At 37.8% G+C, this 72089-nt stretch overlaps 2 protein-coding genes across 2 annotated transcripts; both read left to right on the forward strand.

Moving 5' to 3' along the window:
* Nucleotides 1-29516: 29516 nt before the first annotated feature.
* On the forward strand, nucleotides 29517-35270 carry LOC145043854 (40S ribosomal protein S27). The gene is made up of 4 exons (XM_078992625.1): nucleotides 29517-29872; nucleotides 31288-31604; nucleotides 32452-32958; nucleotides 34100-35270. Exons 1-4 carry the CDS (start codon nucleotides 29524-29526, stop codon nucleotides 35168-35170), a joined length of 2244 nt encoding a protein of 747 aa, XP_078848751.1. The 5' UTR covers nucleotides 29517-29523; the 3' UTR covers nucleotides 35171-35270.
* Nucleotides 35271-36424: 1154 nt separating this feature from the next.
* On the forward strand, nucleotides 36425-37006 carry LOC145010893 (uncharacterized). The gene is made up of 2 exons (XM_078969464.1): nucleotides 36425-36620; nucleotides 36663-37006. The coding sequence occupies exons 1-2, from the start codon at nucleotides 36425-36427 to the stop codon at nucleotides 37004-37006; spliced, it is 540 nt and encodes a 179-aa protein (XP_078825590.1).
* The last annotated feature ends 35083 nt before the right edge of the window (nucleotides 37007-72089 follow it).

A 72089-nucleotide genomic window follows, 5' to 3' on the forward strand; every position in this document is an offset into this window, starting at 1 on the left:
AAACCGATTAGCAAGATACAACTCACACATCTCGGTTTCAAGAATATAAGATGTTATCGTCTCACCAATCACTCGTGATACAATTCATGGAGTGATCCAAGTGAGCGTGGGTTTAATCCAATGCTCAAATTCATATTCATAAGCACTCATGAATGTTGCAGCAAACATTTGCTTATGTCTAATACTCTTTTAGACAATCCACACACCAATTCACGACAGTCTTCATTCATATCTACTTCCAACATATGAACGACTGTGGCCCGTTTGAATAATTTGATTATTGTTAATAAACTCAATTATTCTGGAAGTCAAAACATGCAAAGTGAAACACAAGAATAATACTAATCCCATATGGCCTCAACCCTTTGAGTATAAATAAAACTCCTTTTATTTATCACCATATCGATTACTCATTATTTGTCGTTTCGGGTAATCAACTTCTTACTTGAATTATTACACTTGTCCCATGCTCTTATCATGCACACAATATTTACTTATGGTTCTTACCTTTTGAAATAGATCAAATTGAACACATTTCCAATCATTCTCATTTCACAACTCCAAATCCTTTTTTTCATAAGTGAAAGAATATCAAATTCTCGCTACTTATAGAATATGCTAGATTCTAACATTCTATGCAACAATCCTTTCGTAATATCATTGCACCAAAGTCACAAAGACTATTGCCAATGATATTACAAAATCTTCTATCGGAGATTGTTACAAGACAATTCCTTAGATATGATGTCTCTCACTCAAAGTACATTCCTTTGAACATCTTTTTGCATAAAAGTTTCTAATCCAGATATAGATTTTCAATATTCAATTCCCAATATGGACACGCTTCCATATTTTCCATTTGACAACTCATTCTTAATAGAATCTTTTCTATTCATAATAATGTCAATATGGTCCATCCAATACCATGCTTCCAACTACTCACAAGCAACCAATCCTCATCGAACTTTGGATCGTCCTTTGATAGTTGTTTAATTATTTTAGTCAAAACCTATTCTAGTCCTTTTTCCCTCTAAATGCGCCAGACATTTTGAAAATCTTAGAATGGTCAAACATTAAAAACATTTTCAATCGATCCTATACCCGAAGCGTATGGGACACGATGCACAATGTTTTATTTGCTATGTTCTCAAAATTCGAATTGTGAAAAGGAATTCCGTAATCATAATCGAAATTTTAAGAACACACTATGTACCTTTGACTAAATTTATTAATATTTCTCAACCTAAGCCTTTAGATTTGAAATGAAGCATAATATTTTCTCCCTTAATTATAGCAAAACAACTTTACAACCCTTACGACTTTGCAAGGTATAACTCTTGTTTTTCTATAATTAATATTGCCAGCTTGCAATACTTTCCATAATAATCATACAATCATAACTTTTATGCTCCCACTATCATGATGATTACTATAAAACATAACACTTATGCTCCAACCAGCTTCGACATGTATTCATAAACATCTTAACTTTCAGAAAAAACAATACCTCTTGAATTTCTTAAGTCCATGTTTCTAATACTTAATGCTTTGATAATCTTTTATCAAAACTTCTTGAACTTGTACACCTTTGCCTTCGAGAGTTCATATGTGTGTCTAAACAATTAAGACTAATTGCCAAACCTCACAATTCAAACATTGTTACTAAATACTTATGAACTCACCAGCTTAAATGCTGATCTACTCTTTCAAAACTACTTGTAATTCTCAGGAATTCAATAAAAGAGGTAAACAAACAGCTTTTGAAGAAAGTACGCTATGGCTTCAGTTTAGTTTCATTTTGACATCATATTGTATTTTTTTTAAACAAGTACCTTTCAATAATGTAAACTTTAAAATTATATATATGATGGTTGTATTACTTTCTTTACTATGTATTCAATTGTTGCGATAGTACATGAAGTCATCCTCCCTCGAACGATTCCGTCGTTCTGATTTGGGGGTGTGACAGATTGGTATCAGAGTATTGTTTATAGTGAACTAAGAAAATCGAACCACATAAGATATACAAACTATAAATGCATATGGACTCAAAGTCTCTAACAAAACGTTTTTACACCTGAACCGCGTTTCATTTTAACTTAAACTATTTGAGTCGTAAAAACACAAATACATGCATACAACATTTTATTTTCATACTTAGAGCATTATAGAAGTATTATAAATAAATTGTGCAGTGCAGGTGTGCCTTGGGATATGTAATCGGAACTGGGATGAATATAGCCTGATCAACTATATTTGTCCGACAGCCGACTAACGTATGTCAGGGAGTGTCTGCAGTGGACAACAAATTTAAAACTTACCAAGAGCATATCATTAAGAATACTATGGGAGTATTTGGGTATCTTCAACCATCAAACTTAGGGTAAAACTTTACGTGCTTTAGCTTATAGTCAATTCTTAACCCTATTCACGTATAGACTCAATGGCTGGATTTCATCACCCCGGCGACCCCTACCAAGGTAATGAAGGATGGATTGTGGATGACCCCGAGGAGGAACCCATGGAAGACGAGGAACAGGAAGATTCAGATAGCTCAGCTTCAGAGCCCATGGTAATCAATCCACCAGCCATCTGATCTCCATAGGTTCGACCTCCTTACAGGATGGGATTTCAAGGACCAACTCCCGTCTGGGGAAGCCACATCCATCATTGGAGTCAGCAGCAAGGACTACGCCCTCCTTACGATATGTGTCAAGACTTCTACGATGTTAGCGGAGGAAGCTCAGTTGATCGAGCACTCCTAGTTGTGGTAGGTAAAGTTTCCAATCAGGCTTATCAATCCGGAGTCCAAGCAAACCAGATTCGCGAGGTTGACATAAGGATGGAAGAGAACGCAGCTGACATTCGTCGCTTGTACATGCTACAAGGGAATGCTCAACTCCACACCAACTCCCTCCAGAAACAAATGACTGCAGCTCTCTCCGAAATGAGAGATTTGAGGGAGCAACAAGCTGCCTTTGACAGGTGTCTCATGGGAGCCAAGCAATCAGATGTGGAGTCAACCTCCAAGCGTAATCTGCACAGCAAGTAGTGCTCGCCTAACCCCCAAATTTTGATATAGAATAGGACCATCGGCTAAAAGTCTTACCTTCTTTAACTTTCTGTAATTAGAGACCTTTAGAAAGGTCAAAATTTTCTAACTTCGGATGTAACGCAACCATATGTTTAATATATATATAGGGGATACCTCTTTCGTGTGTTAATCCAGTGCATTTCATTCGAGTTCATGAGTTTGTTTATTGTTATTCAAACTCCATTTGTGAATCAAACTCAAAGCCCTGTGTTGGTCAAACCAAATTCTCAAACTATTAAAGATAGTTAACTCATTATCATTCAACTCTCTACCACCAAAACTTATAATCTTTTAATTTTATTTCTTGGAAGCGTGATGCCTCCTCGTCCAAACATAAGACCCAGGCGGGGCACGATACCTCCACCACCACCGCCTCCATCGACGGAAAATGCCGCATTGATTGCTGCTGTAACAACTACAGTAACAGTAGCAATGGTACAGATGAGTAATAATGGGTCGGGGGGAGTGAATAGCTCTACGAATGGCCAACGTCCAGGTCGTTCAGGGGATTGTACCTTCAAGGACTTCACCAATAGCAAGCCCATGACTTTTAACGGATCCGAAGGGGTAATGGCTCTATCACAATGGATAGAGAAAATAGAAGCGGTTTTCGAGATCTGCGCATGTCTGGAAGTGAGCAAGGTAAAATTTTCCGCTTGTACATTCTCTGAGAGAGCCTTGACGTGGTGGAATGGACACGTCAAGTCACTAACCCTAGTAGTGACAAATTTTATGGGCTGGGAGAATCTAAAACAATTGTTAATGCAAGAGTGATGTCCAAGGGGCGAAGTACAAAAGCTAGAGCAGGAACTTTGGGGCCTTACTATGGTAGGCGCGGACATCACGACCTATACCAATAGGTTTAGTGATTTGGCAATCCTTTTCCCATGGATGGTTGCTTTAGAGAGAAAGAAAATCAAAAGATACATCTGGGGACTGTCACCCCAGATTCGAGGAAGTGTACTAGCTTCCAAACCAGTCACTTTCGATAGCGCCAAACAGTTGGCACAAGCTCTCGTTGACCATGGAATATGTCAAGGCTTCACGACTGCTGCCCCGGAGCAAACCATAGGAAACAACAACAACAACAACAACAACAGTACCAACAACAACAAGAAGAATAAGTTCTGGAACAAGAGGAAGGGTCAGTCTTCACAGGAACCTTCCAAGAAACAACAACTAGTGGCAATCCATGCTACTACTACCCCCACTGTTCCCCCAGTTACCTCTGCCCCAGCGAAGCAATACACTCAGAACCTACCGAAATGCAGCAAATGCAATTTCCATCACAATGGAAATTTTCAGGAGATGCATTGCAACAATTGCAACAAGAAAGGGCACATTGCCTGTAACGCCCGTAGATCCGGGCTAGTCAATTTAGAGATAATAGAGGTCGAAAATGAATTTTCGACAAAATATTATTTAGAATAAATAATTTGAACCAAGTTGTAGTATATGTCACAAGGTTTCCGTACATATAAAGAACGCCTAAATTCGAGTTATAACGAAGCAGTTATGACCCGTCGAAGTTTCACGACGGAACCGACACGGCACCGGGAAGCGTAAAAATTGAATTTACAATAGAGCGAGATTTAGCCTTTGTGATCTACACGAAAGTCGTAGAATATGTTAAACCGAGAAAATCCATAAAAAGAACGCCCAAATCTGACTTCATATGAAGAAGTTATGATTTTTCTAAGATTCGGCTTAGCAGTGTACAGCCCGAAACTCGAATTGTAGTTCGAGCGGTTTTTGGCTTATGTGACCTAAATGAGAGTTGAAGATCTCATTAATAGGAACTCAACAGTAAAAAGACAGACGAAAACGGAGTCCGTATGAAGGAGTTACGACTTCTTCGCGGTCATTTAATAGTCTAAACGCCTCGTACTGTTAAATTTAAGATCGGTCGAGAATTAGCCGACAGACTCAAAATGAAAGTTGTAGATATTATTTTTACCTACGCGTGGATATAAAGAACGTCAAAAATGGAGGTCGTATGTGAAAGTTACAGATTTTAGAAGTCGGAAGTGTGCTGTGCGAAAATGGGTGATGTGGCTCAATCTTGGCCATTACTTTCTCCCCAAGTCTTGCCACTAGATGGTGACATGTGGCACCAAGTTCATCCATTTTCACCCTATAATAGAACCTCTCCCACCCTCATTTTCTTCACACCTTTCTCATTCTTTCTTCTCTTTACTCTCTCTCTCTCTAGAACCTCTTTCTAGCCCCGAAACCCCCCGAAAGCCTAGGGAACCTCCCTAGCACGAGACGGAAGCCCCTGAGTGCTCAACGGCTCCGAGAAGAAGAGCTTTTCCGCACAGGAATGTTGCTCCAAGCAAAGCCTGGTTTTCTATAAAACCCGCTATAAGTGAGCTACACCTACGCTATTTTTAATATAGTTTTTATTTAATTATATTAACGTTATTAAGAACATATAATAAGAAATTAGGCTATTATTATGGGTTATATAAGTATTATTTAATGGTTATATAATAGTAATAATAGCTAGATTATTAATTAGTTTCGGTGAATAATAGACTAAACTCTAGTGGTAATAATACTAGGTTTCGTCGAAGGAAATTATTTTTTTTCAAGAAGTGAAGCGCTGTCTGAGTTCGGAATCACCACCTTTTCAGGTGAGTGCATAGTTACTTTCAGCTTACACATAGATATGAAGTATTTTATATAAATTACGTGCTATGTGTGCATATTATCTGAATACTTGCTATATATGCTGGATGAACATTTTTATACATGTTTGCAATGATTTAAAATGTATATGTATTTTATATCTACGATAATGTTTGGGTAAACATGGGTAGATATAATAGATGGAATATGAGTTGAGAGGTGTTATAGACCACGAGGTTAGGGTGAGAGGTGGACGATGTGAGAAGCCTTTTTCCCAAATGATGGCCCCGTCATTCAGCAGAGTATGGATGACAACCACGGACTATTCTAGACAGTCCAGTGGAACACTAGCAGGCTCGCAACCTGTAGGTGTTGTGAACGACGTGTTCACTCGGTGTACTCTAAACCTTGGTGATCATGTAGACTTGATACCTAAACCCTGGTGATCATGCAGACTTGATGCCTAAACCTTGGTGATCATGCAGACTTGATGCCTAAACCCTGGCGACTATGCAGACTTAGTGCCCGTTGTGTAAACCGTGGCAATGATGGACTTTGTGCCGATTCCTTAGGATAATCCTTAGGAATGAATGAACGAGAAATAGCTGATTCTTAGGGTAGATCCTTAAGAGTAAAGAAGATAATGGGGATGGGTAATTAGGTTTAATTACTTGATTGTTTAAACATAATAATTATATTATTGTAGGTTGAAAACCCTATGTACTCACCAGGTTTCCCAACCTGACCCACTTAGTTTATTTATATCACATGTGTTGATACGAAGTCACTTTACACTGAGAGATTTAAAGAGATGTAGATCACTAGTGTAAATAAATGTAAGTTCTGTTTATGCTTATGTTTCTGTATTAACGATGACATCCCAAACGTTTTGAAATGAATAAAATACATTTCTTCGAAAATGTTTTAACAACGTATTTATCATGTTTTTCTGGGAACAAATTCCGCAACATTTCTATTAAAAGAAGTACTCTGATTTTTATAAAGCATAAACAAAATCGGTCTTTTCTGGCCGTGAAAATGGGGATGTCACACTGCCCGTTTCTGTAAGGCACCAACACGACCAATCACCCACGTTGTGACATCCCCATTTTTACGGCTAGAAAAGACCGATTTTGTTTATGCTTTATAAAAATCAGAGTATCTCTTTTAATAAAAATGTTGCAGAATTTGTTCCCAGAAAAACATGATAATCGCATTATCAAAGCATTTCTAAAGAAATATATTTTTATGCACTTTTAAAACATTTGGGATGTCATCGTTAATACAGAAACATAAGCATAAATAGAACTTACATTTATTTACACTAGTGATCTACATCTCTTTTAAGTCTCTCAGTGTAATGTGACTTCATCTCCACACATGTGATATAAATAAACTGAGTGGGTCAGGTTGGGAAACCTGGTGAGTACATAGGGTTTTCAACCCACAATAATATAACTATTATGTTTAATCATCAAAAATTTAAACAATCAACCCAATTACCCATCCCCATTATCTTCTTTATTCTTAAGGATCTACCCTAAGAATCAGCTATTCCTCGTTCATTTATTCCTAAGGAGTATCCTAAGGAATAGGTACGAATTCCATCTTTGTAAATGACACATCTATCAAGCACAACTGCTAGTTCTGTCACTAGGGCGCAGCTGCCAAAATTGTGACATTCTCTATGGGGTGCATATGTCAGAATAGTCCTTTAGGCGCATATGCCGGGGTTATGAGGTTCTCTATTAGGCGCTTCTGCCGGTAGAGTCCTTTAGGCGCATCTGCCGGGTTTTATTGACAATATCGTTTTCGAGAGTCCACTCGCAATACATATCAATGGGTTTTTAGAGTACACCGGTGAACACGTCGTTCACAACAATAGTCCGTGGTTGTCATCCATACTCTGCTGAATGACGGGGGCATCATTTGGGAAAAAGGCTTTTCACATCGTCCACCTCTCACCCTCACCTTACGGTCTATTTCACCTCTCAACTCATCATCTAAATCATATTTCATCTATTAAATCTACCATGTCTTACCCTAACATTTTTGTAGATATAAAAAAAATATACAGTTTAAATCATTTAAAATGTGTATAAAATTGTTCATCCAGCATAGACAACAAGTATTCAGATAATATGTACACATAATACGTAATTTATATAAAATACTTGATATCTATGTGTATGACGAAAGTAACTATGCACTCACCTGATAAGGTGATGACTTGGTACTTGGACAGCACTTCGTTACTGTTAAAACAATTTCCCTCGGACAAAACCTAGTATTATTACCACTAGAGTTTAGTCTAACGTTAACTGCAACTAATTAATAGTCTAGATATTATTACTATTATATAAGCGTTAAGAAACACTCTTATATAACTCATAATAATATCCCAAATACTCATTTTAATTTCCTAATAACGTTACTATATTAAAACATAAGCTATACAAAAGATAGGGTAGACATAGCTCACTTACAGCGGGTTTTTCGTAAAACCGGGCTTTGCTGGAGCAGCGTTTCCGAGCCGAAAGGCTCCTCCTCTCGGAGCTTCCCGGTGCTCCGGGACTTTCTTCTAACACCTTGGAAGTGCTAGGGATAAACGTTGAAGGTTTCGGAGTATTTGGGAGGAAAGAAGTGGAGAGTTGTGAAGAAAATGGGAGATTTTCGCCTCTATTTATAGGCTGCCAGCGCCGAGTACGCCGAGCGTACTCAAAAATAATGCTAAGCGTAATGGTTACGCTGAGCATACTCAAAATTACGTTGGGTGTAATGTGCCACGTGTCACCATCTGGTGGCTAGCCTTGGGGAGGAAGCAACGGCTGTGATCGCGCCACGTCACCAAAACTCGCACAACACCCTCCCGACTTAGAAAAATCATAACTTTCGAATACGAGCTCCATTTTTGACGTTCTTTATATCCACGCGAAGGCGGGAACGTAATCTACAACTTTCATTTGGACTTCGTCGGCTAATTTTCACTTTATTTTAAATTTTATATTTTTAACAGGCCGGGACAGGATTGGTCCGTTAAAAATTCATAACTTCTTTATCCGACATCCGTTTTCATTTGTCTTTTTATCGTTATGCTACAAATAATTAGATCTTCAATTCTCGTTTAGGTTGTGTCGGCTAAAACCCGCTCGGTCTATTATTCGAATTTCGGGTTGTACACTACTAATCCGAAACTTCGAAAAATCATAGCTTCCTCATACGAAGTCAGATTTGGGCATTCTTTTTTTGGACGCTCTCAGTTTAACGTATTCTACAAATTTCGTTTAGATCGCTAAGGCTAAATATCGCTCTACCGAAAATTCACTATTTATGCTTCCCGGTGTGGTGCCGGTTTCGTCGTGAAACTTCGACGAGTCATAACTTCTTCGTTATAACTCGGATTTCAGTGTTCTTTATATGTACGGAAACCTTGTAACATATACTACAACTTGGTTGAAATTATTTATTCTTAATAATCTTTTGTCGAAAAGTCATTTTTGACCCTTATTGCCTCTAAATTGACTAGCCCGAATCTGCGAGCGTTACAATTATCTCCCCCTTAGGATGATTACGTCTCGGAATCATCAACGAAACAAGGCTCGTATAATGACTCCATACGTCATCTCTTCATACTAGGTCTTAATTATAACTTCTATATTCCTTCAAGTCTATCTCTTAGACTTACTGACTGTAAGCAGTACTTGATCTTGCACCGGCTCTCCACCTTAGGTTAGACTCCAAATTATGACCTATCATCATGTGATGCACGTTTAGACTCAGGTCTCTTAGAGTTAAATTCTAAAACAGACTATGCCTTCCTTCATGGTCTAATGTGATATGATCACATTTTAGCATGCACCATTTCTAGCTACCAACTTCTTTAACAACAAGTGTGATACTTATATTGATCGCTTTGATTTCATTCGTTTGGTTTAAGTTGGACGCTACATCAAACTTGGTTCTGTGAACCACATAACCTACTCATCATGATCGGACTCAATGTGATATGACCACTAGGTTCGGGATAACAACACTTTTCTTAGTCATTACCGAAACAATGGTAATGGCATGCTTGAATAAAACAAAATCAATTACTAGCTTCTTGGTAACCTTGTGACTTTCCCTGATCCACGTGTGAGTCCTGTGCTTCCGGTAGTATAGGCCTCTACTACCATTCACACCCACTCATACCCGTCCCAAGTATTGTCCTACAGTTTTCCAAGTCATCATGCAAGAAAATCACATAGCAGTTTATCACGTCAAATAACAAAACGAAGGCTTTATTTTTATTTCTTGAAACTAGTACATAGGTGTTCAAGTTCACCCTATACTATGCCTCTAATAGGTTACACCATGTGGTACTATCTACATGACTACTTTATAACTCGATCTTTGGATGTCAAGCCTTCACTCCTGAATCCTTGCGTTGTCATCTGCTTCGTCAAGGATCATTTGAAATGCTCTCGCCTTTGGCTTTGGCGGCACATTTGGCTTTGTAGCCCCCTCTCTCTTTGGGCAGTCTTGCTTGAAGTTCCCTTCCTCGTTACATCCGTAACACACCCTTTTGTTGAATGTATACTCGTTAGCATAGTGCCCATGCTTCCCACACTTGAAACAAGTCACCTCCTCACCGTATTTTCCAGTGTGTTTCTTTTTGCACTTTTCGCACCATCTTTCTTCACTTCCTCCTCCTCTTTCGAACTTCTTCGAGAATTTTCTCTTCTCGTTGGACTTTGAAGATCCTTCAAATTTCCTTTTCTCTCCCACCTCCACTCTCTCCAGACCCTTCTCTCATATCTGGGTCTCCACATTTTTAGCAGCTCAAATGGCGGCTTTCAGAGTGGTATTTTGCTTGACCATTGGACCAAAGTCCGCTGGTAATCTGAGGGAAAACTTGTTAACCTTGGAGAGTTCAGTTGGGACGAGGTGAGGAACAAGCTTCATTTTCTCAGTAAAGCTTGCAGCGTATTCAGTAATGCTCATTCTTCCCTTCTTCAGATTATGGAATTCATTGTTGATCTCCAGAAGATCCTGCTCAGAGCAGTATTGCATCTTCAACTGCACCAGAAAATCCTCCGACAACATCTTGCTTGCTTCACCTTTGGGCATTGAATCAGCCAGTAGCTTCCACCAGCTTAGTACTCCAAATTTCAACAGAGGAACCGCGAGATCAGTCTTCTGCCTGTTGCTACACTCACAACTCTCAAACATTGTCTCCATCTCAGAGATCCAGTTCATGATTTCCACCGGCATTGGGCTTCTAGATAGACTCGGTGGTTTGGACGCCATGAAATCCTTGTATTTACATCTACATCCATCATTTCCTTCATCCTGGTGGTTTTGCCTAACTATCGGTGGGTTGGCTTGACCAACAGTCCCACTGTAGTTTCCCTCCTCAGTTTGCCCTTCGTTCAACTCGGGCTGTTCAATCTGTATGGTCGCGTCCTCTCGATTTTGCTGGAGCAAATGTCTGGTTTCCTCCATTTGGCGATCCAACATCGCCTGGATCATCTCTTGCACTCTGGCCATCATTATTGGCTCAGCAGCGGCCACCACAACCGATATTTGCTCAGTCACTGGGGGCTGATCTCGGTTCCCATTTGCATTCACGTTTCCGCTACGGGTCCTTGCCATCTTGATCTATACACCGAATAAGGTGAATATAGATCTTTATTTAGGATTGACGTTTAAATCATCCTTATCACCCCGAAACATTTATATGCTAGTTCTAATATCGTAGTTAAACGCTTAGAATCCTAAACACACAAGGTTTCCAGATCCGGTCGGCAATAGACCATAGATCCGGACAAATAACAACATATCAGGCACAAGCATTTAGCACATAAAAGCATTTTAGGCACAATCCCTAAAATAATCTAGTGCTCACACCTCACAATCATCTCTTAGCATTCTAAGTTTAAGTCTAGAAATAAATCCATATTCCTAGTTCGCTTAAACTAATGCTCTGATACCAACTGTGACATCCCCATTTTTACGGCCAGAAAAGACCGATTTTGTTTATGCTTTATAAAAATCAGAGTATCTCTTTTAATAAAAATGTTGTGGAATTTGTTCCCAGAAAAACATGATAATCGCGTTATCAAAGAATTTCTAAAGAAATATATTTTTATTCACTTTTAAAACATTTGAGATGTCATCATCAATACATAAACATATGCATAAACAGAACTTACATTTATTTACACTAGTGATCTACATCTCTTTTAAGTCGCTCAGTGTAATGTGACTTCATCTCAACACCCGTGATATAAATAAACTGAGTGGGTCATGTTGGGAAACCTGGTGAGTACATAGGGTTTTCAACCCACAACAATATAATTACTATGTTTAATCATCAAACAATTAAACAATCAAGCCAATTACTCATCCCCATTATCTTTTTTACCCTAAGAATCAGCTATTCTTGTTCATTTATTCCTAAGGAGTATCCTAAGGAATAGGTACGAATTCCATCGTTGTAAATGACACATCTATCAAGCACAACTGCTAGTTCTGTCACTAGGGCGCAACTGCCAAAATTATTACATTCTCTATGGGGCGCATCTGTCAAAATATTCCTTTAGGCGCATGTGTCGGGGTTATGAGGTTCTCTATTAGGCGCTTCTGTCGGTAGAGTCCTTTAGGCGCATCTGTCGGGTTTGATTGACAGTATCATTTTCGAGAGTCCACTCGCAATACATATCAATGGATTTTTAGAGTACACTAGTGAACACGTCGTTCACAACAACTACAGGTTGTGAGCCTGCTAGTGTTCCACTGGACTGTCTAGAATAGTCCGTGGTTGTCATCCATACTCTGCTGAATGACGGGGGCATCCTTTGGGAAAAAGGCTTTTCACATCGTCCACCTCTCACCCTTACCTTACGGTCTATTTCACCTCTCAAGTCATCATCCAAATCATATTTCATCTATTAAATCTACCCATGTCTTACCCCAACATTTTCGTAGATATAAAATACATATACAGTTTAAATCATTTAAAATGTGTATAAAATTGTTCATCCAGCATAGACAACAAGTATTCAGATAATATGTACACATAATACGTAATTTATATAAAATACTTGATTTCTATGTGTAAGATGAAAGTAACTATGCACTCACCTGATAAGGTGACGACTTGGTACTTGGACAGCACTTCGTTACTATTAAAACAATTTCCCTCGGACAAAACCTAGTATCATTACTACTAGAGTTTAGTCTAACGTTAACCGCGACTAATTAATAGTCTAGATATTATTACTATTATATAAGCGTTAATAAACACTCTTATATAACTCATAATAATATCCCAAATACTCATTTTAATTTCCTAATAACATTACTATATTAAAACATAAGCTATACAAAAGTTAGGGTAGGCATAGCTCACTTACAGCAGGTTTTTTCGCAAAACTGGACTTTGCTGGAGCAGCGTTTCCGAGCCGAAAGGCTCCTCCTCTCGGAGCTTCCCGGTGCTCTGGGACATGCTTCTAACACCTTAGAGGTGCTAGGGTTAAACCTTTAAGGTTTGGGGTTATTTGGGAGGAAAGAAGTGGAGAGTTGTGAAGAAAATGGGAGATTTTCGCCTCTATTTATTGGCTGCCAACGCCGAGTACGCCGGGCGTACTAAAAAAATACGATAAGCGAAATGGTTATGCTGAGTGTACTCAAAATTATGTTGGGCGTAATGTGCCACGTGTCACCATCTGGTGGCTAGCCTTGGGGAGGAAGCAACGGTTGTGATCGCGCCACATCATCCAAACTCGCACAACACCCTCCCGACTTAGAAAAATCATAACTTTCGAATACGAGCTCCATTTTCAACGTTATTTATATCCACGCGAAGGCGAGAACGTACTCTACAACTTTCGTTTAGACTCCATCGGCTAATTTTGAATTTATTTTAAATTTTATATTTTTAACAGGCCGGTACAGGATTGGACCATTAAAAATTCATAACTTCTTCATCCGACGTCCGTTTTCGTTTGTCTTTTTATCGTTATGCTAAAAATAATTAGATCTTCAATTCTCTTTTAGGTTGTGTCGGCTAAAAACTGCTTGGTCTATTATTCGAATTTCGGGTTGTACACTGCTTATCCGAAACTTCGAAAAATCATAACTTCCTCATACAAAGTCAGATTTCGACGTTCTTTTTATGGACACTCTCAATTTAACGTATTATACAACTTTCATTTAGATCACTAAGGCTAAATCTCGTTCTACCGTAAATTCACTATTTACGCTTCCCGGTGTCGTGCCTGTTCCGTCGCGAAACTTCGACGGGTCATAACTTCTTTGTTATAACTCGGATTTAGGCGTTCTTTATATGTACGGAAACCTTGTAACATATACTACAACTTGGTTGAGATTATTTATTTTTAATAATCTTTTGTCGAAAAGTCATTTTCGACCCTTATTGCCTCTAAATTGACTAGCCCGAATCTGCGGGCTTTACACAAGTCCCTGGAGTCGGGGTGGGCCAGACATGTTATGGATGTGGTGAGGCTGGACACTACAAGAGAGACTGCCCTAAGGCAAGGAATGCTGGCGGCATGGGAAGAGTGCTGGCGATAGGGTAGAATGAAGCAATAGTTGATCCCACAGTGGTTACGTGTACGTTTCTCCTCAATAACGCTTATGCATGCATACTCTTTGATTGTGGTGCGGAAAGGAGTTTCATGAGTCATAAATTCAATCATATACTAAAACAGAACCCTAAATCACTCGATAAGATATTCACAGTAGAAATGGAAAATGGTAGAATAGAAAGCACAAATGATATGTACATAGGTTGCACACTAACTCTAAATGAACATTCATTTCAAATCAATTTAATGCAGATCACTATAAAGAGCTTTGGTGTCATCATCGGTATGGATTGGTTAAGCCGACACCATGCTGATATTCTTTGTCATGAAAGGGCCATTCGCCTAAACCTGCCAAGCAGCGAAACTCTTGTCATTTATGGTGACAAACGCGGTACCAATTTACAAATCATCTCTTGCGTCAAAGCCCGAAAATACCTACGTAAGGAGTACCATGCCTTCTTATCCCACGTGGTAGATAAGGAAAAAGAAACGAAGGGCATCAAAGACATTCCAGAGGTCTACAATTTTCCTGATGTCTTCCCCGAAGATCTTCCTGGAGTCCCACGAGAACGACAAGTCAAGTTCAGAATCGATTTAATTCCCAGAGCTACCCCAGTAGCTAAGTCGCCATATCGTCTAGCGCCAGCTGAGACACAAGAATTATCCAGCCAATTAAACGAACTGCTCAACTAAGGATTCATCAGGCCAAGCTTCTCACCTTAGGGAGAACCAGTCCTGTTCGTTAAGAAACAGGATGGATCTTTCCGCATGTGCATCGATTACCAGGAACTCAACAATCTCACTATCAAGAACCGATATCCCTTACCACGCATCGACGACTTGTTCGACTAACTCCAAGGAGCGAGTTATTTCTCGAAGATCGATTTGAGATTTGGGTATCATTAGTTGCGAGTCTCGAAAGGAGATGTTCCCAAAACAGCCTTTCGAACTCGTTATGGTCACTACGAGTTTGTAGTGATGCCCTTTGGATTAGCGAATGCACCGGCAGTGTTCATGGACTTAATGAATCAAGTGTGTCGTTCATACCTGGACAAATTTGTGATCATGTTCATAGACGATATACTCATCTATTCAAAGAGTAAAGAGGAACATGGTCAACACCTCCGACAAATCTTGGAAACTCTAAGAAACGAAAAGCTATACGCAAAATTCTCAAAGTACGAATTTTGGATTCAGAAAGTAGATCTCCTAGGTCACATGGTTAGCAAAGACGGGATACACGTAGAGCCCTCCAAAATCAAGGCAATCGAGAACTGGTCAGCTCCCAAAACCCCAATGGAAATCCGACAATTCTTGGGCCTTGCTGGCTACTATCGAAGGTTTATACAAAATTTCTCGAAGATTGTGAAACCACTTACCACCCTGACCCAAAAGGGTGTTACTTTCAATTGGGAAGAAAGACAAGATGCAACATTCTAAACACTGAAGCAAGCTCTATGTAGCGCACCTATATTGTCCTTACCAGAAGGAACATAAGACTTCGTGGTCTACTGTGATGCATCTAATCAAGGTATGGGATGTGTTATAATGCAATGAGGAAAGGTCATTGCCTACGCCTCAAGACAACTCAAGAAGCACGAGGTCAACTACACTACACACGATCTTGAACTAGGAGCAGTCTTTTTCGCGCTAAAGATCTAGAGACACTATCTCTATGGCACGAAATGCACGATTTTCACCGATCACAAGAGCTTTCAGCACATTCTCAATCAAAAAGAACTCAACATGAGGCAAAGAGGATGGGTTGAACTGTTGAATGAATATGAATGCGAGACTCGTTATCACCCAGGAAAAGCGAATGTAGTAGCTGATGCTCTTAGTAGAAAGGAATACTCAGACCACCGAGTGAAAGCCTTAACCATGACGATCCATTCACACATGTCCACACAAATCAAGGAAGCTCAGAGGGAAGCCTTGAGAATAGAGAACGTGGCATGTGAAGCCTTAAGGGAAATGGATAAGAATATTGAAGTCAAGGGGTGACGGAGTTCGTTACTTCGTGGATCGGATCTGGACACCGAAGTTTGGGGGATTCAGAGAGGTGGTCATGAATGAGGCTCATAAGACTCGATACTCCGTTCACCCAAGTTCGGACAAGATGTATCTGGACCTCAAGAAACTGTATTGGTGGCCGAACATGAAAGCAGATATTGCTACCTATGTGGGCAAGTGTCTGAATTGCGCCAAAGTCAAGGTAGAGTACCAAAAGCCATCAAGATTGCTACAAGAACCCGGAATACCCCAGTGGAAGTGAGAACGGATAACCATGGACTTCATAACCAAATTACCCAAGATAGCAGGCGGGCTAGACACCATCTTGGTAATCGTAGATAGGTTAACAAAATCCGCACACTTCCTACCCATAAAGGAAACCAACAAGATGGAGAAGCTAGCTCGAACATACATCAGAGAAATTGTACGACTACACGGTGTACCAATATCCATTATCTCCGACAGAGATAGTAGGTTCACCTCACGATTTTGGCAGTCGCTACAAAAATCTCTTGGAACGAAACTAGACATGAGTACCGCTTACCATCCACAAACCGACGGTCAAAGTGAGAGGACCATACAAACCTTGGAAGATATGCTAAGAGCTTGTGTAATTGATTTTGGTAAAGCGTGGGATACCCATTTACCACTAGTCAAATTTTCATACAACAATAGTTATCACTCCAGCATTAAAGTTGCTCCATTTGAAGCCCTCAACGGCCGGAAGTACAGATCACCACTGTGCTGGGTTGAAGTAGGTGACACACAACTAGCCAAGGGACAAGTACCCGACAGCACACTCACTGGCCCGAAAATCATAAGAAAAACAACCGAAAAGATTGAATAAATTCGGGAACGACTAAAAGATTCAAGAGACAGAGAAAAGAGTTATGCAGACAAAAGACAAAAGCCCTTAGACTTTCAGGTTGGGGACCGGGTGCTATTAAAGGTCTCACCCTAGAAGGGGTTAATACGTTTCAGAAAACGTGGGAAACTAAACCCAAGGTATATCGGACCATTCGAGATCCTTGCAAGGGTCGGTCCGGTAGCATACAAACTTCGACTACCGCAGGAACTCACTAACGTACATCCTACCTTTCATGTGTCAAACTTGAAGAAATGTTTGTCCGATGAGACCCTCATCATCCCTTTAGACGAAATCGAAATCAACGAGAGTCTCCACTTTATAGAAGAACCAATTGAAATCATGGATAGGGAAATCAAAAGAACAAAACAAAGTCGCATACCCATCGTGAAGATCCGCTGAAATTTAAAGCGATGACCTGAATACACCTGGGAGCGCGAATATCAGATGAAACACAAGTACCCACATCTTTTTCCCTAATCCACAAGTGTTTTTCTTACATTAAATTTCGGGATGAAATTCCCTCTAACGGGGGGATGATGTGACAACCCGATATTTCGACTCTATGTAATGACATAAAAAGTCAAGTATTGTAACCACTTTTGAAAATAATGAAATTAACTTTGAAAATAAAATGTACCAAAGTCTTTATTTGTTTACCTACTATGTTGGATATCCTTAAACCATGAGCGTACATAAGAAGAACGCCCAAATCTGACCTCGTATGAGGAAGTTATAAATTTCCGAAGTTCGATATAGCGGTAGACAGCTAAAAACTCAAAACAGAGATCGAGCAACTTTTGGCCGGAACAACCTAAATGAGAATCGAAGGTCTCAACAATGTTATTACAATGGTAAAAAGTCTGGTAAAAACAGATATCGGATGAAGAAGTTATGGATTTTTAACGAACTTTTCCTGCACCGACTCGTTAAAAATAAATAATAAAAATAATTTCAAAATTTGCCGACGGAGTCTACACCAAAGTTGTAGAGCGTAGTCTCACCTACGAGTGGATATAAAGAACATCGAAAACGGAGTTCGTATGAAAAAGATATGAGTTTTAGAAGTTTACCAAATAATTAAAATATAAATTTAATTCAAAATCTGGTATTATCCGAAGGAGGAGTCCCCGGGCCGATCCGAGTTACGCCCAACGTACCCGCGTATGCCCAGTGTACTCAAGTGATAGGCCTCGGAGCATCCACATCGCCCCTCTGCGCCTCTATATCCCGTCCCATCCGAGCTCCGGCAGCCAAGGATGCGGTCATGCATGACGTACAGTGTACCCCAGTACACCCAGCGTACCGAGGCGGTTCCGCCTCCTATAAAAGGGATGCGAGGGTTCTGGGTAAGATTGCTCAATTCCTCTCCTTCTCTTGCGTTTTTACCCCATTTTGCGTGCAAGTAATATCCTGAAGCCCCGGTTTCCATACCCAAGCCCTGAAGGAAGTTTACACTCTCGAGATTCCCGAGAATCCCGAGAAAATCTGCTTTCTTGAGTCAAAGTTCTGCTCAGTTTTCGTCTCACCTTCTCCAAGCTATCAAGTGAGTTCATACCCCTATAAACTAAACTTTCAAATGTTTTACCAATGTTTTTTATATACTTTTAGGGGGGAATACAAGTAAACGCACGGTTATTATTGTGTGTAACCTAAAGATTCACTATATACTCTTTTTATCAAGTAAATCATATGTGATTCATAACTACTACATGAGAACTTTCGTATGCGATATATATTCTCAATAACATCTTGTCTTTTGGAAATAAAACAAGTTTATATATATATATATATATATATATATATATATATATATATATATATATATATATATATATATATTAATTACCTTATAAAGCATTTTTGGTCAAATGTTGAATTTTAAGTCGTACAAACATACAATGCATTTGTACAATCAATTTATGCATTACAAAAAGAGTAGATTACATATGGTCAACAGTTGAAAAGGTCAAATATCTTATCCCCTATTCTTAGGCTATTTTGACTCGGTTCATTCCTTATATCCGTATTTCCTCAAATCTCGCAATTTCTGTTCACAAATATTGGATATATATCACTGACGTTTCCATTTCTAGGGTTTAATTAATCTTTCAGCATTCAACCACCATGGTCACACCCGTCGCTTGGCATGGGTAAACGGCTAGTGTGTATATATATATATATATATATATATATATATATATATATATACGAATCAAGCACTTTATTTATACCTTAAGTATATGTGATCACTTATGTCCCTATGACTATTATACTTTACATAACAAGTGAGCATTACATTAGGGTTTACTATACGAACGAAACACACACTTTGAAAAACTATAATAGGTATAGTTTACGAGAAAATCATGAAAATTTACATACTAGAAACACTATATCAAGGAGATATTTTCATACACAAGAACAAATGGACATTTTCATATGTAAATCTGTTTTATACTAAGTTTTGTGAGACATTTCACGTACTTTCGAGTATGCATTTTAAGTCCTGTATTATATACCAAAATCCCTTGTAGGGAGAGCGTGATACTTGTGTATAGATCTATACGGGATTGACAATCCCACACCTAAGCTGTTAGCTACAGCTAGGCCGGCAAGCCTGGGGTGACAAACGTCATAACTTTCCAACGCCTGAAGAACGTTGATAGAGGCATCCTGGTCAAATAGCATGGTTATAAGACTCACATGGAGTATTAAAAACATATTGATTTATGGGGTTTTTGCAAATGCCTTAGCAATTTATACATAAACCTAATATTCTAGGCATAAAAAGCACTATTGCATTACAAGTTTTCGAACAATTAAACTACCATATACTATAGTAGAAAATATGGGATTTTCTAGGAACATTCAAACATGTACAAACCATTTTCATTCTATTTCATACAAATATTGTTACTAAATACTTATGAACTCCCCAGCTTAAATGCTGATCTACTCTTTCAAAACTACTTGTATTTCTCAGGAATTCAGTAAAAGAGGTAAACAAATAGCTTTTGAAGAAAGGATGCTATGGCGTCAGTTTATGTCACACCCCAAAACCGAAGGCGGAAATGTTCCGTGGCGGAGGTGACTTCATGTGAATATCATAACCAATGTACATAGTAAGCGAAGTAAAACACAAAACATTACATTACATAGATTTCATTACATCATTTGAAAAGTAAAGTGATACAAGTTTCATAAATACATAAGTTTAAACAAAAGAAAGACGTGACTTCCATTCGCTCCGTCTTTTGCAAAAGGACGCGGGGTACCTGTCTAAGTAGAACCTGAGAATACAAGCATTTTAAAAATCAGCATAAAGCTGGTGAGTTCATAAGCGATTTGTTTTTATGAAAATGTACAAGATTTATTTTGGTTTCTGAAAATGTTACGACCCAAGAAAATCCCATATTTTCTTACAAGTAAAGTTTAGTTGTTCTGTTATGTTACACTGTTCTGGTTACGAATTGTGATTACCCCAGGAAAATCCTATATTTTCCTAATGTGAAAGATGTGTACTGAAAACCTGATTAACCTTGTGAAGTGTGTGTTAGTTTACATACCCAAAAATGTAATGTAAAAGATGTATACTGAAAACCTGATTATCATAGTAAACTAATTCTTATGGTTATTAATTTACTATATCCATTATTACTAAAAAGTAAATCTCTGTTATCCAAATTGCGAGTTCTATAACCATACTACAGACTAGATATGACTCGAGATGTGGCCAATATCTTTATGACTTTTTTCACCCTTGAACCTTTCGGTTCGGCTGTAGCTACCAGCCAGGTGCGGGATAGTCAATCCCGTATCGATCTATACACTCGAGTCACGCTCTCTATGTAAGAGATTCTGGTTACAGTGGTGGTCCTCCACTCGCGCATCTCTGTGGAGTGTTCTCTGAGGACGTGTCTCCAATTTATAGGAATAACAAATCTACAAGTAATAATGCGGAGAGTCCTGTTTAAGTTCTACCCTACAAAGACGATCCTCCACTCGCGTATCTCTGTGGAGTTTTACCGAGGACAAAACGATATACTAAGTTTCTTGTTCAAAGTTCAAAGATTATGTTTTTAACTATTTATAATGTGGAAACCATTTGTGAAAATATAAAGTACAACAATTTATAACGTTTTTCACAAATACTATGATAATATGATCTGCAAGTTCAAACGGTTATCTGTTATGATTGTCAGTGTTAAAAACATGTGTAATATGAAACACAATACTTATAAAACAAGTTTTGAGTACAAGTATTACTTGTACTTTTCTTGTATTCCCCCCCCCCCCCTTAAAATAGTGAAAAACATTGAAAAAGGGTAGGGGTATGAACTCACCGGACGAGGAAATGTGTCGACTGGGAGAGAGATTAGAAAGAGAGTGAAAAGGCTTCAAATGAGTGATTTTTGGATCAAATTCTTAGATTGAGGAGAGAGATTAGAGAGAGAGTTAAAAGGCTTCAAATGAGTCTTAATTCACATTAAATATGGTTTGGATTTGATACATGGTGGAATTCTACCCGATATTGATGTTAACCGAGGCTTTTGGTCGCACCCGATTAAGTTGTCGTCACACGATATGGTCGAAACTAAAATTTTTCTAATTACTAGTTTGGGACGTTTTCACATGTTTCTAACATGTTTGGATACTTACAAGTTCAAAATAAAAGTCTTAACTTAATTGACCTAATCCAAAAACGAAATCGGAACAATTCGCTTTAGACGAGTTTTACGGACGAAACGGGTTTCGGCGATGGAACAACTTCGGGTTGTCACATTATCCCCCCGTTAGAGGGAATTTCGTCCCGAAATTCAAAGATTAAGATACAAGTTATGGAAAAGGATGTGGATGTGTCTGCTGTATCGGGTGTTCGCGCTCCCAAGTGAATTCAGGTTCTCGCTTGGAATTCCAGCGAACCTTCACTAACGGGATATGGATTTGTTTCTTACATTTGATCTCTCGGTCTAGGGTCTCGATTTGTTCAAGAGGGATTACTAAGGTTTCATTGGACAGACACTTCTTACAGATTTGGGATGTGGAAGACAGGATGGATGTTTCTAGGTTCTGAAGGTACTCGGAGTTCGAAGGCTACGGGTTTGATCCTAATGAGGATCTCGAAGGGTCTAATGTACCACGAGTTAAGCTTTCCGTGCTTTGCATAGTGTGTCATGTCTTTCCAGGGCGAGACCATTAACAGGACACGATCTCCAACCTGGAATTCCAGTGGTTTCCATTAATATCATGTCTCTCATTCTTCAGTGCAGGGACTACTGCTCCAAATTCCAAGTCGTAAGTTGTATAATCAACTTTGTGTGCCTTTTGTTTGTCTCAAAGCGTGAACGATAACTTTTTCTTCTTGCCTAAGCACAAGATCTAAACTCTGATTGGACGTACTGCAAAGGATAATGAAGTCCTTTGTTTCTTCTGGTAGGGACAGGTTAGGTGTGATGTATAAGTCTTACTTCAATGCTTGGAATGATGTATCTCACCCTTTTACTCAAATAAAAAGGGTGATTCTGGAAGAATTTTCTAAATGGGTCTGCAATACTAGCCGGCGAAACCCAAGAATTAACAGGTTTTCTATGGGTGTCTTCGGTGTTGACCAATTCTCTATTGCTTCGACCTTATGAGGATCCACGCATATGTCTTCATCGCTCACTACATGACCAAGGGAGAATGGTTTGACCGAAGGATATCAATACGAACTCTTAGTGATCCTATCGAGTCCTGAATATTATCTTGGAAACATTATCCTCGTGAACTCGTAGCTGATGATGTCTTGATCTAAGGTCCATCTTCAAGGAGTATCTAGCTCCCTGAATTTTATCGAAGAAGTCATCTAATTAAGGAAAGAGGATATCGGTTTTGACGGTCAACTCATTAGGTCGACTGGATAACTCCTGCATTTCTGCTAGGGCAAAATGGTACGGAGATTTGGCTACGGGGGTAGTATCCAAGGATTAAGTCGATACGAGACTCGACTTAATGTTTGGAAGGAATTCTCGGGAGCTCTTCGGGAAGATATCAGGAATACTACAGTTTTCAGGGACGCTCTAGAGGTCTTTAACTTCTTGTTTCTCGCTGATTTCATGGACTAGGAATACCTGACACTCCTTTTGCAGAGGCTTTCGAGCTTTGATACAGGGAATGATGCAGAGATTTGAGCTAATCTTGACACCATATATCATGAGGATCCGGTCAGAGGGAAAAATTGAGACGAATAACTTTTTCATAACAAAGTGTATCAGTATGATCAGGACTCAACTGATACATGCCAAAGATAACATCAAAGCTCTTTATTGAAACTGACATCAGGTCAATGAGGAAAGAATGATTACTCGAGGTAAGGATACAGTTTAGAGATAAGTTGTTAGTGTACTCATTCTCACTGGTAACCATCTTGACGGTAAATGTTTCGGTTATTAGACGAGGGCTATGTTTACGAAGATATTTGAATGAATGACTAATAAAACTTTCTTGACACTAGATTCGAAAAGGATGCGAGCATAAGAATTGTCGAGAAGAAATGTACCCACAACGATGGTGGGATCAGCGGCTGCCTCCTCTTGCTTCACAGCTAAAACCATCTCGGTGTTGTTGATGTTGTTGGTGGTTGTTGCTTTTTGGGCAGTTTCGCTTGAAATGCCCGATTTCTCCACAACCATAGCAGGCCTGTCCAGTACTCGATCCAGAAGCTTGATTGATTAGATGAACTGGTGTTCTGCAGGTTCGAGCGGAGTGGCCCTTTTTGCTAAATCTTTTGCAGATCAACTCACGACATGGTCCAGGGATACGATGGTGATAATTGCACTTGTTGCACCAAGGGTGATTTCCAGCATACCCAGTGATAGGTGCTTGAGCTGTAGGCGCAACAACTGGAATAGTGGTAGCTTGAACTGACATAGTTTCACGCCTCTTGGAGGGTCCTTGGGAACTCTGACCCTTTCGCTTTTTCCAAATAACCTTCTTACTCTTATTACGCTCGTTCTAATGCTCTCGAATATTTTCATGGTTTTGGGGGTTGGTGTTACTTCTTGGTCCACCGAACCTGTCAGGGTACAAATATACCACTGCGGCAGAAACAGCCAACTGGATCATCATTGGGTCGAATCGAGAAGGAGGTGGCGGTGGAGGGCTGTTGTTACTTGAACTGGATCCTTTCTTCGAAGACATTTCGATCTAAAGTGATTAGGAAAAAGAGGATGGTAAGTCCTTTACATTAAATCAAGAGATATGAAACAAGGGATATCTCTTTATGACAGACATATAATTCTATTAAGCAATAAAGCAGGAATGAATTATCAAGGCGGATAAACTATCGCTAAAGGAATGATCGAGGGGCAACGCTTGAATGAGAATTTTCTACAACAAAGTTGGATCTAGAAATACTCCCATAGTATTTCATAATTCTCTGCGATGACGGCTCGTTGTTTGGGGTATTTGGGTAAGTTTTAGGCATGCTGAACACCACAGTCACTCCCAGACACATGTTGGCCGTGTCTCGAATGAATATAGTTGATCAGGCTATATTGACCCTAGACACGACTACATAACTACGCATGTTTAACCGCAATGCACAACACCCATTTACTTATGTTTTGTTCTACTTGTAGTTACGGATCTCGGCGGTTAGGTATACTTGTATGTTTTTGAAAATACTTATATTTTGAAGTATACTTTTAGTTCAAAGCACTTAGGCCCCTTAATGTTTATAGTCTTATACCATGTAAGGTTTGGTATACTCAGTTCACTATAAACAAGGGCTCTGATACCAATCTGTCACACCCCGAAACCGAAGGCGGAAGTGTTCCGAGGCGGAGGTGACTTCATGTGAATATCATAACCAATGTAGATAGTAAGCGCAGTAAAACACAAAACATTACATTACATAGATTTCATTACATCATTTGAAAAGTAAAGTGATACAAGTTTCATAAATACATAAGTTTAAACAAAAAGAAAGCCGTGACTTCCATTCGCCCTGTCTTCTGCAAAAGGACGCGGGGTACCTGTCTAAGTAGAACCTGAGAATACAAGCATTTTAAAAATCAGCATAAAGCTAGTGAGTTCATAAGCGGTTTGTTTTTATGAAAATGTACAAGATTTCTTTTGGTTTCTGAAAATGTTACGACCTAAGAAAATCCCATATTTTCTTAAAAGTAAAGTTTAGTTGTTCTGTTATGTTACACTGTTCTGGTTACGAATTGTGATTACCCCAGGAAAATCCTATATTTTCCTAATGTGAAAAATGTGTACTGAAAACCTGATTAACCTTGTGAAGTGTGTGTTAGTTTACCAACCCAAAAATGTAATGTAAAAGATGTATACTGAAAACCTGATTATCATAGTAAACTAATTCTTATGGTTATTAATTTACTATATCCATTATTACTAAAAAGTAAATCTCTGTTATCCAAATTGCGAGTTCTATAACCATACTACAGACTAGATATGACTCGAGATGAGGCCAATATCTTTTATGACTTTTATCACCCTTGAACCTTTCAGTTCGGCTGTACCTAGCAGCCAGGTGCGGGATAGTGAATCCCGTATAGATCTATACACTCAAGTCACACTCCCTATCTAAGAGATTCTGGTTACAGTGGGGGTCCTCCACTCGCTTATCTCTGTGGAGTGTTCTCCAAGGACGTGTCTCCAATTTATAGGAATAACAAATTTACAAGTAATAATGCGGAGAGTCCTGTTTAAGTTCTACCTACAAAGACGATCCTCCATTCGCGTATCTCTGTGGAGTGTTACTGAGGACAAAATGATATACTAAGTTTCTTGTTCAAAGTTCAAAGATTATGTTTTTAACTATTTATAATGTGGAAACCATTTGTGAAAATATAAAGTACAACAATTTATAACGTTTTTCACAAATACTATGATAATATGATCTGCAAGTTCAAACGGTTATCTGTTATGATTGTCAGTGTTAAAAACATATGTAATATGAAACACAATACTTATAAAACAAGTTTTGAGTACAAGTATTACTTGTACTTTACTTGTATTCCCCCCTGAAAACATTGAAAAACATTGAAAAGGGTAGGGGTATGAACTCACCAGACGAGGAAATGTGTCGACTGGGATGCTAAACGTCGGATCAAGGCTTGAAAATGTGCAAGGTTCCTATGTAATGTTAAATTATACACAAATGTATCTAATTAGACTTTAAAACACTAATCAGATACAATTATACACTCCAAGACGCGAAAACACTTCAAATTAAGTGTTTGGAGTGACCCGGGTGACTTTTCTGGACATGTATGGCTTGGATATGGAGTTTACTCTTCAATAGTAAACTCCCAAGAGAGTTCACGGTCCTAAACACCACATCCCCATGAGTTTAGGGCCGTAAACTCATGGTGGGGTGTTCTTATGTGCTAAAGGGTCTTAAATCAATTGGGGGGGGGGGGGGGGGGGGGTGATGCTAGGTTTGGTTCTAGGGCATTAGAAAGGAATTAAATAAACCATGTGGACCAATTGATGAGTTTACGGTAGTAAACTAAGTGTTTACGGCCGTAAACTCTTATAGGCCATGACTTAATGTGATTTGAGGGTCCTAGGTTAATCACAAGGGATTCTACTCATTTTTACAAGCCAAGGGGATGAATTTAGGGCATCATATAACCCATTTATAAGAGTTTACGGCCCAGGAACCCATTCTTGGAGGGTTTATGGTCGTGAACTCCTTATAGATTTGTTTTCATCAAGTTTATGGTTCCTAACTTGTCTGTGGTTGCTTTTAGACTTTATTCTTGGGCTTATGAGGTGCGTAAGTTGCATTTTAACACCCAAAAAGGAGTTTACTACCCATGAAAGGGTGTTTATGGCCCAAGCATGTTCTTGGGCAGTAAACTCATGTTTACTCCTCAAATGTTGAGTTTAAGGTGTTCTAAGTCCAATCCAATAAGTCCTTAATCCATACTTAAGCTCTAATGGTGATTTGGAAGGGTTTTGAGGCTCAAAAACACCATTTATATGTGTTCATATCCCAAGAGTGTTCTAGGGCCATAAACACATGTTTGAGGTCCTAAATCATGATTTGAACTCAAAATTGAAGGCTAATGATGTTGTACAAGAAGCTAGGATGGTTACCTTGGTGTTTTGAAGCTTGAAATGAGTGATTTTTGGATCAAATTCTTGGATTGAGGAGAGAGGTTAGAGAGAGAGAGTGAAAAGGCTTCAAATGAGTCTTAATTCACTTTAAATATGGTTTTGATTTGATACATGGTGGAATTCTACCCGATACTTATATTAATCGAGGCTTTTGGTCGCACCCGATTTAGTTGTCGTCACCCGATATGGTCGAAACAAAATCTTTTCTAATTACTAGTTTGGGACGTTTTCACATGTTTCTAACATGTTTGGATACTTACAAGGTCAAAATAAAAGTCTTAACTTAATTGACCTAATCCAAAAACGAAATCGGAACAATTCGCTTAAGACGAGTTTTACGGACGAAATGGGTTTCGGCGATGGAACAACTTCGGGTTGTCACAGTTTAGTTTCATTTTGACATCATATTGTAATTTGTTTTTGAAACAAGTACCTTTCAACAATGTAAACTTTGAAATTATATATATGATGGTTGTATTACTTTCTTTACTATGTATTAAATTGTTGCGATACTACATGAAGTCATCCGCCCTGGAACGATCACACCATTCTGGTTTGGGGGTGTGACAAATAACACTCAAAATGGCAAGAAATAACTCAAGATCACTTATAGTGGATTAGGGTTTCGAGATTAGGGTTTTGGAGGTGATGGAGATTGGAATGAAGGCCAGATATGATGCTTAAATAGGGTGCAAACCCTAAAGATTAGGGTTTCATCCAGCACGTCCTACTCGTCGAGTCAGGGCTGCGACTCGTCGAGTAGCCCACTTAAACCCCGCACACAAACTACCTTCTACTCGACGAGTCAGGACTATTAACTCGTCGAGTCATTCTTTCAAAATAAATAAATACTTAATTAAATGCGTACCAGGGAACCGAGCGTTACAACCTTAATCTTTTTGGCAACAAAAATAAATATAAATCAAGATTTAAAATGCCCGCATTTATATTTTAATAGGCACCAAATTTATTTAATGTAAAATCAAATAAAAATAGCCTAATACAAGTAAATATAATTAAATAAGTAAAGGAAAAAATAATAAAATATTGTTCTCAACATGTTGTTCTTCTCTTGCTTCATACTGTCAATTGCACAACTTCATCTGTCGAGCACCGAACTTCTGTCAGCGTTGATATCAAGATATAAGACCTCATCAGGTACAATTGTAATAAATTTAATTTTTTTGCTTATACAACCTGTCCCAAACCCGCAAATAATATATTACATTTTACTTAAATAGTGAACCACATGGTTTTACGTTCTAGACTCGCCACTAGTCATAAATATAAACTACATGGATTACTTACACAATACTGGACCCTAATTGCGTGATAGAAAAAAAATATTCCAACTCGAAACAAGTGAAACTTTAATTTTTTTTTTGTAGATTCATCGTTCTAATATTTGATCGATAGCTTCAAAGTGCCTGTGTTCTTGAGAATACTAAGAATAATAGCCCTAGCAGCACACATTGGTGGGTCAACACATCACATTTTGAATCCTTTCCAAAATACAAAACTCAAATTAGGGCTAAAATTAAAAGTAGAAGATTCGATTAATAGACAAAGAGTAAATTACACGAATGATCCCTATGGTTTGAAGTAATTTGCACTTTTGGTCCCTAACTTATTTTTTTAGTTTGGAAGGTCCTTATTGTTTGTTTTTATTGCGTGTTTATCCCTGTCTTACCTAAAAAGATTATTTTACCATTGATTTTTTAATTTATTTAAATAAACACCCTCAAACTCACTTCCACCTTACCTTACTTTTACCTGCCTGATTTTATTTAAATAAATTAAAAATCAAAGGCAAAATAAATAGGGACCAAGCGCAAAACAAAAACAAAATATAAAGACTTTCCGAGTTAAAAAGATAAATTAGAGACCAAACATTTAATTTACTCTAAACCATAAGGATCATTCATATAATTTACTCATAGACAAACAGATTGTACCAATAATGGGCATGACTAGAATCGTCCCTTCCATGAGATGCACGCCACAACTAAATTCCCATAGAAGCAAAGTAGAGCACCATCGAGATTTTTTGAGAGCTTTGTCAAAATGATGATGAGGAAGAAGGCTTGCTTAAATAATATCCCTATATTGTAATTTTGCAACCTAAACTTTAAAAGACTGAAATAACCTGGGAACGTAGGTTAAGTTACAAAATGAAGGCTGGGTAACGATTTTTAATGTTAGAGACCAATTCCAATATGAAATATCAAAATAACGACCATTTTAATCTCCTGGACGCAGGACTCGACGGGAGTGGCCAAAAGATGACAAGTTCTCCACCGCCACTACAACATCCCCCGATCAACACCACCGCCATCGCCGACGGTAGTTCTACGACTACTTCTACTAGTACTACGAATCCATGGAGCTGCGAGACGAACTGGACTGTCACACGCGGTTCTCTCGACTCCGCCGTCACGTTCGAGTCTTTTGATTTCCCGATCGACTCGGAATCCACGGGTCCAAAACCGCCACTCCTTCTCGTACCACCTTCTACCTCTGATTTTGAACCTTGCGAGATCAAACGTGAGTTTTCGATTTGATTGTTATCTGTTCCTTCTATCTGTAAGTCGATTGATCTGTTTTTGGGTATTCAGATGTGTGTTATTGGAACCTATGTATGTTTTTGTATATGAGGAATTACATATATATTTCCATTTCAGTTTTTAATCATCTTTGTTAAAACTAGATTACATGGCTGTAAGTACTTTATAGTCCTAGTGATAATGACTTATAAGCCAAATACTACATGTATGTATAGGCAGCCTCTGAAATTGTGTCCTTGGACATGTTTCAACATGAATCAGCTTGTGTTTTTAGCCTGAATTACCTGTAAAATAGAATTCTTGTGTGCACAAAATGGCTTAGAGTTCACCAGATGTAACTCCCTGTCATTGGACTCCTCTCCATAGCTCACCAGACAACTCTCTTTAGTTACACTTTTATTACATTCCTTTGAACCTTTGCAAACTTATAGGCTGTAATTTATTCATAACAAGTTCATTTAAACCCTAGTACAAGGATTCATATTATGATGCCATGTACTGTATTTATGTTTTAACTACTATCTTGAGATGTATGTTATTAAAATATGAATGTAACAATCTACCTTCACCTGATGGTGCCCTAGATTGCCAAAAAAATGTCTTCAGATTGTGTTATTACCTGTGTCAATCTCAACATTTAGGGTATCTCTATTTCTTTGTTAATCTCCAAATTTCTTGTGATCTAATTACCTATAAGTGGATAATTTAAGGCACATGGTTTAACAAGTTCAATGTGCATAGCTTACACATAAACTTATATGCACACCCTTCATTTGGCTAGGTTGCCATTTTCAATTTCATTTTTACTATAACTTTTACAAAGCAAAGGGAAGTTGCATCTTATTATAACTTGAAAGATATGATGCATATAGAATAGGGTTACATGAATTCTTAGTGTTTCTTTTATCTGGTTAACTGGTTTCCCATTTTAGGTTATATCTTGTACAAAATAAGGGCTTAACTTCACAATATAGATATGAGACAGAATTCTAAACACAAATCTACAAATATTTGACTGATTTAAAAACCAAACATAAATGTTCAATCAAGCATGTGACAGATTTCAATCCCTTCACGTTAGACCTTTGAGAATTTTTCTTATATTCATTTTTTTTTTGTATGAACTATGAATCATCCCTATTGTTAAGGCATTGTACTTTGAAAAACATACATGAAAAATGAAAATATCATGGTACTTCCAGTTTTTCCTCATTAGGACATTATACTTTCATAAATTTATCCATTTATAGCAGTAGAAATTGCTTTGTATATAGGTGGCATTGCTATAAATAGGTAAATTTTCCAAAGTACAACACTTTAATAAAAAGAAATAAATCAATGAAAGTACATTGGTATTTATGACATTTTATAAGATACCCTTCAACTTTCTTGCAGTGAATTTCACTCAAAAGCATGAGATTCGTCAGGTGTATGTCAGAAGTACAGCTCGTGTATATGAAATATATTATGCACCTGATCTTCATAGTGAAAATGAGTATCTCTGCACTGTTCGTTGTAATGCTGCTTCTGTAACTGATGTCAAAAATGCAATTTCTGCAAACTTGGAGGGTCTAAATGAAATATCACCAAAGGGAAGAGTGTCAGGTGAAAATAACATTGGGACCAATGAAGATGATTGGGTGGAGATTAAACTCCCTGTTGGAAATACATATTCGCCAAATCAGACTTCAAATGCCATTAAAAACTACCAGGTACTACAATTGAAAATGAGCTCAATGCAAAAAATAGCAATCTACTTTTGTTTATTTATATATTTTAGCATCCTACTTTCATATCTTTTATAAAAAGCAAATATCACTGCTATAAAAAGGAGAAAGTTGGAACTTAGAAGTATATTATTGTAATAGAAATAAGGGTTAATCTCATAAAAGACCTTATATTTTATGTTTTTTTCCGGATTAAACCTCAAATTTATTTTTTTCCTGAAAAAGACCTTGTACTGTTTCTTTTTTTTTTTTTTCCAATCTGACCCTTTTGGTCATTATTTTCCAAAAAAAATTGTAAAATGTGAGGTTTTTTTCGAGAAAAACTAAAAATGTTGAGGGTTTATTTGGAAGCAGTTAGAAGGTTTTTTGGAAAAAAAGACAACGTTGAGGGTTTTTTCGGAAAAAATGAAAAAGTACAAGGTCTTTTTCAGGCAAAAAATAAAGTTGAGGTTTAATTCGGAAAAAACACAAAATATAAGGTCTTTTATGAGATTAACCCTAGAAATAACAAAAGTAGGATGCCATAATTTGAAATAAATTACCTAGTTATAGCATTGGACTCTCAATTTGTTCCTATTAAGGCATTGGATTTTTTGAAAAAATTACCGAATTATCCCATTGTACTTTCACTTTTTTTCTTATTCAGACATTATACAACGAAAATTGCTTTGTATTTAAGATGATATTGCTATAAATTGGGTATATTTTTCAAAGCACAATGCTGTAGGTAATTAGAAGAAATGAACATAGGATGTTATGACTTATGAAAATCACTCACACTATTTCTTGAATTTAACCTATTTAATGTTTTATTTTTATTTGTATGTTACAGAATTACTATGAAGCTACAGCAGAAATGAATGATTCAGAGCCTTGTAAATCACTGACACTTCGTTTACTATCACTTCAAAGTAAAGGTTTTGTACATGTTGATGAAGTCTACGTGTTTGCTGACTGTATCCATTCAGACGATTCCCAGAACCAGAATCTTCTTAATCATCCAGAACCACCGTCATCTGGAACTTCACTTATGACTATGCTTGTTCCCACGCTTTTAGGATTATCAAAATCTAGATCCATCCAGTCAACCAGTCAACATTCCACTTCCAAATCTGTTGAAAAACCAATCGACACCGAGTCACGACCAACTACTGAGTTGACTTGCTGCCAACTGCCACCTTCTACTGCTGAGTTGACTCGGTGTGATAACCGAACCGAAAGTTCAGGGGGTTTTCCGGTGGCGGATTCCGACGGAATTGGAATTCGAGATTCTGAGTCGGGAGGAACTGATGAGTTGACTCGGTGCCATGTGGCTGGTTCGAGTTTAGATAAAGAGAAGGTATGTGTTTTCATGATGAGAAAAGTTTTTTGAGATAACTGCGCATTCCGTTCCTTTTGTGTGTTTGGTTGATAATTTGATGGGATTCAATTACATTGGAATCCTTTGAATTTCGTGTTTGATGGATTCATTTTTTTTATTGAAAGCCGAAAATACCCTCGTTATATATAATGGTTAAATGCAAGAAAAGCAATGCACTTTCACTGATTTGTTTAGGGCTAATCTCATAAAAGGCCTTATATTTTGTGTTTTTTCTGGATTAAATCTCATTATTTTTTTTTCATGAAAAAGACCTTATGTTTTTTCATTTTTTCCGAAAAAACCCTTAACTTTGTCTTATTAAAGGGTTAATCTAAAAAAACCTTATATTTTGTGCCTTTTTCCAGATTAAACCTCAAATTTGTTTTTTTCCTTAAAAAGAGCTTATATTTTTTTCATTTTTTCCGAAAAAGCCCTCAACTTTGTATTTTTTTTTTTCCGAAAAAACCTGTAACCTTCTAAATGTTTCCAAATAAACCCTCAACCTTTTTAGTTTTTCTCGAAAAAACCCTCACATTTTACATTTTTTTCAGAAAACAAATGACTAAAAAGGCCGTATTGGAAAAAATGAAAAAATGCAAGGTATTTTTCAGGCAAAAAATAAATTTCAGGTTTAATCCGGAAAAAACACAAAACATAAGGTCTTTTTTTAGATTAACCATTTTTTACAAAAAAAAAAAAACCCTCAACCTTCTAAAGGTTTCCAAATAAATCCTCAACTTTTATAGTTTTTACTAAAAAAACCCTCACATTTTACAACTGTTTTAGAGAAAAATGACTAAAAGGGCCAGATTGGAAAAAATGAAAAAATTCAAGGCCTTTTTCAAGAAAAAAATTTAAAGTTGAGGTTTCATCCAAAAAAACTCAAAATACAATGTCTTTTATGAGATTAGCCCATTTGTTTATTATAACATCTTACTTTATTTCTTTATTATCAATGTTATCAAAATATAAAACACTTTTTATTTCTATAATTGTATATGTTTTTCAAAGTTGAACGATTTAGGAGAATTCTGTAATAGAAAGAAATAAAAGTAGGATGCTATGATAAATAAATTAAAGTACATTGCTATATCTTTAAAATTCTAACTCCTTTTCACAGATCCATGAACCAAACACTGCCTTAATGGAACAACTTGTGTCAAGAGTGAGTAGAATTGAAGATATGTTATTGAGGTTTGAAGAGAACATGTTGAAGCCCATAAACCACATTGAATCAAGACTCCATCATGTAGAACAGCAACTCCAATCACTCACAAAAAATCCCCAAATTCCAGTTTTACCCTCTTCCCCAACATCTCAACCAAAACCAGAAAATACCAACCAATTTCATGCTCACTCTGAATCACAAAACTTGGAGTCTCAACATTCTGAAGAAAAACAGCAACTGAATAATGATTTTGAAAAACCAAAGAAATCTGTTTCCATTGATGATGCTTTGGCTGCAGCTCTAGCTGGATTCTCATCTTTTACAAAACCCAATGATGAATTTCCAGTTTTACCCCTCGAATCTTCAGAAGAACAGTGTTCGACTTCAATTCCTCCTGATGTATCCACAGAGATCCCCTCTAATAAAACTGATGTTCACCAAGACTCCATTGAAGTGGTCAACATTTTGACTTTTGACAAAAACGATGATCAGTGTCCAGATGTTAAAGATGGATCTGAATCGGTCAACATTTTGACTTTTGACAAAAAGCAAGACTCCCTTGAAGCAGTCAACAACATTTTGACTTTTGACAAAAATGATGATCAGTGTCCAGATGTTGAAGATGGGTCTGAATTGGTCAACATTTTGACTTTTGACAAAAAGCAAGACTCCATTGAATCGGTCAACAACAACATTTTGACTTTTGACAAAAACGATATTCTGAAACATTTCCCGGATGGGTCTCCAGATGTTAAAGATGGGTTTGAATGTGATTTTGAGACTTGTGTTCTTGAGGTGAAGTTTGCTTCAATGGAGAATGGGAATCTCAAATCCCATCTTGAAGACTTTATGTCTTACACAGATGAGAATCCTGCTATCATTGATGAAGGCTTATTGATAGAGGAAACTACTGGAAATGGAAACAGTTTATTGCTGGATTTAGATGATGATGACGTGGCACAAGGTGTGCTGCACGATCTTCCCAATGTTCATGTGGAAGCATCTTTCGATAGTCTCATTTGATGCTTTTTTTTTTGGGCGAGTAATGTTTTGCATTGTATATATATAATAACTCTTATATTAATATAATTTATGCGATAAAACCGTCTGAATCTTTAAAGAAGTGATGGCAAATTTGTAAAACTAGGACTTGAAAAAAATGAATAGTTTAGGTATATTATTCTATTTTGATCTTTTTATAGATCTTAAAAGACCACGTATTTTTATTACTTTTTTTTATTTTTTTTATTTTTTTCCAAACTTGAAGTAAGTGGTCTTTTAATATGTTAAAAAAAGTACTAAATCTTTAAATAAGTTAGAAACATGAAAATTAAATTGTATATACAAAAACGAGTTAATATCAATTTAATTTTTAATAAGAATCAAAATTAACAAAATTAATTATAGACTATTATTATACAATTAATGAACTAAAAATTAATAAGCTCAAATTTGGAAACTAATTCGCTCTAATGACACTTAAACTCTATATTTTGGTGTTATACACTTAGAGTAATCGGTATGGACCAAACGAGAACCAACGCGACTGACGCGGCGCTTGGCAACGGCTGCTTAACGGGGGCAACACCGCCCCCTGCTCGTTGCAACTCGTCGATGGTGGATCTCGTTGGCGTGGCGACGGGAAGAAACGGATTAAATGTGACCGTTTGAGTGCAACAGTTTGAAAAAAAAAAAAAATTATTAAAAAAACAATTTATTATCCTATAAATACCTCCTATTTTATTAAAAATTTCACACTTTCTCTTCTCCTCTCTACATACTTTCAATTATCTTCAAAAAAAAATATGGATCCTTTCGACTCGTCCGATGATTCAGATGACGATATTTTCTTTAGGATGATGTATCATTATTACACTATCGACCTGCTACAATTAGACTCAGCCTCGCTAATAACAAGACGTGCGATGTTAAACAGAAATCGCGAGGAAGGACACGAACATCTATATCACAATTACTTTGCGGATAATTGTGTATACGTGGCGAAGGACTTCAAAAGAAGATTTCGTTTGAGTAGGAATGTGTTCTTACGAATCGTCAACACCTTGGAAAGCCGGTATCATTTGTTTACTACATTTTTATACAAAATAAATAAAAATGTACTACATGTTTCTTTAATTTTACAACATATGCAATATATTTTTAAACTGTAGTTAATTTATGTTTAGGTATGAATTTTTTTAATTAAGATATGATGCTAGAGGTAGATGGGGGTTTACAACGTTGCAGAAATGTGCTGCGGCCATTCGTTTGATGGCTATGGGGGAGTCACCCGACACCATGGACGACTATATGAGAATGTCCGAAAGAACCGCAAGAGAGAGTTTGTATACATTGTCAAGGGGTGTTGTTGAAACTTTTGGAGACATGTATTTGCGGAAACCTTCGTTGCATGATTTGCAAGAATTGTATGCGGCGCATGAAGAACGCCATGGGTTTCCCGGAATGATCGGAAGCATTGATTGCACACACTAAAAATGGAAAAATTGTCTGGTAGCATGGAAAGGGCAATACGCAAGTGGTCATCACAGATCACCTTCGTTGGTGTTAGAGGCTGTTGCTTCTCAAGATTTATGGATTTGGCATGCATTTTTTGGGGTTGCGGGTTCTAACAACGACGTCAACGTTCTTGATCAATCACCAATATTCGACGATCTTTTGAATGGAAAAGCCCCGGATGCTCCTTTCATGGTAAATGGAAACGAATACAAATATGGGTATTACCTTACAGATGGAATATATCTTCAGTATTCCACATTCGTGAAGGCATTCCACCACCCGGTTGAAGAACGAGACAAAATTTTTAAGAGAAGACAAGAAGGAGCACGTAAGGATGTGTAACGTGCTGAAGGCGAAGTGACATATAGTCGAACATGCAGCAAGACCATTGGATTTAGAAACCTTACGATATATCATGTATGCATGTATCATAATGCATAACATGGTAGTAGAAGATAAAGGGCGAAATATTGTACACTATATCCCAACGGAGCCCAGATACGTTCAATTTCAACCAGGAACAACATATTATTTGCATCGGGTTGTTGACATTCAGGACGCAAATAAACACAGACAACTTCGAGAGGACTTGGCGTATTATATCTTATATGGTAACAATAACGATAACGAATAGCATTGTATTTTTTTTTTGTTGAATTTGGATGTTATTTCTTTTCTTTCTTTTTTTTTTTTTTTGGATATTATATGTAATTTAGTCTTTATGTTAATTTTAATCTTTAACAATTTTTAATTGTTTTTTATAATTTTTAAATATTATGTTTTATTTATTTTTTATATTTAAAAAATATTTGTCTCAATTTAAAAAAAAACGAAATAAATAAAAAATAAATTATAAAATGGAAAAAAAAGTTGGTGTCATAACAAGATACAACATGTTGCCCATTTCCTCACTTGGTGTTATAACACCATTGATGATGTGGCATGTGGTGTGTCACCAAATTGGTGTTACATCTAGTTGCTCATACTTTATGGTCTTATATATCACATTTGATGTGGGATTAGTGTGAGGATGTAAAAGTAAAACAATAGCCTCAAAAGTGTGACAATCCGAAATTTTCATTTGGTCAAACCCTAAAAGTCAACCACTTCGTATCATAAATTAATATCATTATTTCTTATTTTTAAGAAATATAAAGTTCGTTTGATTATTTTAATATTATTTTTAAACGAACGAGTGAAAGAAAGTGTCGTCTCGGGTTTTGATTTTTGAAAACCGCAAACACTTCACGTATTAGAATCACCCGACCAAACTTTTATGTTTTGGGTTTAAAATTCACCCAAAAACCATGAACTCATACATATGTATGAGTTTACTCCCCAAAAACTAGTCATTTGTGTTTACTCCCCAATAGTCAAAAGAGTAAACTCCAAAAACTCTCTCAAGTATCATCCAAGATTTAATTCCAAATCTTCAACCTTGTAAGTGTTCTAACCATTTCAAGTTAGTAAAACACTTAATCTAGTGTTTGTGCATCTATTCATCCATTCATTTCTGATTTTTGTTTAGATTTTCCAAAACACCAAGAACACCAAGAACACACACTAAGTGTTCTTGGCCTTTTAGCTCAAATCAAGCCTTCTACTAGTAAGTGCTTCCATCCTTGAGTGATTTTAAGCTAGTTTTACATTTAAACATCAAAAATTTATGCCAAGAACACATGTTTAAAGGTGTTCACGGTCCAAGGAGATGCTTGGGCCGTAAACACCCTAAAATGCACCAAAGTGTGCCTAAGTCCTTATCTAAGCCCTAGTTTGATGTATAAACCATCCTTGACATGTTTAAACCTTCCTTTGCTGTGTTTAAGCCTTGAAAAACATCAAATACCCACAAAAATTAGGTGTTTACGGTTTGGGGATCTCCCAAAACCGTGAACACCCAAAAGCATGTCTAAATGGATTACTTTCCTTCCTTAGGCTTATAAACTAGCTTATACACTTACCTAATTGTGTTAAGGACTTGAAAACATGGCTATACACTCTTCCATATGGGTTTAAGGTTTCTAAACCCAAAGGAAAAATCCATGAGGCCGTAAACTCCTCAAAGGAGGTGTTTTATTGCCCTAGTCCATTCCAAAGGCCAAACCACTTAGGAGAAATGCTTCAATGGCTTGTTAAACCACAAAACAACACTTGGACTTTAAGAATAGAGCTTATGACCGTAAACTCTAGAGTTTACTGCCGTAAAATCTTTAAGTCTTGACCACAAAACCGTAAACTCCAAGGAAGTTTACCCTTGGACTCCAAACACACTAGTTTTTGCCCTACCCACACTCGGATGCAATCCTTGTGATCTTCAACACTTGAAACAAAGTGTTTTCATGTTCTAGGGTGTCCTAACTTATATTAGTTATAAATTGGCTAATTAGTTATATATATGTTCATTATATGATAACTAGGCTCGTGCGTGTGTACAAGTCTTCATTTGTCACCTAGCACCGTACCCGACATTTCAATCCAATCCAATCACCACAAGTGAGTTCATACCCCTTTAATTAACCTTTAAAATACTTTTAAATGTTTTAAATGCTTTTATGGGGGGGGGGGGGGGGGGAATACAAGTTGAATACTTATAGTTATTACATCAATCACATGTGATTAATAACTACAAAACCAATGATTTTAATACTATTCAAACTGTTTATCAAAGTTGTTTTACTTCCAACTGTTTTACAAACTATTTTACTTATCAAAAACTTTTACTTAAACTTTGTTATGCTTATTATAAATTGCATGCCCGTATATGTATAGTTATATAAGCAATGTTTAAAAGGCTTAGGAAGGCCGCACACCCTATTTCCTTTTCCTCGATTTGGATGTGGTCTGGTGGGATATTGGGTAGCCGTCCGAAGGTCGTTTCAATATTAATTATATATCATGTGTACATATATGGTCATAAAAGTTCTTCCATGTTAATACATACTAGTTACATCATTTGTAAGTTACCATCGAGGTAACACATGATCATACACATACTATTTAGTGATCTTTTCACTTAAACATTAATGTACAAACTATATTTTGAGAATGATAGTTACACTGGGAAAAATTACATACTTTTACAGTAAACGAACATACAAAATAGTTACGCCTTGGTAGAAGGCTACATTTAATAGAAAATATAGGTTTTCCTAAGAGATTCAAACTTTTACAAATACTTACAAACATTCACGTACTTATATTTCCAATGTTTACAAACTAGTGTTTTTAACTACGTTCAAACATTTTGATACAACCACCGACACTAAAATACTTATGAACTCACCAGCTTAATGCTGATAAACTCTTTCAAAATAACTTGTATTCTCAGGTCATCAGTAGACAGGTACCGAGACAAGCTTTTGAGAAGATGGAGCGCATTCAAGAATCATCTTATTATTTTGATTTACATTTTTGGTGTCTATAACTGTACAGAACACGCTTGTATTAAAAATATATATTTAATGCAATGGATGATGTTGTTTGCTTATTTACTGTTATACTGTGTTGTGATACTTTACATGACCTCCGCTCCAGAACGTTTCCGCCGTTCTTGGTTTTGGGGTGTAACAAAAAGCCCGTAGTTTGTTACTGACTTTGTCTAAAAATAGGTAAGTTATATATATATATATATATATATATATATATATATATATATATATATATATATATATATATATATATATATATATATATATATATATATAAGTTCAGGTTTATTTGAGACCATTCTAATTTTGTGAGACCATGAGACCAAATCTAAAAATAATTTTAAAATGCAAAATAAATGGAAAAATCCAAAAATTCTTTTTTTAAATATTATTTTCGGAACTTGAATTAACTAAAAAAAATAAAAAAAATCCCGTTTTTTTTTTTTGGATAATGACTTGGAAGGGTAACGAACTTTCGATTTTTTTCACATTTAGTCACTAAACTTTTTTTGGTTATCTATTTGTGAATAGTTTCAATAGTTTAGTGGCGAATAAATAACGAAAAAAAGTTTAGTGACTAAATATGAACAAAATCGAAAGTTCGTTTCCCTCTAAAAAGTTCAATGACTAAATGTGAACAAACTTCCTGTTGTATTATGTTTTAGCAAATTATTTATTTTTGTTAAATTGTAGCAACATTTGTTGATGAAGAAATCTATGAAATAATTAAAAAAAAAAACAAAACCCTGAAAATATGTTAAAAAAAAAACAAAAAACCGAAACCGAAATAAAAAACCAATGGTTTGACATTTTCCAAAATAAAAAATCAAAATTTTCAATCTGATTTTGGTTTTACAAAAAAATGAACCATTCTCACTAATGTGAATTATGACCATTGGTTTGGCATACGAAATTTGTGACATCCCATGAATACGTAGTTACAACATCGTTTGAACTCGTAATTCATAGTAAGGGGTTAGAGTATCATCGCATGAATACGTAGTTACAATCCTGAACTTGTAATTCATCACCTACAGGTTATGGGTCTGTTGGTGTTTCCACTAGGTTGTCTAGAATAGTCTGTGGTCGCCATCTATACTCTGGTAGATGACTACATCGCCACATTGTCGGTTAAGGTTATGGTATCTCCTTTCATCCTACATCAACTATTCATCATCATTTATTTACCTAATTATCATCACATTTATATCATCACCTATCTCTCACATTTTATTTCATGACACACCAACTATTTCATCTACCCATGTTTCATCCGCAACATATTTGTAGATATAAAATAAATATACTGTTTAAATCTTTTAAAACATGTATAAAATTGTTCATCCAACATAGACAACAAGTATTCAAATAATATGCACACATAGTACGTAATTTATATAAAATACTTTATATCTATGTGTAAGATGAAAGTAACTATGTATACCATAAAAATCCCATAAATGCTTCCTAACTTCATACCCCAAGGTTTACTCTACTAAAGATTCATATTCTCGGCTCTCTGGACCTAGAAGGGTCCAGATTCCTAACTTCAAACCCCAAGGTCTACTCTACTAAAGCTTCATATTCTCGGCTCTCTGGACCTAGAAGGGTCCAGATCTATAACACAAACTTGCAAGAGGGATTTGAGGCATTCAAAACCCAAAGATGAAGTGATTCAAGCCCTAACCCCAAAATGGAATCTACACAATAGGGAAGGAAAGGGGTTCATTTTTGTACCTAAGAATGAAGCTCCTTGCTTGAATAACCCAGAACAATAACCTTCCTTGGTCCCTCTTGCTGGAATTCTTCTCTTTTCTTGCAAAATCACACCAAAAAGCTCAAGATAGCTCTTCCTCTCACTCTACATACTCAAGCACGATAGGGTTCTCACTTATGGGAAAGGTAGTCACAATTGAAGGCCATAAGATTTAGGGTTTCTGCCAACAGCGCTAGGGTTTCAAGCTCGCTAGGGTTCTTACTTATAGGAAAGGTAGTCGCTAGGGACCGGGCCCAAAGATTTAGGGTTTCTGCCAACAACGCGGACTCTTCGAGTCGCCTCACCGACTCGTCGAGTCCATTCATTAATCTGAGTCATCAATCGCGACCTTACTCGACGAGTTGAGGCGTCAACTCGTCGAGTCTCTCTTCTTAGCTCAAAAGAAAAATACTTAAATTATGATACCTGGAAATCTGGATGTTACATTTTGTTTTTTTATTTCATAGATTTCATCATCAACAAATGTTGGTACAATTAAACAAAAATAAATAATTTGCTAAAACATAATACAATTAGAAGTTTGTTCACATTTAACCATTGAACTTTTTAGAAGGAAACGAACTTTTTATTTTGTTCACATTTAGTCACTAAATTTTTTTTCGTTATCTATTTGCCGCTAAACTATTGAAACTGCTCAAATTTTACCCTTATGACCGGTAAAAGCCGGTCATAAGGGTAAAATATGAACTATTTCAATAGTTCAATGGCAAATAGATAACGAAAAAGACTTTAGTGACTAAATGTGAACAAAGTCGAAAGTTCGTTACTCTTTCAAGTCATTATCCCTTTTTTTTTTTTTTGAAAAATACGTGAAATATTCTAATAGAATATTACACTGTATATATTCTAAAAAAATAATTTTAAAATGCAAAATAAATGGAAAAATCTAAAAACTCTTTTTTTTTAAATATTATTTTCGGAACTTGAATTAACTAAAAAAAAATAAAAATAAAAAAATCCAGTTTTGTTTTTTGAAAAATACATGAAATATTCTAATAGAATATTACACTGTACATATTCTAAAAAATAATTTTAAAATGCAAAATAAATGGAAAAATCCAAAATTTCTTTTTTTAAATATTATTTTCGGAACTTGAATTAACTAAAAAACATGCGTCTCACGGTCTTACAAAATTAGGCCGTCTCACATGAAGCTAACCCTATATATATATATATATATACACACACACACACACACACACACACACACACACACAGATACATACACACGACCCTAAAGAATTGATTAGTAAGCTAAGTTATAATGATTTTAGGTAAAACACGATTTATATTGATAATATACTTTTGATTAGAATTATTTTTCTTATGCTTCACATTGTACCACAAAATTCTCTGCCTACATGCAGAAGGGAACAATATTTTTCTAGTAGTATCTCCATTGATTTCCATCAATAAAAATAAATGAATGCAAAGCCCAAGAACCAGGTCATAAAGGATCACTTGGTGAACTTCTTGCCTGAGCTGATGCAAGTATTCCTAATGGTGAGCTTTGGTGTAGTTCCTATTATATGTGATTTCATATAGAACACATTTTGATGTACTTCCTCTTTCCAATCTCCATCATCTGCCATTTGTGAAGTATCCCCAAACTCAAAGGATTAGTTTTATAACAATCGGGTCTAAAGAGCTTACAACAAGACATAAAATAATATAAATTTATGCATGTTTCATGATATTTTCATAATTTTTACCACTTTATTATAAACGGAAAAGAATGTTTAGTTGGAACCTTTTGATTTTTTACAATTGCATGATACTTTCACACTCTAATAATATATATACGTTTTTTTTAGATTATCGTGAAGATAAATAAGAATTTGTTTATGCAATCTTTGTCTGTAACATGAACCTCATGTAACCTTTGGTCCATTATAAAAAATGTAACACCGTAACTTTCAAAACAATTTTTCATTTAAAATAATCGTTTAATTCTTAGAAACACTTGTTTAAAATCTCATTCATAATCGAATTATAAAACATAACTCCAATTTCACTTGCATATTAAACCAGGATCCTCAAAACATGACTCTTTCTCTGGTGTGTACAATCAAGCCGGTGCTGTCTCGTGATCCTGAAAGAAACCTGAAACATAACACAAAACACTGTAAGCACAAAGCTTAGTGAGTTCCCCAAAATACCACACATAACACATATTAGCCACTCGAGGCTATAACTCTATGGGTCCGTACACCCAAACTCTGTGAACCCTCAGGTTCTAACTCTGGGAACCTTCCGGTTCCAACTCTATAACATGCACAGCATAAATCACATAGAAATAATTAGGGATGGCAACGGGGCGGGTTTAGGACGGGTTTTGGTAATCCCGCCCCCGTCCCCGAATATGAAAATCGATCCCATCACCGGCTCGATTCCCAACGGGTATCCGTTTACCAAACACTATCGGGTCTGCGGGTATCCCAACGGGGTAACGGGGATCCCCGTTTAACATTCAAATTAAAAATATTTTTGATGAAATGAGAATACAAACCATTAGACTTAGTGATGCAAACATAAATTCATATCCAAAATAATTTTGATAATTTACAAAACTACTAAGAGCATACATATTTGTTCTGATACATAAGTGGTTACTAGTGGCAACAAAAAAAATAAAGATACTAACATTCATAAACCATAATATAACTATTACTCTAAGGAATATGAATAAAAAAATGTCAAAACACTAACATTAAAAATAAACACGAAGCTATCTCAAGAAATTATGTTTAAATCGTTCACAACAAAGAAGATAACTCAAAGAACATAATATATATATATATATATATATATATATATATATATATATATATATATATATATATATATATATATATATATATATATATATAATCATATTAATGGTTTCAGGTAACGGGTTTCGGTTTTGGTTTTGGTTTCGGGTAATCGGGACGGGTATTTTGTTTACCGTCCCCGTAACCAAACCCATGAAAATTTTCTAAAAGCATACCAAACCCGATCCCGACCCCAATTAACCGACCCCAAACCCGACCCTAATATGTCGGTTTTCGGTTTTCACCATCGGGTTCGGTTTCTTTTGCCATCCCTAGAAATAATGCAGTACAACACATCACGTAGATATAGCATACAAATACTCTGATCACATAACTCTGGTTACCTACTCAAGGTAAAGTATAGAGAGAAGACTCACCTGGCAAACAGAAAGCAGATATCCCCACACTTGAATCTCAAACTCGCCACCGCCTAACACGTAAAGCAAATACTCTCATGAATATAACTCTCGAGACTAGAATCAACCCTCTCATTGCACCCTCTTAAGGGTAAAAGACTATTTTACCACTCTCTTGGCCCGAAGGCCACATCGCTGACCAAGCCCTAAAAGTCAACGGTCAACTCTTGGTCCAAGTCAAAGTCCTCCGTCAAAGTCAACCCTCTTGGTTGACCCTGCTCGCCGAGTCAACCCGTCGAGTCCCCATGCTCAGAACTTCCCCAATCCGCGACTCAACTCGCCGAGTCACCCCGAGACTCGCCGAGTCCCACAACTCTGAGTCCACTCGCACACAACTCACCGAGTCATCCCTTGACTCGCCGATTCTCGACTCAACCAGAAAATATTTGGGACTCTTCGAGTCCAAGAACAGAATCGCCGAGTCTACGGCTATCTTCAACCTACTCGCCGAGTTGTTCATACGACTCGTCGAGTTCCAGGCCATCTTCATCCAACTCGTCGAGTCCACCCATGTGACTCACCGAGTACCACCGGTCTGAATCCATTCAGAAGCACTCCAGGCCATGCAATTGATCCAAAACATAGATCTAGCCCCCTACAACCCATCCATTACGTAAAGTGGCAAACTTTACGTGAATCCAAAGAGATCTATGCGTTTTCACTCTAGGGTTTGGGTTTGGGACAAGATGGCTCCATCAACCACTCACAAACAGAGACTTTCATGCACTCTAGACCTTCTCCCTTCCAGATCTGAGGTAGCAACCTCAGATCTAACCTCTAAACTCCAATACAACCCAAGATATGATCTCTAACACCCCCAAAATGATGCATCTAAGAAATAGCAGCTCAAAAACGAGATATTACCTCAAAGGAATGCCCCAACTGAAATGAAACTCGAATCCAAGCAAAGCCCCTTGCTCCAAGCCTCTTACCCTTCAAGATTTCCTCAACAATTGCTTCTCCAAGCTTCCAAATGCACTTGATCCACTCACACACGAGGAAATGGATGTTATGTTCTTTATATAGGGCTCAACCCCGAGAATTAGGGTATTCTCCACTCAGCGCCTACTTGAATCTCGAACTCGCCACCGCCTAACACTCTGATCACATAACTCTGGTTACCTACTCAAGGTAACGTATAGTGAGAAGACTCACCTAGCAAACAGAAAGCAGATATCCCCACACTTGAATCTCGAACTCGCCACCGCCTAACACGTAAAGCAAATACTCTCATGAATATACCTCTCGAGACTAGAATCAACCCTCTCATTGCACCCTCTTAAGGGTAAAAGACTATTTTACCCCTCTCTTGGCCCAAAGGCCACATCGCTGACCAAGCCCTAAAAGTCAACGGTCAACTCTTGGTCCAAGTCAAAGTCCTCCGTCAAAGTCAACCCTCTTGGTTGACCCTGCTCGCTAAGTCAACCCGTCGACTCGTCGAGTCCCCATGCTCAGAACTTCCCCAATCCGCGACTCAACTCGCCGAGTCAACCCGAGACTCGCTGAGTCCCACAACTCTAAGTCCACTCGCACACAACTCACCGAGTCATCCCTTGACTCGCCGATTCTCGACTCAACCAGAAAATATTTGGGACTCTTCGACAAGACTCGTCGAGTCCAAGAACAGAATCGCCGAGTCTACGGCTATCTTCAACCTACTCGCCGAGTTGTTTATACGACTCGCCGAGTTCCAGGCCATCTTCATCCAACTCGTCGGGTCCACCCATGTGACTCGTCGAGTACCACCGGTCTGAATCCATTAAGAAGCATTCCAGGCCATGCAATTGATCCAAAACATAGATCTAGCCCCCTACAACCCATCCATTACGTAAAGTGGCAAACTTTACGTGAATGCAAAGAGATCTATGCGTTTTCACTCTAGGGTTTGGGTTTGGGACAAGATGGCTCCATCAACCACTCACAAACAGAGACTTTCATGCACTCTAGACCTTCTCCCTTCCAGATCTGAGGTAGTAACCTCAGATCTAACCTCTAAACACCAATACATCCCAAGATATGATCTCTAACACCTCCAAAATGATGCATCTAAGAAATAGCAGCTCAAAAATGAGATATTACCTCAAAGGAATGCCCCAGCTGAAATGAAACTCAAATCCAAGCAAAGCCCCTTGCTCCAAGCCTCTTACCCTTCAAGATTTCCTCAACAATTGCTTCTCCAAGCTTCCAAATGCACTTGATCCACTCACACATGAGGGTTAGGGTTTCTGGTCTTGAAGATGAGTAAGGAGGCTGAGGAAATGGATGTTATGTTCTTTATATAGGGCTCAACCCCGAGAATTAGGGTATTCTCCACTCAGCGCCTACTCGTCGAGTCCATTACACTGACTCGCCGAGTCGGCCACTTAACACGCGACCAAGTCGCGACTCTACTCGCCGAGTCCGCACATGGACTCGCCGAGTCACTCTTTCCTAATTTACTCTTTTAGCCCTTCAACTCTACTCTTGATATTTTGGGATGTTACAATTCTACCCCACTTAAATTAGGCTTCGTCCTCGAAGCCTACAACAACTCAACTCCAAGATACTCCCACGACACGCCACCTGGCCCTAACTGGACTGGGTTCCTCAAAGCATAACCATCGAACTCGAACTCACTTCCTCTAGCCTTACGGTGTCCTGACCACCGTCACAAACTGGGCACCGACGGTACCCTCTGATAATCACACTCAACAATCGAGAATTACCCGAGCTGCATTCCTGCTCCAAATCTCAACAATCGCTCGACCCCCCGCGAGCTAAAAAAAATAATCATGAACCACCGGATCCCCGATCCGAACCCACTCTATCCATTCCATGCTGACAGAGAGACCCACTCTTCAATCTCAGAGCAACTCCCATGGGTCCTCTTCTTGCAATCATACACACATGCTGCACCAACCTTTGCACCCTCAAGTTAGGAAACCCGACACACTGACGACATCTCTAACATCCCCAGGAGGAACCACCACTACGCACACAACCCTTGATCAGAATCAAGCTGGGAGTCCTAGACTCCATCCCTGCATCCATCCTGAGACTCTTGGCTCTACACCCGTGGAATCCCTTCCGCGTCCTCGGCAGACATCCCATCATGATGTCGTTCCATACCACTGCCACAGACGCAGTGTTCAACCACCATACTCTAAATCATCCATTCTCGCTACTACTTTCACTTCCGTGAACCAACACTTCCCCCCGGGGTTACATACCTTTCTCTTCCCTTACCCAGGGAAATCCACTTATCAACCTTGCCACTACTCCATGTATTGCACATGCTCTGGATCTGCTCGCAAGGACTCTCGGGTCCATGCGCCACCTCTCCCCAGCAATTGAGGGTCCGACATCTCCTCTCATACAACAACTCAAAGGGTGGCATACCAATGCACTAATGATGGCTGTTGATATAGGATAACTCAACCAAGGATAAATACGTGCCGCAACTCCCTCCGAAATCTAATACACATGCCCGAAGCATGTCTTCGAGCGTCTGAATCGCTCGCTCGCTCTGAAGTGTCCTCAGACATCATCATGATAAGCTCTAGCTCATTTCTCATATCCCTCTTCTAGACTGAGCACCAGGTCAGATTTTGACTCCACAGTTGAGCCTCCAAAGGTCACCCATAACATGATCCAAATATCTCACTAACTTTTTTTCCCGCGACCACTATCCTTGCCCAGTGACACGCAAGTCACGAAATTCTCCTTTCCTCATGCGGGAAAAATACAATCCAACTGAGGATCGTCTCAACTCTGATCTCTGGTTTCCGCTGCGCATATCCCTTGCGCATCTCACCGCATTTCCCGACAGAGACGGAGACCCCAGTCTCGCCCCCGGTTCAACACCCAGGCTCCAAAACCCAATACTAGGGCTACTCAAGCCCAAAACTCTTCCACATCATATACTGATCGGACAACATTCCATCATCACATTCTCTTGCCATCTAGTGAGTACTACAGCTCCCCGCAGTATCACAACACCCTCTGACTAGTGAATACTACGGCTCCCCGCAGTATCACAACACCCTCTGACTAGTGAGTACTACGGCTCCCCGCAGCATCACAACACTCTCTAACCCCACTAGCTCATGCTTCACAGACTATCATAAGCGGCTACCCATACTCGACTCGAATATGCATCACAGACTCTGGAGGCAATCGACATATCAAAATGCCCACCCTTGCGAAGATCTACTCTCTTAAATAATCTCCCTGGATGCCCATACTCGAAGGGCTCCCACTAGATCCATAGATACCTAATATACCACAAGTCGTCTCAACTCAAGATTCACAAATAACTTCGAAATAAAGATATCAATACTCGGATACCTCGGAACACCCCCATCGATCATCACAAGATCCTGCCACAACCACTGATCTCCTGCCCTAAGCACCATATAGATGCAATAATACATTCCCTCTAAACCCCATAATTAGATCTTCATTTTTCCCAAATTGCAACTTCGGTGTATCCAATTTCTCAATTGCAATACGAGGAAACGCTAACGCTACGAAATACGCTGATAATTCTCCGAAACCCTTTTTCCACCGCTCAAAATCCAAGCAAGGATACGCATACCGACCCGGAAGTTGGCTGCCCAATCATTCTCTATCTACTTGCAACAACACTGGCCACAACCAGGTTCCTGACCATTAACAACTGCCGTGGAGACATTCATCCTTCTCAAACGAGTACTTCCCGCATTAACTCACTCTGACCCCTTTCCTCGATCACCGACATCTCTGGTCTCATGATTCCTTACCGCAGATCTCTATACTCCACTTATAACTGCTCTTGACAATTCTCTGCTTTCTTACATACGGTACCCGGTTCTCCCCCACTTAGGGTTCGAACCATCACCAAATAGCACACAACCAACCCACAACTACTATCACCAGCAAAATCGCACCTGCCCCCCTGGAAAGTGCTACACAATGCCCGATAATCCCCTTTAAGGAAATCAATCGACCTCATATACTCTGAAACTCTAATGAACTCCTCAAGAACTTCTTGTCACGACTGCCTCTAGTCGTTCCAAATCTCGTACCAATCTAGTACCAAACAACTCAACTGCTCAATAACATCCCTGGCTCATAGACTGAACCACAAAATCATCGTACCCCTCACCTCAACTCATCAACCAACGTTCCAACACCCGGATCATCCCAAGGACAGGGACCCACTCCCATATTCAATACCCAACATACATAGAAAACTCTCTGCACTGCTAAACTCGACTGAACTCCCCACTGATACCACTTCAATACATCCTACTATACTCAAATAGGTGTAGTGCGGTCCTCGACTATCTCAGTCCCAATTGACTATCTGCTCATGATAAATCACTGCCTCGTGGCACACATGCTACCTGATACTCTGGTGAAGAATCATCATCAATGACAACCTGCAGGGTTACCCCCAAACCCAAAACTTAAACATCATGTTTCTCATGTTTTGCACACGAACATAATCAGTACCTCCCAGATCATAGGAGGTGACATCCCCTCTTATCGACTGATCGCTAAACTCAGATTGAAATTCTCCCTTCTCACTGACTCCTTACTAAAATACTCTGAGAGGCTCTCGATCTCCCTCTCAAGGGACGCCTCTTCGAACTCAATCATGACCGGATAGCCGGAGAACCACAATCATCATTCCCTACAAACCATGGTACTCATTCCATGACATCTCTTCTCAATATGCTCCGGCGTATGGTACTTGAACCATAACATCACTCCTCAGTCCGCTCCGATGTATGGTACTCGAACCATAGCATCACTCCTCAATCCGCTCTGATGTATGGTACTTGAACCATAACATCACTCCTCAATCCGCTCCGATGTATGGTACTCGAACCATAACATCACTCCTTAATCCGCTCCGATGTATGGTACTCGAACCATAACATCACTCCTCAATCCGCTCCGATGTATGGTACTCGAACCATAACATCACTCCTCAATCCGCTCCTTAGAACCTCCAGAATACCCCCTTGTATCAAGTATGGGTCCTCTGCTTTCAGTAGTACGGGCCCATACTACCTGCCACATCTACCCATACTTTCCACACGGGCCATCCCAGAGCTCCTAAGTAGCTGCCCGACCTGCTCTTTCACCAATCCCATCGCGCATGCTCGTTCCCCAGCGAAATTCTCTACCCTACCAGCGCACTCGTCTGGAAAAGTTACTCCCTAGGCTCTTCCTTGGTCCTCTTACTTCTTTGCTATCAGCTGCTGAAGAGCTCCTAATGATGCCAACCATCTACCTCCTGAATATCGTCATATTCACTTGGTAGCCGACTCCCATCATCGAGAGTTCCACAAAGCACAAAGCAAGCAGCATTCGAGCATCGAAGAATACATAGAACTCACCCTCGGTGATAACCCCACTTTCTCGGCTCATCCTCGAAAGTACCACCGAACTCTGTAACTCTACCCCTCCCTGGTTCTAACTGGATACTCTCACTCATCACATACTCAAAAGCATAACACATATAACAAGTCCTAGGCTAAGGCATCACAAATCAGGCCACTCTAGTCCTAAGATATGAAATACCTAGCCTATCTCTAGCATGCAATAATATCTCATAACGTGCATCATAAATATCTCATAACACAAAAGTAAGGGTATTTTGGGAAATCACCGTTCGGGCTCTGGCTGATTGTACACACTGCTCTTTCTCGCTTTCTCCTTGAACTCTTATTTGCTTTTAGAAAATTATTTCTTTGAAAACTTTTCTTACTTCCTCAGTTTGAGTCCAGATTTACCCGAAGGCGCATCCGAATCCCTCAAACCAAGGCTCTGATACCAACTTGTAACACCGTAAATTTCAAAACAACTTTTCATTTAAAATAATCGTTTAATTCTTAGAAACACTTGTTTAAAATCTCATTCATAATCGAATTACAAAACATAACTCCAATTTCACTTGCATATTAAACCAGGATCCTCAAAACATGACTCTTTCTCTGGTGTGTACAATCAAGCCGGTGCCGTCCCGTGATCCTGAAAGAAACCTGAAACATAACACAAAACACTGTAAGCACGAAGCTTAGTGAGTTCCCCAAAATACCACACATAACACATATTAGCCACTCGAGGCTATAACTCTATGGGTCCGTGCACCCAAACTCTGTGAACCCTCAGGTTCTAACTCTGGGAACCTTCCGGTTCCAACTCTATAACATGCACAACATAAATCACATAAAAATAATGCAGTACAACACATCACGTAGATATAGCATACAAATACTCTGATCACATAACTCTGGTTACCTACTCAAGGTAAAGTATAGAGAGAAGACTCACCTGGCAAACAGAAAGCAGATATCCCCACACTTGAATCTCAAACTCGCCACCGCCTAACACGTAAAGCAAATACTCTCATGAATATAACTCTCGAGACTAGAATCAACCCTCTCATTGCACCCTCTTAAGGGTAAAAGACTATTTTACCACTCTCTTGGCCCGAAGGCCACATCGCTGACCAAGCCCTAAAAGTCAACGGTCAACTCTTGGTCCAAGTCAAAGTCCTCCGTCAAAGTCAACCCTCTTGGTTGACCCTGCTCGCCGAGTCAACCCGTCGAGTCCCCATGCTCAGAACTTCCCCAATCCGCGACTCAACTCGCCGAGTCACCCCGAGACTCGCCGAGTCCCACAACTCTGAGTCCACTTGCACACAACTCACCGAGTCATCCCTTGACTCGCCGATTCTCGACTCAACCAGAAAATATTTGGGACTCTTCGAGTCCAAGAACAGAATCGCCGAGTCTACGGCTATCTTCAACCTACTCGCCGAGTTGTTCATACGACTCGTCGAGTTCCAGGCCATCTTCATCCAACTCGTCGAGTCCACCCATGTGACTCACCGAGTACCACCGGTCTGAATCCATTCAGAAGCACTCCAGGCCATGCAATTGATCCAAAACATAGATCTAGCCCCCTACAACCCATCCATTACGTAAAGTGGCAAACTTTACGTGAATCCAAAGAGATCTATGCGTTTTCACTCTAGGGTTTGGGTTTGGGACAAGATGGCTCCATCAACCACTCACAAACAGAGACTTTCATGCACTCTAGACCTTCTCCCTTCCAGATCTGAGGTAGCAACCTCAGATCTAACCTCTAAACTCCAATACAACCCAAGATATGATCTCTAACACCCCCAAAATGATGCATCTAAGAAATAGCAGCTCAAAAACGAGATATTACCTCAAAGGAATGCCCCAACTGAAATGAAACTCGAATCCAAGCAAAGCCCCTTGCTCCAAGCCTCTTACCCTTCAAGATGTCCTCAACAATTGCTTCTCCAAGCTTCCAAATGCACTTGATCCACTCACACACGAGGAAATGGATGTTATGTTCTTTATATAGGGCTCAACCCCGAGAATTAGGGTATTCTCCACTCAGCGCCTACTCGTCGAGTCCATTACACTGACTCGCCGAGTCGGCCACTTAACACGCGACCAAGTCGCGACTCTACTCGCCGAGTCCGCACATGGACTCGCCGAGTCACTCTTTCCCAATTTACTCTTTTAGCCCTTCAACTCTACTCTTGATATTTCGGGATGTTACAAAAAAAAAATCACAAAGATAATACACCACAATGTTGAATGAAACAAACAGGAGATTACAAACCTGGTTATATTTGAGGTCAATCTTCAAAAACTCTTCACTACAGCTTTTCGCTATATCTGTCAACTGCTTTAGGTTTAGGTTCAAGACTTGACGTCTTGTTAAAAGCAAGAACCTACATGAATAAAAATTAAATTAATAAATAAAGAACAAAATCAAAGAAATTTAATAGATTTATGGATAAAACTCACTTTGGTTGTCAGTTTGACAAAAGTGTCGTTGGATTATTAGAATTGTTAATATGATTCATATCCACATCTCTTATGGGCATGAGCTCAAAAGTATTTGAGTTACTTTGTAGGTATGAACCATTTTATGTCTCCAACATTACAGACCACAAATTGTTTAAATTAGAGTCTATGCCAATGCTAATGCTAATGCCACACAAACTCGTGTAACTCCAACTGTAGATGCGTAATTTTGATTTGTCAACATTGATTGGTACTGTTAGTCCTTGAGAATACAAAACATATAGAAAAGGAATTAACACCAAATTTCTCTCATTTAATGAAAACGTCAACAACAACCATCATCAATAAATATGTGTCTATAAATCCAATACTCACTTTGGTAAAATGTAATGACCAACCTACTGGAATAGGTCATTCAGTTATATTTCATTATTCTAAGTATATAATGTTTTTGTTTGTTACACATAGCTATTATACACCTAAGGAAAACTGTCAAATACAGAAAATTATTTAATAAGCAAACGATAATAAAATTAAGATGTACATCTGACTCTAAACTAACAAAGTTATATACAAATATATCCAATGTTTGTTTCAAATATATCTTGTATATTTTTCACAATTAATCTAAGAGATTTTAAAAGTATGAATACTGACATAGTAATAAAAATAACTAAATAACATATCATTATATCAAAAAATAAAATCTAAAAATAACAAAATCCAATTGAACTGATTTTTTTATATAAAAAAACATTGGTGTTACTAAAGATCTATATAAATAAAACAAAATTTATAGTGGCTATATATCATTCCATTCCTTTAAGGAATGAGAATCAGCCTAGGAGAAGGAGTCACATTCATTCCATATGTAAATGGTAAACAAACTATATTTATAATTCCATCTTAATGCTTCATTACATTCCTGATATCTTCTTACCAACACTACCTAAGAAAGAATAGTTCATGATTGAAAGATTGAGATTCCATATAAATGATATCTAACCTGATTGAAAGATTGAGATTCCATATAAATGATATCTAACCTTAGTGACATCAATTTTTTCAACCAAGTCATGGGATATACAGTACACAGGTCGATTGGACATTGTATTTATGGCAGACCTTTTGTGGTTCTAACATGGTTGACCCAACCATATAAAATTATGTTCTTAAACAACATTTTGTTAATAGTAAATGCACTAACAAAATGGTCCTAAAACGAAAAAGAAATGAAGTACCTAAGATCTTTGCTATTGATCCCATACTGAAGAGTATCCAACTGCATGTTTGATGCATTATTTTTAAAATTATAACTCCATGTCTCAGAATTAGTAGTGATGGCCATGTGATACAACAACTTTTACACTTGCCTTGATTAGTGTAAGGCTTATTTCAGTATCAACCTTGTTACGGTAGTACCAACTTAAATTTGTATATCCCATTGCGTTCAAAGTTTTTAATAAGAATATAAACATATTTGTATATGTGCATCAACAATAGATTCCAGAAACTGTTATTCAACTTACAAGCAAGATGATGGAATAACCTAGCAGAGAGAGCCTCCAATATCCTTCTGATTGACAAAACAAGGTCAGAAGGGACATGCACCCCTTCTAACAACTATATATATATATATATATATATATATATATATATATATATATATATATATATATATTATGGTGGGAAAGTACCATAAGTGTAACATCTTGTCACACCCCCAAACCTGACCGGCGGAAATATTTGGAGACGTAGGACGTCATGTACAATATTATATCAAGTCATAATAGTCAATGACTAAGTACATCGATATAAGGTACCATTTCATAAAAGATCATGTACTTAATGGTAACATTGAACTCATTTTTATTCTATCTGACGATGAGATTGCTGATGTCTTTACCAAGGCATTATACGAAACCAAATTTAATGGTTTTCTGAACAAGATGGGCATGATGATACCAGATCCTCAGTTCTTTCAAGAGACTTTTCTCTTTGATAGACGTATTTGAAAGAAATCTAGTTCCGATCTCAAAATATTTTCATCTCGAAACTACTTTCTCTCGGAATACATAGGATCATTTTACTTATCTTTATTTCTGACCATCACTTGAGTTTTTAAGTTGTACAGTTCACCCTGTTTGTTAGTTGTTCTAAACCGACATTATCATTATACTCGGATTGTTATCTCGGAATATACTTCATAATGGCATCCAAAAATTCCACTCCGGAAAGGTATTACATTCTGCACTCTGGCATTTCAAAATCGACTCCGGAACTTCAAAATTTACTCCGAAAGCTTTTCTAAAATATCACTCCAGAATGCTTTCTTAACAATGTTCCAGAAACTTGTTCAAAATCACTATTTTGGAATTTCTGCTTCAGAATCACTAATCTTTTTGAATCAAACTGAATCCGCGTTTTGGAATCACAAACCTTTTTTAGCACACTAAATTTTCACTCCGGAACTGAAACTCACTAGGAATTACTTTTCATATTGGACCTATTTTCAAAACAAATATGTTCCGGAATACAACTCTTTGTCCGGATCACACGATGTCTGGAACAACTTATCCACAAGTCTAAGGGATAATAAGGTGAAGCATTTTTCTCTCTCAACGATTACTTTCTAGGAAGATCCCTATCCTATCTTTCTCAATTTTTGTGACACGACTGCACGCTCCCATAATCGCAGCCATCAACTCGAAGGTTGTGTTTTCCATTTTTAGCCACAAACAACCTCACCTTTCACCTCCCAGGTCAACTCCTCCCCCGTAAACTTCTTTACCATTTAATGCGAACCCCATTTTCTGTTCGGATCCTCATCATTACTTTACCGACCCGACCTACTAACCTTACCTATATAAACCGATCAAAACCCTCATTTGCCTCTTTACGCGCCCAATACTCTCAAACCCTTGATTTCTCTCTGTGTTCTTCAAAAGCTTTCATCCCTGCAACAATGGCGTCTCCACAAAAATTTACTCAAACTTCTCCCACCATCAAGAAATCCATTGCTAGATATAAATCAACCAAGGGTTCATCATCATCTACTAGTCAAGAACCCATTCTGAGAGACACCACTCAACCATTTTCTCTAAACCCCATGGATTACAATGAATCCATCATGGTAATGATCGAGTTTATAGAAAATCACCCATCTCCATTCCCCTCACCAAAATCCCTGAACCTCCACTACCATTTCACCATCTTCATTGTGCATTTTCCAGTATCAAACTCAAGGATGGTGCTTTGGAGACTACAATCATCGGTGGCAGAACAATTCCCATCTACAAATCGACCTTCCTTAAGGCGATTGGTGTGAAAGCAAACCCAAGGGGTTTCGTGGTACAAGAACCAACACCTGAAGAGTTTCAGACGTTCTTGAATTACATCGGGTACACTCAAGACTACAGGGCTAAAAATTTCAAGAAGTCCACCGTCTTTGGACTCTGGACCATGCTCATGCACTCCATCATAAGAGGAATGTCCGAAAAGCATGGAGTAACTGATACGCTGAGCAAGGACTAGCTCAACGTCATTTACAACATTTACTCCGGATGCGAAAATGCAATGGATCTTCCGGAAGTCCTGTGGCAAGACTTCTGCAAATTCGCTACCAAACGAAAGGAAACCGAGATTTCGAGCCCTAGGTTCTGGGCCCTGACACTCCAAAAAATATTCCAAGAGCTGTCCGAACCACTTTCGGTTAACACCATTCCTCTGGAGGTATGTGTCTCATTCAAAGTAGTTAAGGCTTATAGGATTCCATACCAATCCTCATTTGGTCCGGTTTGAAGACTTCCGGACCACATGTTGGCCCTTATTCCTTCCGATTCCATTTATCTTAAACATCACCTCGAGACTCTGGTTATGTTCGACCCAACACAACCTACTCCAGTCTCAGTTGAGCCCATCTCGGAAGAGGCCAAGCCTACTACGTCCGGACCAAAGGTTAAGAAACTTGCAAAGTGAAAGGCTTCTCCCTCCAAGTCCAAGCCTAAAAAGAGAACCAAAGTTAGCTCTTCCTCTCCAAAAGAAGATGCTCATGACATTCCGGCCGACTCTGGCCGTCCAAATACCCCTCCTGCCCACTCATCTGTGGTACTCCTCAATGTTTCAAAATCACCTGCACACACTCACGGGGAGTCTCCACATAATCTACCCTCACCTTCCTAAAAAGGTGATGCTGGTGTTGAACATAGTTCCTTGCAGCCCCCTGGAACAAACCCACAAGTCAACTTTGACAATACCATTCTTTCTTCCACACGCACACACTTTGGAATCCCTATTCCGGACCCCAAGCTTTCTAAAGATGGAGCAGTCTCTCCAACTCTGGAAGCCTCAACTAGTCTGATACCTGAAATGCGTACAGGACGACCAGGTGCTAATGATCCCCAATAGGAAGAATTTGTTAATAGGGCCACATCAAAGCGTTCAGATCTCACTAGAGCTCAAGTGGAGTCCACGCTTATCTCCATGTGGAACAGGTCCATTCAAAGCAACATGCCTTATGTTCCTCCCACTAATGTTGATGTTGCAAAAGAACTTACTTCCGAACCACCTCCTATTACCACTCATCAAGGCGTTTTCCACACCAATCTGGATGAAGAGATCTTCAAAGAAGTCATGCTGGATGATGACGCAAAGACTTTCCGAAAACAGATTTCATGCCTTCTCTTCATCTTCAATCAAAGGCATCCGCATCCAAGTCTGCTTATGACTTCAGATCCTCCTCATCAACCACTTTGGATGATGCACTCAGATCCAACATCCCTAAAGATGATGCTACAACCAAGCCTAGTCCTTACAATACTTCCTCACGCCAAGATCCTCTGCAATCCTCCGATTCTGATTCGGAATCCTCTGTTGGTGACTACATTGACCCCTTCGCACTCCTCAAGATCCAGACAAATGTCTCGGATACTATGCAGAAAGTGTCCTACATCGAAACTTCTGTCACTGAGCTCAACACGAAGATGGATCAAAAAGTCTCTGTACTTGATTCCAAGCTTCATGCCATTCTTCAGTCAATATCTCAGCAGTCTGGACCATCTGTTGGTGAAAGAGAAGCTCAAATGGATCAATTAATCTCTCTCCGGCTCAAGCACACAATGGAAGAAATTGACACTAAATATGACATTCTGGTTTATCACTATCTCAACACCATTACTTCCATGCTAAAAGTCCATGACGACTTGGTGGCTGCTACCAACGACCTAATTAAGCAGACTCACATTCATCATGAGAAACAAATCCAAAGGCTAGAGAAGGAGATCAAGTAGAAGGATGAAATGAACATGATAGTTCAACAAGTCCTCATCAAACTTCTTTGCTCAACTTGGAATATCATTGATGTTCCGAACCAGAAGTTTGATGAGATGATATCTATCCTCAGTGACATGTTCAAACACATTGCTGCTCAAGCCCCTGTTGGATTAGTGTCTAAGTCCATAACTGTTTTGGTATGTACCTGAACCGATTATGAGCATGGTCCTTTTGGGTTGCCTTCACCATAGCAATATGTAGGATGAATTATGGAGAGAGAGGTTTAAATATGATTTATTAATATATTATGAGAATAATATATTAAAGGAGAAATCATATTGTTTAATTAATATTAGTCAAGAATTAATTAAGAGTTAATTTTGTGGCTAAAAGAGATTAATTAAATTTAGGGGACTGGACTGCAATTATTGGATAATTGAGTTATTGGGCTAAGGAATGCTAAAGGAGTAAGGGGTGAACGAAATTATGATGGAAGCCCATCATATTTTCGTCCATAGCCTTATCCAGAAGGTTCCATGGGCTGCTTAGAGTTTAAGCTGTCCATTAGGGTTTTGACTGAAACCCTAGCAGCCCACACAAGTATATAAAGGACCCCTTAGGCCCCAAAAACGTGGACAACTGATTCTCTAGGGTTTCTAGTCGTTTTTGGGCAGCCTCCTTTCTTCTCCTCTTCATCCAAGTTGCATATGGTGTTTGTGACTCCATTAGAGGTGCAACACTTGAGGCACTAAGCTTTTGAAGCCAATCCAAGCAAGGAATTGATTGTTATTGCTATATAACAATTAAAGGTAATTCTCTAAACCCTAATTCAGTTCATAATATGTTAGATCTAAGTTTATTAGTCTTGGATTCAAAGCATGTACAATAGAGAAACCTAGATCCAAGCATTAGGGTTTGTATGAGCACATAAGACTGTTCTTATGCATAAAACCCATCAGTGGTATCAGAGCCTTGATTGGTTTCTGTTGTATGTGATGCTATGTTGAATTATTTACTGAAAAACGAGTTTTTGGCCCCTGTCCGACTCAACTCGGCGAGTCAGTATCTGGACTCGGCGAGTTGGCCCCTACTCGGCGAGTTCAGAGCTGACTCGGCGAGTTCGAGCGTCAGGCAGAGGGTATTTCGGGATTTAGCTGCTGTTTTGACTTGGATTTGATGCTTAAATTGTTTGATGAAGTTAAAATCCGAATTTTATCTTAATTATATCTTTATCCTTGGCAAAACAATAGATAATTTCAAATCTTTTAAATATTAGTTGTTTATGTGATAAATATGGATTATTTAAAGTTATTTGGTAATTATCTAATGACTAAAATAAGATTTGGTCAAATATAGATAATTATGAAATTAATTGTTTAATTTGAATTATTTGTTGTTTGATCTCTAATGTTTTGAAATGTTTCAAAACTTGCCCTCAAGTTTTGGAATTTAAAAGTTGATTAAAAGTTTGATTTTGAAATGTTAAATTCTAAAACCCTAGTAATTTGAAAAGTTCAAATCGCACCCTTATGGTTTTATTAGCTAATTAAAGTGTATAATTAAAAGTAATTTAAAAAACCCATAAAGTTTTGGTTTACATTTAATTAAATTAAAAGTATAATTTTACTAAATTAAACCACCTAGTATTTTAAAAGTGTAAAATACACCCTATACTATATATAACATTAAAGGTCTAATATTATATATATGTATGAGTAAACAGTCAGTCTTACCGTTAGTAGGCCTCATTCATGAAGCTGGTGTATAAGGGGTGTTTAAGGAAATTGCCTATAAAATGGCGATTGAATGGGTATCCACTCTTACCCACCGCACTCTTGACTAGTGGAGGGTCGTTAGCCGAATGGGTAGGATAGGACAGAAACCTTGAATTATAAGTATAATGAAGTACAAAGTAACTAAATGCTTTTACAAATTCCCAAATGATAGTTACTTTAGGCAAAATGTGAAATTGTATGCTAACCCATGGAATTACACTTCGTACCCTTGCCGAACGTTAGTGGAGCGTGTGTGGTTAACCGACACACTAATTTGGGAATGACATTGGTGGCGAAGGGTGGCTCGATGCTTATCATAGATCAATGGAGCGTGTGTGGCTAACCGACACATTGATTAGGTGATAGTAGCATTAGGTGCACCATGTGATTCGTATGGTTATTCACACCTTGTTTGTGATCCTCGGCATCCCAGTCACAAATAGTAGGGCATAATCAAGATTAAACATGCCATTGAAAAGTTCAATGAATCTCAAAAGATCTAGGAGTTTCAATTCATTTAAAACTTAATCTTCTTTTTGTTTTTCATGGTGGAAATTGGTAAATCGTCATTTACCTACCTTCAAATATTCTGCAACTAGATTACGGCATCCCTCTTCTAGGTTGTAGAGTATTGTGTTGGATCCTGGCTTGATGTTTCATTTGGGTGTTGCATCAAGAATTCTAATCAACTTAACTTGAATTTTCTCCCGTTTTGTAGATGTCTGAATCTTACAATGGTCTTCCCAAATCCTTTGGAACAAGCTTTCCAAATAAAGATGACGTTCCGAGATACGATCAAGGAAATGAGAGTCATGCTTCACTTCCTCCACCTCCTCCAATTATTCTCCCTGACCCACAAGTTTAAAGGCTTGAAAAGTTCAAGCTCACTCAAGCCCTTTTGGCAAGTAAACACGAAGATGGGAAACCTGTGTGTGCGCACGTCTTAGAGATGAAGTCACACATTGATAGGTTAAACATGTTGGGTGTCGAGATTTCAAGTGAGTTGGTTGCTGACTGGGTTATTCAGTCACTTCCTGAATCATATAGTGAGTTCGTTAGAGAGTACTATATGATGGACCACGACGTGACCCTAATTGATCTCACCTATTTGCTTATAGCTGCTGAATCAGAAATGATTTGGCGTGCTGGTCAAGCAAATTTGTCTAGTGAATCAAACTCCCAAACTTCAATGGACACTGGAAACATTGGAAGTCCAGAAAGAACTAAGTCTGTGATTGTCCGATGTACTGTGCCAAAGGAGTCCATTTGCTTTTATTGCCAAGAGAAGGGGCATTGGAGACGAAGCTGCCCTAACTACCTGAGAGATCTAAGAGATGGGAGAGTCAAGACGTATGGCTCTGCTTCAGGTAAAATCCATTAACTAACTCTTTTAAGTTCCTATTCTAGATTCTTAATACATGATGTGATAAGATTACATCTTGATGTTTTGTAGGATCGAAGAAAAGAGAGGAAGCTTGAGAAAAGAAGTGAGCTGAATCTGATCATGAAGAAATGGATTTCGATCGCATTACTTGAAGAATGGATTCTTGAGCTACAACTTGGAGTTAGAATAGATTGTTAACATAATTTTTCAGTTGAATTGCATTGTAAGGACAAGTTTTTTTCCGCAATAAAATAAATTTTGATTTTGTCTTATTTATTTATCCTTACAATGAAATATATGAAAAATTGATGTTAGTGTACTTCTATTATTAGCAAAATGGATATGATTCTTAATTATGTTATTTGTGGAAATGTCAAACGTTTACCAAATAGGGAGAGTTTCTCATCGACCAAGGTTCAATTGGACAGAAACTTGGAATCATGCAATGTGTATTGTATGATGAATGAAAAACTTTCACATTTGGGAAACTTAGGCTAATTCTTTGACAAAGTGTTAGTGGAAGGACAAGGAGATCAAGTACACTAGGTTGTGCGTTGATCAAGTCCACCACAAGAGTGATAAAGATATTCGTCATGATTTACTAAAGTTTAGTAAATATGATCATACTTATAAGATTAAGTGTAATTCTGAGTTGATTGAAAGAGTTTCAATGAATAGTAGAACGAATAAAGAAGAATCAAGTAGGCAGAAAGATAAAAGTTTCTCCTTTCTAAGAAGAAGGGAGAGTACCTTTTATTGTGTTTTATGATAAGTCTTAAAGATTAAGAACCATTTCTCAATAGATCCTCTAAGTGAGTCTTAGTGCAATTGCATGTCTAAGAAGAGGAATCAAGTATTGTAGAAATGGTTAAATCAATAAGTCAATCATACTTCGTTCCAATATCAAGTCTTAGAGTCAAGATTGTGACATTGAGTAAAAAGTTTTAAGTAGGTTTATAACACTCATCAAATATGGAACTTGGAAAAGTTTTCTTATTCTTACACATTTGAAATTGGTAAGTTGTGATGTCTTGGGTAAGATAAAGACCAACTAGGACCAATTATGTGAAGTGTTTTGTCTTGATAAGAACTACACTAACTCTTGAGTATTTGCTTTGTCAAGAAATGTTTCTTGACAAGAGAATTTTATATGTCAAGGAGTCAGTGGGAGTCTAAATGGTCTTGAAAGGTTTCAAGAACAAATCAAGAATAAACCTTATTGATCAACACTAGCACACGACTTGAGGTTTACAACCTATCGTACTGACATTGTTTTGTTTCTGTGCCACTCCAATTGAATTAATTGTGTATGTGAGTTCTATGAGTTCTCATTTGAATGCATACTAGAGCCTTAGTCGATGGAAAGTACATTGATATGTACGGACAAGTTACTAAACTACTTGGAAGACATGGTGGGCACTCGTGTTACCATAAGGCAAGAAATCAAGATTAAGAAAGTTCAGTCCATATGAGTTTGGATTTGTCACAAACTTTGGTTTTGGCAAAATTCACATGGATAGGAACTCATACACCATAAAATCTAAGTGTCATAAGATTCCCTCCTTCATGAAAATGACTGTGAGGAAATGCTTTCACTAAGAGAGATCTTAAGAAGATAGCAATTGTGAAAATTGTATTCTCAAATTCGATTATGGTTACGACATCCCTTTCCATAGTTCGAATTGTGAGATTTGGCAATTAGTTTGAACATTTGGAACTTAGTAACATAAGTTCTAGATTGTTTAAACACACATATGAGCTATCTAAGGCAAAGGTGTATACGTTTAAGAAGCTTAGATAAAGGCTTATCGAAGCATCTGGTATTAAAAAAAAATATGAATTTCAGAAACTCAATAGGTATTGTTTTCTGGAAGTTCATTTGTTTTCTGAATACATGTCAAAGCTAGTGGGAGCATAAATGTTATGGTTATATGACAATCATCATGATAGTGGGAGCATAAGTGTTATGCTTGTATGATTATTATGGCAAGTATTTCAAGTTAGCAATATTAATTATAGAAAAACAAAGATTCAATTTGCAAAGTTGCATTGGTTGAAAAGTTGTTATGCTATAATTAAGGGAGAGAATATTATACTCTGTTTCAAAATCTAAAGCTTAGATTAAGAAATTTTAATATTTTCAGTCAAAGGATACATTGTGTGTTCTTAAAATTCGATTATCATTACGACACCCCTCTTCATAGTTCGTATTGTGAGAACATGATACATAAAATATTATGGCAAAAGATTGGTAAAGTATCGTATCTTTATGTAAGACATTATGCATCGTGTCCCATATACTTCGGGTATAGGATTGATTGCAAATGCTATAATATTTTACCATTCTAAAATTTTCCAAATGTCTAGAGCGTTAAGAGGGAAAAAGGACTAGAATTGGTTTTGACTAAAATAATTAAACAACTATCAAAGGACGATCCAAAGTTCGCTGAGGATTGGTTGCTTGTGAGTAGTTGGGAGTATGGTATTGGATGGACCGTATCGACATTGTTATGAATAGATAAGATTCTATTGAGAATGAGTTGTCATATGGCAAATGTGGAAATGTTTCCATATTAGGAGTTGGATATTGAAAGTCTATGCCTAGATTAGAAACTTTTATGCAAGAAGGATGTTCAAAGGAATGCACTTTGAATGTGAGACTTCACGTCGAAAGAATTGTCTTGTAACAATTTCCGATAGAGTACTTTGTAATTTCATTGGCCAAGTCTTGGTGACTTTTGTGCTATGACTTTACGAAAGGATTGTTGCGTAAAATGTTAGAATCTAGCATATTCTAGTAGTGGAAAGAGCCTTGTGTTCTTACACTAACAGTGGGGATTGAGGAATTATGAAATGAGAATCATTGGAAAAGTTTTCAATTGTTCTATTTCACAAAGCCTGGACCATAGGAAACAAAGTGTGCATGCTTAGAGCATGGGACAATTTTTGTTGTAATTCAAGTAATGAGTTGATTAATTGAAACATTAAACGATAATAATGAGTAATCAATATGGTGGTTAAAATAGAAGTGTTCTAGTTACTCTCAAAAGTTTGAGGCTATATAGGATTAAGTATTATTGTTGTGTTTCAATTTGCATGTTTTGACTTCCAGAATAACTAGGTTATTCAAACATCCACAGTTGGTCATACGTTGGGAGTAGGTATGAATAAAGACTGTTGTGAATCTGTCTGTAGATTGTCTAAAGTGTTTAGACATGGCACAAGTTTGCTGCAGAGTTCATGAGTGCTTTGATAAGATTAGAGTATTTGATTAAATCCACGCTCACTTGGATCACTTCATGGTTTTATCACGAGTGATTAGTGAGACGATACTATTGTATATTCTTGAAACCGAGACATGTGAGTTGTTATTTGTTGGTCGGTTGCACATTGATAATAAGTAAACGTACCAGTAACTTGGTGTTATAAAACTTATTGTTGTGTGTGATTCGATCAGTAAATGCAAGCGAGCATTTGAGCAGTCTGGACCATCTGTTGGTGAAAGAGAAGCTCAAATGGATCAATTAATCTCTCTCCGGCTCAAGCACACAATGGAAGAAATTGACACTAAATATGACATTCTGGTTTATCACTATCTCAACACCATTACTTCCATGCTAAAAGTCCATGACGACTTGGTGGCTGCTACCAACGACCTAATTAAGCAGACTCACATTCATCATGAGAAACAAATCCAAAGGCTAGAGAAGGAGATCAAGTAGAAGGATGAAATGAACATGATAGTTCAACAAGTCCTCATCAAACTTCTTCGCTCAACTTGGAATATCATTGATGTTCCAAACCGGAAGTTTGATGAGATGATATCTATCCTCAGTGGCATGTTCAAACACATTGCTGCTCAAGCCCCTGTTGGATTAGTGTCTAAGTCCATAACTGTTTTGGTATGTACTTGACCCGATTATGAGCATGGTCCTTTTGGGTTTCCTTCACCATAGCAATATGTAGGATGAATTAAGGAGAGAGAGGTTTAAATATGATTTATTAATATATTATGAGAATAATATATTAAAGGAGAAATCATATTGTTTAATTAATATTAGTCAAGAATTAATTAAGAGTTAATTTTGTGGCTAAAAGAGATTAATTAAATTTAGGGGACTGGACTGCAATTATTGGATAATTGAGTTATTGGGCTAAGGAATGCTAAAGGAGTAAGGGGTGAACGAAATTATGATGGAAGCCCATCATATTTTCGTCCATAGCCTTATCCAGAAGGTTCCATGGGCTGCTTAGAGTTTAAGCTGTCCATTAGGGTTTTGACTGAAACCCTAGCAGCCCACACAAGTATATAAAGGACCCCTTAGGCCCCAAAAACGTGGACAACTGATTCTCTAGGGTTTCTAGTCGTTTTTGGGCAGCCTCCTTTCTTCTCCTCTTCATCCAAGTTGCATATGGTGTTTGTGACTCCATTAGAGGTGCAGCACTTGAGGCACTAAGCTTTTGAAGCCAATCCAAGCAAGGAATTGATTGTTATTGCTATATAACAATTAAAGGTAATTCTCTAAACCCTAATTCAGTTCATAATATGTTAGATCTAAGTTTATTAGTCTTGGATTCAAAGCATGTACAATAGAGAAACCTAGATCCAAGCATTAGGGTTTGTATGAGCACATAAGACTGTTCTTATGCATAAAACCCATCAGCCCCAACATCCGAAGCATATAAAAACACCCATAGACTCCTTCAAGTTCCTTAGTTCCTTAAGATTCATTCTTGATCCGTGTACAGATCTGGTGCTTTCAGTAGTACGAGCCCAATACTACCTTCCACACCAACGTGTACTCGTCCCAAGTCGTCCTCTCTAGAATCTAAGTCAAAATAACTCCATTCCTCAAGATCAACTATACACACGTCTAGTTGGTTCCTCAGAACTACTACTAAGCATCTAGATACTCATTCTATACTACTCCCCAGCACCGCTCTGCCTCATAAGATCTCTGTTATCCTCCCTATTTGCTTCGCACGTGCCAATCATACACAATACATGACTTGATAGACAGTCGAATAAATGGTTCTACTTTAAGTCCACAAGCAAACAAGGAACATGAAAAGGCTAAATCAAACATTATAAGGCTATAAAACCCTAACTATGTACAATTATGTAGCATACACTAAGAAAATAACAATGATAGATTCAATCTTAATAAGAAACCTCCTAGGCTAAAGGCATTACAATTCAGGCAATCCCTATCACACTGTTCTGGTAGGATTCTTAGCCTATCACTAGCATGCAGATTTATCAGCTCATACGATATCAAATTTACACTATTCATAAGATAATTAGGGATACTTTGGGAAACTACCACTCGAGCTCTAGCTCATTGTACACACTACTGCACTGGGTTTTCTCTTGTAAAATTTCTGCATTTCTAGAATTTTTTTGTACAAATCTTCAAATCCTTAGTTTGAGTTTGGAATTCCGCTAGAGTTTATCCAAATCCCTCAAAACCAGGGCTCCGATACCAAATTGTAACATCCAATTTTCCAACCATTTATTTTCATTTCTAATTTCATATACAAAAAGCTTTTCATAAAAACCATCTCAAGAAAATCATAATATCAAATATAGATTCCCATCAAAATATCATAGTGTCCCAAGATATCTAGTAACAAAATCTCCAAGAGAATATGTACAATCAAACGTTTGTTTTCCCACGATCCACAAAATTACGTGAAACACATTTACTCAACAAATATAAGCACAAAGCTTAGTGAGTTCCCCAAAATATCACATATAACAGAACAAATAAACAACTATGGGTTATCAGTAACCCTAGAGACTACCTGAAGTCTCAATGGGATAACACCACCCCCTGTGAGTTATTAACAACCCTAGAAACTACCCAAAGTCTCAACACATATAAACAACACATACATAGTAATAGAACCTAGACCTAGCTGGTCATCACATGTATATATACAACTATTCTACTACACATGTAATAATAAGTGAGGAGACTCACCTAACACTGATGACTGATATAACTTACACCCAAACTCCCGGAACTAGAGTCCACCTAATTAAATACACCAATTAACCTTAATTAATAATTAAGGTATTTTCGCACGCACAACTAAGACCAAGTCAAGTCTAGTCCACACTTAGAATAAAAGTCCATTTTACCCTTCATAAATCCCTCCCATTCACTTAATACCTAATTGGTCAAAATTCACAAAATTCAACAAAATTCATCTTGGGTTTAGTACGCTTGGCGTACTTACATCTACATTGCGTAGAGTGCATCACCAGAAAACGGGTTCACATAACGCTACGCAGGGCGTAGCCAAGCGTACGCACATAGTTCTTACATTCTTTGTGCAATCACCTTAATCCATAAAAACATCCATTCCAAACACAGATCTGGCCGCTAAAGAATGTCTTAATCTACAAAGTATCCGACTTTAAGCCTTTGCATGGCTAGAAAGAGCTAGAACTTAAAACCCATAACTTTTACTTCATAAAAAACCCCACCACTCATGCATGAAAGAAAAAAAGTGACCAAGCTAGCATTTTTATGACTCAAGAAACCTTAGAATGTTTGAAATGACATGTTAATAGCTCTGGAGTACTCCATACTCACAAAAATCCAATCTTTAGGACAAAAGGACCAAAATGCAAGACTAAGAAAGGTCTATTAAGACAAGCTCCAAGATTCAAACTATATACCTTCAAAAGGTGCACAAGAAGGTGAGGTTTCTGGATCTACAATCCTAAATGCACCACCTCCACTTGAAAGATCTTCCTTCAAACACCAAACACACAAGAATCACTTAACAAGCTTCAAACTCTCCTTCATACGCTAGGGTTCGATTTTAGGGTGTGGGGAATATGGAGGCTGGTCATGAGGAAGCCCAAGAGAGTATATGTTGCTTAAATAGTGGATACACCTACAGGATTAGGGTTTGGAGACAACATGAGTACGCCCGATGTACATGCACATATGTATGCCCGGCGTACTCAAATATTGATCTGCCCCCAAAGCTAGTTGACTTATGCCATGTGTACAACTTGTACGCCCGACTTAAGGACCCTTTTCTCACAACCCCAAACCTGAACTGAGGAAACATTCGGGGGCGAAGGGCATCATGTACAATATCATAACAATTAAAGAGTAAAGAAATTACAGGTAACTATCATATACATAATTGAAAAGTTTACATGATTGTAAGTATTACATGTTTCAAAAGTCAATTACATTATGATATCCAAAAGATTTTATTAACGCCTGAGCGTCAATCTTCAAAAGTGGTTGATAACCTGATTTAACGATTCCCTGATAATACAAGTTATTTGAAAAGAACAAGCGTCAACAATTATGTTGGTGAGTTCATACGTAGTTATTTGAATAAATGCATGGCATTCGTAAGTTCACGTTTGTTCCACGAAAATCCGATATTTTCTATAAAATAAGTTATGATTTGTTGTTGTATAAAATGGGTGTATTGAACCCGGAAAATCCTATATTTTCCTATAATTCAGAAGTAGTCTTAATGCTCCAAGACCATAAATTGTAAGTAAATATGCCATACTTAATTTGATAAAATATAGTTTTATTAGTAAATAAAACTATCTGAAGTTTGGTATTTTCATGTAAAAATAATTGTATTATTATTGTTTACGTAGAACATAATACCGTAAAAAGTCGTCTATCATGTGAGTTTTCATAACCGTACTAAGATGGGTTTGCCTGTAGCGACGTTCTTCAGGTGTCGAAATGTTATGATATTTGTCACCCATAACCTGCCGGTCGGGCTGTAGTGAACAGCCATGGTGCAGGATCATCAGTCCCGTATAGATATATACACACTTATCACGTTCTTTGGACAGAGACTCTGGTTATGAAACAAGACTTTATTGTATACCTTGATAGATACTAGGAAGACGAATAACTCACAAATTCCCAACGAGGTTACGTATTTTCGAAATGAATAAAGATATATCTGAAATGGTTAACCTTTTTAAGATGTTTATACAGACATAAAAATAAAGCATATATATATATATATATATATATATATATATATATATATATATATATATATATATATATATATATATATATATATATATATATAAACATATTTCATTCAGAAAGGGTAAGATAGTATCATAAGATGTTTTGCATGTTAATATTTTTAGATAATAGTTAGAACAACAAGAAAATTATACCAAAAGATTGATATTTTAACAGGATTTATCTGTGTGTTTACTTGTATTCCCCCCCCCCCCCCCCCCCCCCGTAAAAAATGTAGAAAGGATATGTAAAATAGGGGTATGAACTCACTTGGTAAGAGTGATGATTTGATGAAAAACGAGGCTTTACTTGGGAAGCACTTCGACTGGAAAGAGGTTACCTTCTCGAGAGTTTTGGGGCTACGGGATTTCGTCAGAGCTTGGATATGTCACCGGGGAGATGGGGTAGCTAGAAGAGCTTAAAAGTATGTAAAACTAGGAGAGAGGTTGTGAATTTGAAACCTAAACGTGGAAGACTCGCATCCTTTTCCTAGGGCTGGGACTCACCCTCGTACGCGCGGCGTTCCTGCGAAGAACGTTGGGCGTTCCGGAGCACAGGGCGCTCCTTTCGTACTTAGCGCGTTCGGTCAGGCATGACGCTCCATCGGATACCGAGCTTCAGACTTGACTGGCTGTGCAACTAGAGGGGCGATGCGGTCAATCTGAGCCCTTACATTGCGAACGGAGGGCGTTCGTTTCGGATAAGCCTCGAAGTGTGTGCCTAGATCTTTAAAAATCCGTAACTTTTGCATAAGAGCTCCGTTTTTTACGTTCTTTATATCCATGCGTAGGTGAGAATATAATTTACAACTTTTTTTTACACTCCGTTGGCTAGTTTTGATTTTATGTTTAATGTTATATTTTTAAAAGGTCGTGATAGGAAAAGTTCGTTAAAAATTCATAACTTTTTCATCCGGCGTCCGTTTTTGTCTATCCTTTTACCGTTGTACTACTATTGTCAAGATATTCGATTCTCATTTAGGTTGCATTGGCTAAAAACACTCGATCTTTATTTCATGTTTTTAGCTGTCTACTGCTATTCCGAAACTTAGAAAAATCATAACTTCCTCATACGAAGTCAGATATGGATGTTCTTTTTATGTATGTTTATAGTTTAACATATTCTACTACTTTCATATAGATACCTAAGGCTAAAAAGTATTTTATTGAAATTTCGCTTTTTACACTTAACAGTGTTTTACTGGTTTTGTCGCGGATCTTTGATTGGTCATAACTTCTTCATTATAACTCGGATTTTTAGTGTTCTATATATTTTTGAAAACCTTGCTACGATATCTATCACTTTATGCATCCCAATTGAGATTTTTGAACATTTCATTTTTGATACTATTTTTATTATTTCAAAAATGGGTTATAATACTTGACTTTAGATCGGTATATTGACCTAGAATATCGGGTTGTTACATTATCCCCCCGTTAGAGGGAATTTCGTCTTGAAATTATTTCTAAAAATAAGTATTTATTAAGTAGGGAAGAGATGAGGGTACTTTTGTTGCATCTGATCTTCTCGCTCCCAAGTGAATTCTGGTCCCCGTTTGGCATTCGAGCGAACCTTCACTATTGGTATGCGACTTTGCTTTGTACGTTTGACTTCCCTATCCATGATTTCAAAGGGTTCTTCCACAAAGTTAAGATTTTTGTTCAATTTGATCTCCTCAAGTAGAATTACAAGAGTTTCATCAA

Source organism: Lactuca saligna, chromosome 1, assembly GCF_052625555.1.
Source record: "Lactuca saligna cultivar CGN05327 chromosome 1, ASM5262555v1, whole genome shotgun sequence".
In the NCBI taxonomy this organism is placed as follows: domain Eukaryota; kingdom Viridiplantae; phylum Streptophyta; class Magnoliopsida; order Asterales; family Asteraceae; genus Lactuca; species Lactuca saligna.

Coding starts and splice junctions, on each gene's coding strand:
- LOC145043854 (XM_078992625.1), top strand. CDS start 29,524: ATGTTAGAGACCAATTCCAATATGAAATATCAAAATAACGACCATTTT. Junction 29,873..31,287: donor TGAACCTTGCGAGATCAAAC/GTGAGTTTTCGA, acceptor ACTTTCTTGCAG/TGAATTTCACTCAAAAGCAT. Junction 31,605..32,451: donor ATGCCATTAAAAACTACCAG/GTACTACAATTG, acceptor TGTATGTTACAG/AATTACTATGAAGCTACAGC.
- LOC145010893 (XM_078969464.1), top strand. CDS start 36,425: ATGGGGGAGTCACCCGACACCATGGACGACTATATGAGAATGTCCGAA. Junction 36,621..36,662: donor GTTTCCCGGAATGATCGGAA/GCATTGATTGCA, acceptor ATTGTCTGGTAG/CATGGAAAGGGCAATACGCA.